We start from the raw sequence: 72,089 nt of genomic DNA, 5'->3' as shown, positions 1-72,089 counted from the left end.
AAATAAAAAGTCCACAGGGGCTTGCTTGAAAAAGTTTGCCAGCTCTTCAAAACATTAAACAGAGGGCTAGGTGGGGGGCATGTAGCTCAGTGCTTCACTCTCCTAACACCCTGATTTTGATGCCCAGCACTATGAAAACAGACTTAAGTGGAGACTTACCATATGATTCAGCAATTCTACTTCAGAGTATATACCCAAAAGAATAGCCGGGCGTGGCGGCGCAGGCTTGTAATCCCTGATCTTGGGAGGCAGAGACAGGAGGATCGCGCTGGTTCAGAGCCAGCCTTGCTGGCTTAAGAGACCCTGTTTCCAAATTTAAAAAATATATAAAATAGGTCTGGGAGTGTAGCCCGGAGGTAGAAGGGCTTCCAGGAACCCCAGTACCACCAAAAAAAAAAAAAAGAAAAAAAAATAGAAAGCAAGCATTCAGGATGCAGCAGCAGCAGCATTCAGTAACAATAGCTTAAAGGTGGAAACAACTCAAGTGTCAATCAGCAGACATGAACAAATGTGGCATGGAATATTGTTCATCCTTAAAAGTGAAATATTGACCCATGATACAACATGGATGAATCTTGAACCCATACTAAATAAAATAAGCCAGACAGGAAAGCACAAATGTATGATTCTACTTGTATCTCAAGAATGGGCAGATTCATAGAGACAGAACAGCAGGACAGAGGTGACCAAGGGGCTGGGGAAGGGGGATGTGGAGCTATTGTTCACTGGGTGCAGTTTCTATTTGGAATGATGAAAACATCTAGAGATGGATGGCAGCGATGGTTGCACAACGATCATGAATGTACTTCATACCCCTGAATTGTCCAAGGAACAATGATGGTTGTGGTGGTCATTTTTATGTTACATCTATTTTACTACATACTAAAAAAAGAGAAAGTCCATGGAGACTCAAGAACTATTCCTGCATTTTGAGATCAAGAAGCGAGGCTAGGCCTATGGAGTTATTTGCTGAGCAGCAGGAAAGACAGAAATGAAGGTGAGCATTTCTTGTTGATGGCTGAAGAAGAGAACACTGTGGTGTCCTGGGCCTAACCTTGGCACTTGTCATCCTGTTGGCCGGCTCCTGGCAATGTCACAGAGATGCCTGAATGACCCAATGGACCCAGGGCCTTCTGGAAAGGTAACCCTGCCCTTTCCTTTCTACACTTATCCCTAAACAAGAGGTTAATCCTGCCATCCTCCTCCAAAGAACTGTCCCCTGAAAAATTACCTTTTACAATATTTTTTAAGTGTATGAACAGGCCCAGGATGCTGCTTGAAAAACAAAATGAATTAAAAAACTAAAGATGCTGCAGGATGTTTATGTATACACAATGGAAAATTTACTTCTCATGTGGCTTGAGCAGAAAACCTCTCATCCCCATGGCAACTAGATTCCACTTCAACCGGCCTCACATCCCTGCCAGGTCACCCACCCTTGGTGAGCTGTTCAGCCCCTCCCAGCAGCATGTGGGTGACAGTGTGCATTGTGGTGGAAGGCTGGGGGTGGCTGGCTGGAGGTTCTGCTCTCCTCTCTAAGGGACAGTCTGGTGATCCTGCACACCTGGGGCAAGGCTCAGCCCCTCCTGAAAGTCACCAAGACTCAGGGGAGCCATTTTCTTGTAGAAATGCAAGACTTCTGCAGCCTACTTAGGTCTGCAGAGTAGTAGGATAAGTCAGCAGGATTCAAAATGGTTCTGTGCTTCTGACCCAAAAACCAGCCCCTTGGTAGATGGTGAGTTCTGTATTTAGTTACAAAGCCAATACTAATTAGATCCTTAAAGAGTCAGTCTCTTGAACAGACATCACAACTCCTATAGTTTCCACCATCTTCCCCTTTGATCTTTCAGAACAACTCCATGCTTCTAGGCTATGTTCTCAGCACCATTTTCAAATAGCATTTTGAAATTATTAGCCTGGGACAAGGCCACCAGCCCCTTCCTGCTACGTTTCCTGAGGCCTCTCCCACCCATGCATCATCATCATCATCCCTGGGGCCACGCTCGCCTGCTGGCCACAGGGAAGCTGTGCAGGGTTGTGGCTATAAAAGCAAGTCCTTTATTTTGGTGTTTCTGGGGCCCCAGCTGGTCAGCATCCTCCACCTCTTTTCTTCTGTAATCCAGTGCTTATGATCAGCAAGCCTGGTTTATCATTCCACACCTGAAGCCTTTTCCCACAACATCACAGAATGCCCTGAACACTCAGAACTAGCTTAGCACGTATGCCCTTTGTTTTTCTTTTACTGGACCAGGCTTTCAGGCACCAAGAAGACAGAGCCGCAGGTATTACTGGTGGGTCCCAGGGGTTTTTCTTTGCCCCACTCCCTTGCACTGGAGCAGCTCTGTGGTGGGGAGGGTGGAACTTTCCTGCACCTTAGGTTAGAGCTGAGCGGGCCAGTCCCCACCTGGGCCATTTCCCAGGCTTCTTGATACACCACTCTGAAGTGATGCACAGGTGCTGGGTATTTAGTCTTTATGAGAGATCCTTAACTCCCCCTCAGGGTGACCTTCTACCCACTCTTTGCTTTTTCCCATCATAAAGCTGGGACAAGAAGAAAGAACAGTGGTTCATGGGTTGTAGGCAGGGAAAAACTTGCCATAACCCTGTTCAGTAGAACTGAAACAGCATGGGTTTTGCAACATGAAAAACTGGCTTCCTCTGCAGATGGATAGCTATGCAATTTGAGAAACTAGCAGCAAGCTGGAGAGATGAGACAATGCGCAGGAGAGCCAAGAGCAGAGGGAGCGTGTTAGGTGGTGCTCCCTTTCCTCCTTTCTGCCTCCTCCATCCTCCCCTCTACCCCCGGCCAAGCGACATGAGGAAGCTTCTTCCCTTGGCAACTCGGCTCTACCTTGCAGAGCGGATTCCCCTACTGTAACTAATATGATGAAGTTTTGACAATAACATACCAAGGAACACACTTGCTTATCAGTAATTTGAACAACTTTGACTTTGTGAGGACAATAATTCTCTGCTTCACCTCTTGTTTCAGAGACAATACACTGGATTCTAAATTTCTCTCAATGTTTACTTATTTTTTTCTCCCAGACCTGGAGCAAAACCAGGTTTCTGGAGTAGAAACAACAGGGCAGTTAGCTTCCTTGATTGGGATGGTTCAGAAGGCTCTGGATGGAGATTTTTTCCAGTCTCCCAGTGTTGGCATCAGGAGTGAGGGGTTGCCCGGCAGGCATTCGCTAAGCACTGTTCCTGCTTAGAGCCGGGGGCAGGCAGCAGCAGGCTGCTCGATGGCCTTGGGAATCTAGAGCCAGAGGCCCGGCCGGCTTTCTGCTCTGGCACAGTGGACAGTCTTTGATGATGGCTATCTGTAGAAATTGTTGAATTCCAGTAAATCTCACCATTAAGAATGTGGAAAACAGCCAGGAGTGGTAGTGTATGCCCATAATCCCAGTACTTGGGAGGCTGAGACAGGAGAATGGCAGGTTCGAGTACAGCCTCAGCTAGAGAGATACTGTTTCAAAATAAAAATAAAATAGGGCTGGAGGTATAGGTCAGAGGTAGAATGCCCCTGGATTTGATCCCCAGGAACACACACACACACACCATGGAAAACAGCAGGGTGTGGTGGCACATATCTAAAATTGTAATACTTGGGAGCCTGAGATAGGAGGATTGCAGGTTCGAAGCCAGCCTCAGCAACCTAGTAAGACCTAATGAGCAACTTAGCAAGACCCTTTTTCAAAACAAAGTATATCTCAGAGGTAGAATGCCCCTGGATTTAACCCCCAGTACTATTAAAAAGAAAGATTGTGGAAAAGGAAGAGAAAGACCAGTAGAATAGTAGAAGAGGACTCAGGGGAGAGTGGTAGGTGGTGGGGATGGGAAAAATGAGGATTGAAGAGGGGAATAGTTGAGTTATGTTATGTCCATATCTGAAGGTCTCACTACCAATCTCACTTGGGTGAGTGAGGAGAAGAGAAGGAGGAGTGAGGAGCAGGGTAGAATTGAGAGAGAAATAAACCCAAAGATGCATGTATATATGGGTATATCACTTTGAGTCTCACTGTCTTGTATGAATACAATGTACCAATAAAAGTAAAAAAAAAAAAAAGAAAAAGAAAAGAACATAGAAACTCCTATTTGTGAAGCTAAGGCAGGAGGATTGCAAATTGGAGGCCAGCCTGTTCTACTCAGAAAAACCCTATTTCAGAATAAAATAAAGAAGGCTAGGGATATAGCTTAGTGGTAACATGCTTGCTTAGTATGTTTGAAGCCCAGGGAATGGCCACAGCAGCTGAGCCATGCCTTAGGATGAGGTGGGGAGCCAGGGAGGACTTTGTAGGGTTTGGGGGTCTGGGGATCAATTGGGCTATGATGTGTCTTCAAGGCTGGGAATAGAGCAGTTTAAGAGATAGCAGAGTCTCAGAGTTTTGGTAGATAAGCTGTGTTTGGTGAGCAAGTTCTACCCACGTGAGCAGCCTGATCTTAGGCAAACTGATCCGCAGGAGGTTCCTGAAGTCATCGTGAAGTTACTGGTCTACAGTCCTCTTTGCGGAACGGTCTCTTTGAACAAAAAAACCATGTTAATACAAGTGGTCTCAGTTCTCAGGCCCTGAAGCTGTGCTGGTAGATGCAGGTTGTTCACGCAGGAAAGGCTTTCCCTCTGCTCTCTGAAGGATTGTTAAAAAGAATGGACACTAAACAGATCAGCAACAGAAAGAGCCATAATGAATTTACCAGCGTGCACAAACGTGGGAGCATGCACAATGTATGGAGCTGCAGGCCAGATGGTCGAAGCTTAAATAGCTTTTTCATAGGAGAGAAGGAAACCAAGGGGGTGATGGGCAACTTTAAAGAGACAGTAAATGGTTATCAGGGAGAGTGACTATCCCAGGAAACAAATTAGCTGGTGACTGTCTTTGGAGATGGAAGTAGCCCAAGAGGCAGACTTTATCCTGGAACAAGGTCAGTCCAGGTGTGTTCATATTCCTGTCATCTTTTCTGTGGTAAGATTTTGGGGTGCAGATGGAAGGCTATGGTGTTCTTTTTGGTGGTCAGGTCTTAAGACAGAAGAGGGAATTTTGGAGGCACTGCTTGTGCCTGGGGGAGAGACATGTTAGGAGAGGGGCTGTGGTCCTGAGTGCTGGCACATCAAGAGCCAGTCTTTGAGATAGAGTTTTCTGAGCCCCAGTATCACACTTCTTAGAACAGTTCACATTTCTCATGTGTCGCAGGATGCTAGACTCATCAACTATAGTCCAGGACATACGGAATTCTTCTTGAAGTTATTTATCACTTCTAACGTGAGCCACATACTGGGGTATCAAGGTCCTTGGGTTTAGTGTCTGTTGCATAAAACTTTCAGGAGTTTCTAGGGAACTTCCTTGGTCTTCCTAATTAAGGGCTTTAATTAAGAAGTAGGTGTTCATCTGATCCATCTGTGATTTTTGTAAAATTTGTATAGTTCCATTTCCTTTTTCTGACTTAACATCTAATTTAGGTTAAGTAAGCTGTGCAATTTAGAATACAATTTGGATAAGAAAGCAAAGGATTTAGGACAGAGTCAGACTCAGATCAGAAACGAGGAGGTGACTTTGAAGGAAAGTGGGGTCAGCCAACTGCATCGACGTTTTTTTCCATATTTTTGTTTGCTCTAGCATTTGGGACCTCAGTTCTGGAGAGATCACCCCTCCCAGGGCAAGCAGGTCCCTAGAAATAACAAAGAACTCCCCTCTGAGGGCATCTCTGATACACAAGCCAACCAATCCAGATCACACAGCCCTAACTACCCCCTTATCGACTGTTCCCCCTGAGACAGTATTCCCCCTACCCTAACTCACCCCGGGGCCAGGTACCAGGAGACCAGGAGCCACTTCTGTGGCCCAGAGCCCACTGAAATCACTGGGATAGCCTTTCCTTAACATATCTTTCCTGCCTTGACCCTTCCGTCCCCGTGAGCCCCAATAAAGGCTCTGGGCCATGTTCTGCCCTGGTGCTTCTGCAGCTGACCAGCTCCGCTCCTTCTCCATGGCCCGTGTGGTGTGCCGGCTTCTGCCTCTTGATTCTAGAATCTGTGAGTAGAACTCTCTTCCTTCATGACAATCACTTCCTTCATGTCTGCCATTTGGCTATATCTGATTAAAACAAATCTCCAGTGCCTTTTGGGAAAGCAGTTAAGGAATGAAGCTGTATGTAGGCAGCACCCAGGGACTACTGACATCACCCAGGAAGCCATCTGCCTAGGCCTTGTCCATGGGCATTGGAGTTAATCGGCATAGAGTGGCGTTCAGGTGGTTCTCATGGGGAGCCAGGGCCAAGAAACCCTGGGCCAGCGGCTCCCAAAGGGTGATCTTGGAACCATGGGTCTGCATCACCTGACCTGGGAACTGGTTAGAAATGCAAATATTGGATCCCACGCCAGGCTTCCTAATTTAGAAATTCTGAAGTGGGTCTTAGAAAACTATTTATCAATAGTTATCAGTAGAACATAGGTGATAAAGATGACAAAGTTTGAAAACCTTTGCTGTCAGCCAAGCAGAGTTGAGTGGAGGCAGTAGCCACTGATGCTGGAGGCTTGCTGCCCCAACACTGAAGGCCGTGCACCCCTCTGCCTCCCGCGCAGTTCAAGAGCTTCTCTTCCTGGAACCCTGGGACAGAAATGCTCATGCTAATGTGGTTGAACAGAACCTTTGCTTGCTCACATGACCTCCTTTCTCTCATGGTTTGAACAGATTTTTGAAGGGCTGAGATGTAGCTCAGTGCTAAACTGCTTGCATTGCAAGTGCAGTACCCTGGGTTTGATCCCCAACACAAAAATATCACACACACACACACACACACACACACACACATATACATATAAATACACACACACATATATATGTAATGTATATATGTAATACACACACACACACACACACACACACACACACACACACACATATAATTTTTTTTGCGGTACTGAGAATGGAACCCGGGGCATTCTACCTCTGAGTGATACCCCCAGCCCTATTTTTTATTCTTTATTTTTGCAAAGGGCCTCACTAAGTAGCTGAGTCTGTCCTCAAACTATGATCCTCCTGATTCAGCCTCTCAAATACTGTGATTAAAAGTGTGCACCACCATGCTGGGCTGTATAAAATTTTTAAAAAGTGATCAAATTATTCTTTGCTCTTATATATTTCCTTTGACATAAGCAAAAACTGTTTTCATTCCTGGGTCTGATCCCAGCACTGAAAAACAAACAAAAATGTTTTAGGAAATGTCCATCAATTTAGAGAGGCATCTAAATATCAAGTATCAGGCTGGGACTTTTTTATTTTTAATGAACAAGCCTAAGATTGTGCCCAAGAAATTCCTATAGAAATATAAGAGGAAGCCGGTCATGGTGGCGCACACTTATAATCCCAGCTTTCGGGAGGCTGAGACAGGAGGATTGCGGTTCGCAGACAGCCTCAGCTACTTAGTGAGGCCCTCTGCAATTCAGTGAGACCCGGTTTCAAAGTAAAGAATAAAAAATAGGGCAGGGGGTATAGCTCAGAGGGCGAATGCCCCTGGGTTCCATCCCCAGACCCACAAAAAAAAAAAAAAAAAAAAAAGAAAGAAAGAAAGAAAAAAGAAATGTAAGAGGAAACCAACTGGTCTAAACAATGGCAACCATTAGAATTTTAAGAACATTCTTATCTCTAGAATCCTTGGTATTCCTTCTTCTATGCCATCCTAATCTCTAAATCATTACCTCCTCTGCCTGTTTTCTTACACAGTGGCCTAGACAGCTGCATGGTTATGATTCAGAACTAGAAAAACAACCCTAAGATCCCTAGCTCCACGTGCTGACATTTCCTGCTACAATATGATTGTATGTATCCAAAAGCAATACAAACCCCATGCTTCCAAAGGTCACCAGAGCTCCAAAAAATGGGTCAGCAACATGGCGCTTATTTTGCTTGTTGGTGTTTTGTGCCGTTCAGTTGGATAAGCAATAAAGGAAACCATTTACATTGTGAAATACATTATGACTGGAAGACTGTATTAAAATATAATCTCTTCAGCAGAGAACAATAGAACTCATGAATCAGGATTTTCTTTACAATATGTGGTGATGAATCATAATTTTTAGCTTAGCTTTCTCTTGATTTGGTTCATTTATATATATGTGTGTGTATACGTGTGTGCGCACACACATATACACACACATACGGCAACTGAGTCAAGATCTGTGTGGTATAGTAGAACTTCAGCATGAGTAACTCCATTTTTATTTTTAGCCTGGTTTGTTGAGGCCTAGAGCAGAATCTTAGTCCAAAGCAATAAATAGGCTGCTAGGAGTCTTGACTCTTTTTAACAGTGGGTTAGTTATATTCACAATACTTCTGATACCAGAAGTGTAGGTTTTTCCTGAACTAACAAGTTCTCCGACTGTCTAGATATCAACCGGGTGTTCCACAACTTAATGCAATTCTGACATCATCTACCAGGAGTTAGTGTCGGATCCCACAGTGAAAGGGCTCAGCCATACCAGACTATCACCACTTCAGACATCATTTGCAAGTCCCTGGGAACCACCTAGGCTTCTGACCTATGAGCTATAAATCAAAGGCTCCTACAACCCCTCCTCAGGTTTGATAACTTGCACAGAAATATACTGTTTATCAGTATATTTATAGTAATCAGTATATTTATAGCAATCAGTATATTTATAGTAATATAAAGGGTCTGACTTGGGAGCAGCCCGACAGGAGAGATGCCCAGGGTGAGGCTTGTGGGCCGGTGGTGGTGTCGGTGTGCTCCTCCTCCTTGGAAGTTCTTCAAATCTAGTTGTTCAAGGGTTTTTATAGAATTTACTTTCTGTATCCCCTCCCTTTCTCAGAGGTCAAAAAGGTTTTCTAAGCTTTGGATCACTTGTGTTTTCCTCACAACCAGTTCCCTGAGGCTTCTGAGGAGCCCCATCCAAGCCACATCCAGTGCCATCAACAGGGCTCCCTGGGAAGATGCTCCTCTCATTCAGGAAATTCCAGGAGCTCTATGCCAGGAACTAGGGCTAAGACCAAATATATTTCTTATTCTTGTGGTCCTCCTTTGCCTGAGACTCACTTTTTGAAGTTTTAGTTACTTGCTACCTGAAAGTACTAAACAGAAAATTCCGGAAAAAAAATTAGTAAATTTTAAATTGTGCCCAGTTCTGAGTAGCCTGATGGCATCTCATGCTGTTCTGCTACAACCCAGGTTGTGAATAATCTTTGCCCAGTATGTCTACCCAGTATATTCTACTTGAAGTTGGTCACTTAGCAGCCTCAGTTACCAGATGGACTGCTGCAGTGTCACAGCGCTTGTGTTCAAAGTAGCTTTTATCTTACTTAATGATGATCCCAAGTTCAACTTTAGCGACACTGGCAATTCGATGTGTCAAAGAGAAGCAATGAAGTGCTTCCTTTAAGTGAAAAACAAAGTTCTTGACTTCAGGAAAGAATCTTATGTGGCTAAGATGCAAGGAAAGAACAAATTTTCTATCTGTGAAATTGTGAAGAAGGAAAAAGAAACTTGTGCTAATGTTGCTGTCACACCTCAAACTGTAAAAGTTATGGGCAGAGTGTGGTAGGTGTCTAGTTAAGATGGAAAAGGTATTAGTGTATATGAATATGTCTATGTAGGCAAAAAAACCTTAATAGATGTAGGGTTTGGTACTCTCCAGGGTTTCGGGCATCCACTGCAGGGCTTAGACTATACCCCTGCAGATAACAGACTACTGTATACCAGAAGGAGATTCCAAGCTGCCCGGTAGAGACCATTCCTTGATGCAGTATTACCATGTGCTGTGCACGAAACTGGCTAAAATGAGTAAGTGTGCCAGGATGCAGTGGGACTGGTAGCCTAATCTGGTACAGGGAAATGAAGGACTAATGAGTCACTGCAAAAATGATGGATGTTGGAATCCTGTCCAGATAGCACAAACTCACTAGAGGGACAGGCAGCTGGTTGTTTATGCTTTGGTAACTTGCAAATAATTCATTGGGTCTAGTGAAGTCATTTCCACTCAAAGTTCCTTTCCCAATTAAAAAAAAGGAGTGTTTAAGGTCCACTTCAAAATACCAAATAAAATTGGTTCTAAAAAAAAAAGTACCAAATAGAGTTCACATTTTCCCCGAAGAAATGCAAATATGTTTGTCTCGAAGCTTTCTGTTAACATCCAGTGCCAAGGCCTACTGGGGCCAAGATGTACAGTGAGAAAAAGGACAAAATTAATGCTTGATTGGGGCCAAATTGACCCAGTAAGTTCCCTAAGAAGTGGAGCTATTCTGGTCCCAAGTTCTATTCTAGAATGGTACCTGTCAGGGCAGCATATGGGAAATGCACCTGCAGCAAGAAGGGCAGGTTCTCCCCAGGAAGCAGGAATTGGCCTGAAATGTATTTTGGAGACAGTGTAAGTATGAAGTAGATCTCTAAAAATTAGAGAGGCCCAGACCCCAGACTATATGTATCCTTTTTAGCCTTCTACACTTCACTGCAATGCATGTCAGTCCAGTCAGAGTGGCCCACATGATGTAAGAATGGTATCTGATGGTGCATGGAAAGGCCACTTCACTCATGGAAAATGCCTCTCACAAACCTCACGGCATGCGTGAATGCCACAGTGTTAGAGGTAATCAATAAAACATGTAGCTTTCCCTAAGAGGTTAATTTCCCAATTACTAGACTATCCAGTTGGTAGAAGCCCTCTTTTCTAAATGTACATTGAGAAGTTTTGCCTTTCAAGTGGACTTGCTAATAATATTAGCATTGGGATGGTCAGCTCTAAAGACATTTGGTAAAAATGGTGACTGGTGGGGGAGTTCCGGGAAGATGGCGACCGAGAAAAGCGGGGCTTAAGAGTCCCGCTAACAACCAATCTCCATTACCACAAAAAGAGCGCCTTTCATAGCCAGAAAACACCATCACCAGAAAAACAAAAAAAACCACCAGGCTCCAGAGAGAAAGCGGACTGAGAACAGAGCTCAGGGCCACAGAGGAGACACACGAGCCCGAGGACGCGGCAGCAGTGCCATACTGCCGGCGGCAGCAGCGGCGAACTCAACGGACGGCTACAGCAAGCCAGGTGAGCCGCTGCGGAACAGCCAGGCGGGATCTTTCGGCGCAGACAGCATTTAAAGCTCCCAGTGGCTGAGCTCAGCACATGCTGCAGGGATTCAGAGTGGAAATCAAAACCAGAGAAGAAAAAATACGCCAGCCTCATGGCTGAGGGCGTGGCAGAGGCGCCATATTGCCACCGGCAGCGGCAGCAGCAGTGAATTCACCGAGTCCAGTACAGCTACATCTGCGTACTCAAGAACAGTGAGTCAAATTGCGGGCCACAGAGGAGAAATCGCAGTATTGGGCCTCCTGGCACTTGACCCAGTGAGGGAGTGGTGGTGGCAGAGATATCACACCATAGGAGAACGTGCAACCTGGCACCACCCATAGTTTAAAGCAGCCTCTATCGACTCCCTGGGTCGGAGATTCTGTGATACAACCCAGTAAAGGAGTAGTGGGGTCTGAGATAATACAGACTCGAGATCCAGAGCATCTTAAGTGAAGCCATAGTGACCCAAGGGAAGAACCCAGAGAAGGCACAAACCTCCGAAATCATGGGAAAGAGGAATAACACTGGAGTAATGAATGTGCACAACCCCACAACATCAGAACCTGATAAAACAGAAAATCAGAGATTTCTAGAAGATCAAATCAGGAAAATAACTGTAGAAATAATAGAGGTGCTTCGAAAAGAACTCAGAGAGAGCCAAAAAGAGATAAAGGATGCAATTAATGAAGTAAAGGCCTCAATTCAAAGCACAAACAACCGATTAGACCACATGGAGAACAGAATCTCGCTCTTAGAAGATGAGCAATCCAAAAATGAATGCATAGTTTCTAATCTAGAAAAAAATATCCAACAGCAGGAATCTGACATTGAAGAAATATGGGCCCATCTTAAGAGAGCTAACCTAAGAATAATTGGAATAGAGGAGGGAAAAGAAAGTGATACCAAAGGGATCAACAATCTCTTCAAGGAAGTAATAGCAGAAAATTTTCCAAATATAGAGCAAGAGGTTGATACGCAGGTCCAGGAAACGTATAGAACTCCCTTTAGACAGGATCGGAGAAGAGGATCCCCACGCCATATAATTGTCAAAATGACCAATGTGGAAGCCAAGCAGAGAATCTTAAAGGCAACAAAAACAAAGGGCCAACTGACATTCAGAGGCAAACCAATTAGAATCACTCCAGACTTCCCAAACCAAGTCATGAGAGCCAGAAGGGCTTGGAATAACATATTCCAAACTCTGAAAGAAAACAACTTCCAGCCAAAAATTTCCTATCCAGCAAAACTTTCTATCAAATTAGATGGAGAAATAAGAAGCTTCCATGACAAACAGAAACTGAAGGAATTTATGTCTTCAAAACCAGCGCTAGAGAAAATACTCAAAGAGATTAACTACAAAGAAGAAATAGGTAACACTCACCAGAACCAGAGAAACAAGAGTTTCCATCCAACAGACAACTAAGATTGGTTATCTGTGGAGATTCATTATTTATGTTAGTCTTTTACCTATCTCTAAGTTGTATTGTTTGCCTTTATTGTTGTTAATTTTTAGGATTTCTAGTTGGAATATTAATATACCTTCAGATATAGTATTTGGAAATATTTTATCCAATTCTATTAGTAACTTTTAACTCTGTTTACATTGTCTTTGGATATATAATATTTTCTTTTATTTTTTAGGGAGTTTGTATATTCTTCTGTTGCCTGTGCCATTGAAATCATATCCAAGAAATCACTGCCAATTTCAATGTTGTGAGGTTTTATGACCCAGATTTTCTCCTAAAAGTTTATAGTCTTAAGATTTATATTTAGGTCTTTTATCTATTTTGAGTTAATACTTGTATATGGGATTAGGTAAAGATCCAATTTTATTCTTTTCCATGTAATTATTATTTTTCAACAATATTTAGTTAAAAGATTATTATTTCCACCACCAAATGTTCGTGGAAACCTTGTCAAAAATAACTTGACAATATAGGGAAGAATTTAGCTCTAGGCTTGTATTTAACTCCAATGGTCTATATATCTGCCTTTAGAACAGTACTACACTGTTTCAATTATTGTAGCTTTATATGGTTTGAAATCAGAAAATATATATCTGCTAGCTTTGTTCTTTTTCAAGATCGTTTTGGGTATCTAGAATTCATATTCCATATTAGGATAGATTTTTTCTGAAAAATAAATATATAAATATGATAGTTTCACCTAAAAAAACAGAAAAAAATATGCTCTAGTAAGAAAGAAAGCAAAAAGAAATATTGAAATGCTATCTTTAAATCATCAAACACTTGGTATCAGACAAATGAAACTGTTATGTGAGATTAGTATTTTTAATTTTGGATAAATTGCTATAATACTAGATGTCAACCACTAAGCCAAGCATGGGAAGGAGGGATGGGGAGAGAATGGGGTGGGGATCGGGTGGGGGCTGACTGGGCGATGTGTGCATGTATGTCTACAAAAGTTTGTATCCCACTATGATGTATGAATACAGTGCACCAATAAAATAAAATTAAAAAAAAAATGGTGACTGGTGGCTGGGGACGTGGCTCAGTGGTAGAGTGCTTGCTTGCCTGACATGCTAGGCCTCAGCACCACAGGGACAAACAAATTAAAGAATGGATGATTGGAAACCTCAACCTAACTTATTTAGAGGCTATCCTTTTGAGCTTTTCAACAGAAAAAAATTTATAAATACCCATTCTTCCCCTTAAATGTTTCAAAGTTTCGATTCAGTAAAGAACAACTTCCTCTGGTCAGCTGGTATCACGAACTAGCATTAAAAACAAAAACTTGTGGAGAGAAAATCTGTGGTTTACCAATTGCTTTGAAGCCATACTGAAACTGAGAAGGCATGGGCACTGGTTATTGAGGACAGCGTCTAGTGGGTGACCATGGAGGGCTTACTGCTCCCTCCGCCCACTCTCGAGGTGTGGTGGAGAGAGAACCTCTTCCGCATCATGAAAGGCCATGGTTTAAGAAACCTCCCACTGGCCAGAGAATAATGTGTTTAAGGTTCTGGGTAATTACTGAGCAAACCTCCCTGCATGACTGGGAATTTTCTTCATTTCTTTGAAGTGCCACCCAACAGTCCAAGTGTGTTTGCAGCTGAAGGAGCTGTGATTTGTGTCTGTACACCCAGAGGGGATGAGCCACACCTCTGTTTAGAAAACCAACCAAGTGCACTCTATAGAGCTGGCCACCAGTAACCTCCTCAGTCCAGAACTCTCTCTGAACATCCATTTAGTGTTTAACTATGACTGGGCAGGGAGGGTCAGTGGTATCTCCACAGCATAGTTTCTGTCTCAGATACAGACACAGCTCTAGCTCTAGAGAGCGCCTTCTCTGAACTCAGTTGCATCTGTTTTGTGCCCTTTTTGTTTTTGTGGTGCTGTTCATCTAAGCCAGGGCTTTGTGTGTGCTAGGCAAGCACTCTACCTCTGAGCTATACTCCTAGCTTTTAGGAAGGAACCAGGGCGATCGTCGGGTGTGGTGGCACAGGTCTGTGATCTCAGTACTTGGGAGACTGAGACAGGATCACAGGTTCAAAGCCAGCCCCAGAAACTTAGGCTCTCAGCAACTTAGTGAGACCCTGCTTCCAAACAATATATGGCTGAGGAGTAGTTGGGAGGAAGAATGCCCTTGAGTTCAATCCACAACATAAACCCTGGTGACAGGGTGACGCATTCTAGTTAGGCATGTTCCTTCACACTAGTTTCTGTCTCAGAAGGAAGACTGTACAGAGAAGGGACTTCAGCTGTGAGCATATGCAGTTTGGTGGGTGGACCAAACCTGGGGACAGTTCACTTGACTGGATTACTCTGGCTAGTGTGCTTCATAAGTCAAAAGCATTTCCTTGGTATCTAGTGTCTTAGTGGCCTCCACATTAAAGAAAACTTGTTACATAAAACAAACCTCTGTGCTTTATCAATTTGTATCAATGTTATTGTAATGATTTTTTTTTTCTCTTTTGAGGTACTGTGAATGGAACCCAGGGGCTTTCTACCTCTGAGCTACACTCCCAGCCCTGTTTTTCATTCTTTATTTTGAAACACAGTCTCACTGAGTTACAAAGGGCCTCACTAAGTAGCTGAGGCTGTCTTTGAACCATTATCCCCGTCTCAGCCTCCTGAATGCTGGGGTTACAAGTGTGTGCCACCACGCCCGGCTTTGTAATGACATTTACATAGGACACTGTGGTTGAGAAGATAGCCCCTCCATGATGGAATATCCCTGAGTAATTTCCTCAGTGTAAACATTAAAGAATACCACCAACTTTCTACCCAGCCCAGGGTTAAAGTAGGGATAGAGTTGGAGAAACTCTGTATTTTAGGTAGCTCGTTCTATCATCTATCTATCTACCTATCTATCTATCTAATATCTAATCTATTAATCCATCTATCTATCATCATCTATTTTTCTTTTTTGGTACTAGGGATTGAATCACAGGGGCATTCCATTTCTGGACTACACCCCAACCCTTTTCATTTTGAAAGTGGTCTCACTAAATTGCTGAGGCTAGCCCTGAACCTGTGATCCTCCCGCCAAAACCTCCCAAGTAGATTACAGGCATGTACCACCACACCTGGCAGTTCTCTTAGGGCTAGATGGTAAGTATCAGAAATGTGTCTTATTGTTTGACTTTTTTTTGAATGGGGTCTATGTTGCCCAGGCTGGCCTTGAACCTGTGATCCTCCTGCCTTAGCCTCTGAAGTAGCTGGGATTATATGCACCACTGTGCCCAACTGTTACTATTGTCTTATTTTTTAATAGTAGAATAGAACTTAGTTGGATGCTCATTTGATAGACCAGGAGACAGGCTCTGGGGGGGGGGGGTCACCTGCTCACAGCAGCTGGTGGCTAGTGATGGTACTGGACCAGATCTCAGGTTCCTGGCCTTCCCTGCAGACCAGCTCTCTAGCAGCCAGTGCCTCGATGGCAGTGGTGTGTCAGTGTAGGTTGGCTGCGAGATTTCCAATGAACCAAATGTTTAGGGAAAGTCACTCTTTTTAGGTAGGCTTCTTTCTTCTGAAAGTTTAGAAGGACCTGCTTGTCCCTCTCAAAAAAATCAAGAGACCATTCTAGATTTTTCCCAGAATAATATGGGGAGAAGGGGAGACAGATCTAATGAATGAGTGTTCTGATTCTAAGCAGTTTCAAATTATTTTAGAAGTTCACCACAAAACTTTTGCTAAAAGAGTGAGAACCAGGCATAGTAGGCCTGCAATTTATAGAGGCTGAGACAGGAGGATCACAGGTTTGAGGACAGCCTCAGCAACTTAGCGAGACTGGGGGGGGGGGGTTATGGCTTAAACAAAGGTAGAGAATGCTCTTGGGCTCAGCCTCTAGTATAAAAAAATCAAAACTATTAGTTTTTTTTATTTCTAAAGGCCAAATTTAATAAATAAATGCATGCCAGATGAAAATATAAAGTTACAATGGAAAACCAATTATAACAGAAAATGCTCTGTTGTACATTTTTATTGGTGGAATAGCTTATTAAAGTAACAAATCCAAAAACACATTTTGCTTTTGCTGGAAAGAAAGTACTATGTTAGAGAAGAGCTAAGAGAAACTGGAAACAAACCACTTGCGAAGTCAGCATATGATGAAGTCTATGGAGATGCGGCAGCCAGGGGTGTGGTTTGTTCACGTGTGTGTGTGTGTGTGTGTGTGTGTGTGTGTGTGTGTGTGTGTGTACAAGCATCAGAAACCAATGGCATGGCCCTGGAAGCAAAGTCAGGACAGGTTTACTCTGTGGAACATGCTGGGCAACAAGTGCAAACTGCCGGGCGGGAGGCGGTGCGGTGCGGGTCTGCTGTGTCCTCGGTGCGGGGTCTCCTTACCAAGTAGGGTAATCATGCAATAGCCTGAATTTGTCTTAACATGATAAACACCCAGATTACTAGAACCGGAAAGCGTGTGTGCAGTTTTACAAGGACAGCTGAGCAGTGCGACAGAAACAACAGAAAGTTCCTTCATTTTAATCTGGTTATGTGCCCAAACCTCTAACCAAGAAATAATTCAGCTAAAGGAGCCAATTAAATTACTATAAAACATTCCTTCATTGTAAAACATTTCTTTCTCCCTCAGATTAAAACTTTAAAATAAAATGTCTTCATTTTTGATAAGTAGCTCCACCACTAGTCTCTGGTAGCGTATATCATTCAATGCAGCCATCGCGTCTAGTTCTGGGGATCTCATGAGGGTTGGACCAAAAACAATTCCAAGGTTCTCTGCACTCATAAGATTCTCCTTTTCATGGAGGGTCACCCTGCAAAATACAAGTGAAGGAACAGATGATTTATTTTGCGTAAGCCATGGTGTTCTTCACTATGTCTGAACACTAAAACTAAAATGAGAGCCACAGTACAGGTTTGTGAGTGCCTATTAACCTTTCCACCCAGCTATTTCTCTGTAACTTCAAGGTACTGCCTTCCTTTTAAGTAGATTAAGTTAATAAATAATTTTAACTTCAGGTGACCACTGAGGCTCACCTGAGGGGATGTGCTGGGCTCTGTGTGTTTGGGTTTATTGTGGAATCTCTTGCCCCAGCCTGTGCCACAGGCATACCTTTGCAAAAAGTGGAGCAGACGGGTCACCTTGCTGGCCCTCCCTCCACTCCGGCTCTCGTTTCTTGTATAGCACCTCTGCAAGCTGAATGTCTGCTGCATGGAGGCAGAGCACAGTTGCTAGGAAATGGCTCAGAGTGAGCCACACCATCAGGGAGTCTGTTTCTGTTCATTCACGACTACAGCAATGGCACGCACTGTAATTTCAGAGTTACTCCTTTGTTTCAGTGTGGAACACTTAATTATACCCAAATATGAAGCAAACTTGAATTTACAAGTGGATATGTAAGCATATTAAACAAAGGTTTAACTCATGGCACATTTATTTATTTATTTATTTATTTATTTATTTTTGTGGTGAGGGTGGAACCCTGGGATTTTTCTACCTCCAGGCTACACTCCCAGACCAGTTTTATCCTTTATTTGGAAACAGGGTCTCACTTAAGTTGCTGAGAGTCTCACTAAGTAGCTGAATCTGGCTTCGAACCTGTGTGATCCTCCTGTCTCAGCCTCCCAAGCACTGGTACCACAAGCATGTGCCACCACACTCAGCTTTCATAGCACTTTTATTAATTAATTAATTATTTAAAAAAAATTTTGGGGTGGCACTGGGGTTCCTGGAAGACCTTCTACCTCCGGGCTACACTCCCAGACACCCATTTTTTATATTTTTATTTGGAAACAGGGTCTCTTAAGCCAGCGAAGCTGGCTTCGAACCTGCGCGATCCTCCTGTCTCCACCTCCCAAGCATGGGGATTACAAAGTGTGCACCACCACGCCCGGCTCTTCATGGCACTTTTATAAAGGGAAAATGCAAATATCAATGAGTGACCAAATATGATTTCTGGATAACCCTGCCTGTGGGCATACAGATTTCTTTTGTTGCTGTTTCTAGTTGGTCTGAATATTTTGAAACCCTGAAACCACTTATAGTCACATAATTGTGAAAGCTCTGCTTTAACTGGTAGAAATTGAGGATGACTGGGCAGGAAATAAAGTTTTATCATCATCAACCACTTGAAGGCATTAAACCCAAACTCATTAGATATTTTATTTTCCATTCCTCCCTTCACCTCATCACTTTGACGCCAGTTTTCACTACAGGCAACATTAATTCAATAATATAAAATCCCATCACCAACTCTGAGGTTTTTTATTGTGGAGCAAAAAGAAACATGTGCTGCCCTGAGTTGCTTGATTCTAGTTTTTACAGCTACAGCTCTTTCCCTTCCACAAAAGTATTTGTAGCATATTTGCAAACATATACTGGGACTGCCAATAAATACACTGAGGTCAGAATCAGGTCTGCACTCAGTGTTGTGGTCCAGAATATTTTTAGTATTCAACTAGTACACAAGAAGACAATATAGCCACATATTAGTCATTCAATAGCTCTCTTTTCCTTTCTTCCACCTTTTGTTTCTTTTTATTATTTTTTAAATTTTTATTTCTGTGGTACTCGTGATTGAACCCAGGGACATTCTACCTCTTGGCTATACCGGACATTCTACCTCTTGGCTATACCGGCAGCCCTTTTTATTTTTTATTTTATTTCTATTTTTATTATTATTTTTTATGGTACTGGGGATGGAATCCAGGGGCCTTCTACCTCTGGGCTGCACTCCCAGACCTATTTTATATATATATTTGGAAACAGTCTCACTAAGTTGCAGAGAGCCTCACTAAGTAGCTGCACCTGGCTTTGAACCTGTGCGATCCTCTTGTCTCAGCCTCCCAAGTACTGGCATTACAAGTACATACCACCATGCCTGGCTAATTTTAATTTTTTATTTTATTTTAGGTGCTGGGGATGGAACCCAGGAGCATTCTACCTCTGAGCTACAGCCCCAGCTCTATTTTTTTAATTCTTTTTTTTTTTTTTTTTTGGTGGTACTGAGGGTGGAACCCAGGGGCTTTTCTACCCCCGGGCTATACTCCCAGACCTATTTTATATTTTATTTGCAAACAGGGTCTCACTAAGTTGCAGAGAGCCTCACTAAGTAGCTGAGGCTGGCTTTGAACCTGTGCAATTCTCCTGTGTCAGTGTCCCAAGCGCTGGGATTACAAGTGTGCACCACCACGCCTAGCTTTATTCTCACTAAGTTGCAAAGGGCCTCACTAAGTAGCTGAGGCTGGCCGTGAACCCGGATCCTCCTGTTTCAGTCTCCCAAGTGCTTGGATTACAAGTATGCACCACCATGCTCGGCTAATTTTTATTTTGAAACAGGGTCTTGCTAAGTTTGAGCGTCTAAGTTGCTGAAGCCAGCCTGGAATCTGTAATCTTCCTGTCTCAGCCTCCCAAGTACTAGGATTATAGGTGTGTGCTACTAGGCCTGGCTTGTTTCATTTCATTCTTGCAATTTGGATGCAATACACGAATGAGACTCAGAGTGTGTGACTTGCCTCTTTAGATGGGCCATGAGGTACCGGAGGGTTTCGCAGTGAGCAGGCGGCAGGAGTTTCAGAGCCTCGTGAAGGGTTTCCAATTGCTCGTCAGGATCCATAATTTCTAAAATAGCAAGTGAAACCAAGAAGAAAAATTTTAACAGAAAACTTGTACAAATGGCTCATATGAATTCTATTAATTCTATTCTGTGATGCTCTTCTAAAACTGTTAAGAAATGCTTTCTCACAAGATTCTTGCTTTGGAAAATATTTTTTCAAGTCCCAGATTTTTAAAGGCTTTTAATGTCAATGTGGCGACACTTGTTTCCTTGGACTGTTTACCTGGATGGAGCATTCATATTTTTCACTTGAGTAGGTCATAGAGTCTGGCAACTATGGAAATTGGGCACTGAACATACCTGATATAACTATAAAAATTTAGGCACATCTGGACACAGGTAAAACCTTATAAAATGTCATCCCAGAATATTAGAGACATACATAAGGGATGGTATATTATTACAAATATTTTAGAAATCCCCTTTCAGTGATAGTTCACAAGCCATGCTATTCCAATGCATTATATATTCTTATTTAAAAGAAAGAATACTCATATTCTTTCTTTTCTGTGGTATTGGGGATTGAACCCAGAGGACATTCTATCTCCAAGCTATACCCCCAGCCCTATTTTATTTTACTTTTTATTTTGAAGCAGGTTCTCACTAAATTGCTGAGGGCCTCAGTAAAGTAGCTGAGGATGGCTCAGAACCTGTGATCCTCCTGTCTCAACCTTCCAAGTCCTGGGATTACAAGAGTATGCACCATGTCTGGCTCATATTTTTTCTTTTTATGTTTTTGTTTATTTTTTGCAGTGCTAGAATATTTTAGTTCTGTGGGGCCAAAAACCCAGCACATTCCTTTCAGGTCATAGGTTACATATACTCAGTTCATCAACCATGTCTATCATCATAAACAACTGACATCTTTGCAATTCTGCTTTTTTTTCCTTCTTTTAATAGTACTGGAGGTTGAACCCAGGAATATTCTATATTCCTTTTTATTTTTTGGTGGTATTAGGGTTCCTGGAAACCCTTCTACCTCCAGGCTATACTCCTAGATCTAATTTACACTTTTTTTTTTTTCAAACAGGGTGTCTGAAGCCAGCGCGGCTGGCTTCGAACCTGTGCGATCTCCTGTCTCTGCCTCCCAAGCATGGGGATTACAAGCGTGTGCCACTATGCTTGGCCTATTATTTTTATTTTTATTTTTTTGCTGTATTGGGGATAGAACCTGGGGCATCCTACAGCTGAGCGACACCCTCAGCTCTATTTTCTTACTCTTTATTTTGAAACAGGGTCTCACTGAGTTGCAAAGGGCCCCACTAAGTAGTAGCTGAGGCTGTCCTTGAACTGCAATCCTCCTGTCTCAGCCTCCCAAATACTGGGATTACCGACATGCGGCACCATTCCTGGCTCCTTTTTACTTTGAAACAGTCCTACTAAGTTGCTGATGCTGGCCTTGGGCATGCAATCCTCTTGTCTCAGCCTCCCAAGTACTTGGATTACAGGTGTTTGCCAAGATGCCTGGTGTGGAATTCTGTGCTCTTAGAAGAGCACCACAGCACACTCTGGCTTCTATATAATATGACAGGAAGATGAGGTCCCTTTAAATGATGGGTCCTAGGGTAGCTGTAATGGGACTCCATGTTGCTGAGTCCTAATCAGGACAATGGCCTTGAAATGCTGGGAAGGCTACATTAACCAGAATGTGATGTTTAAGACACAAGGTAAGCCAGGAGTGGTGGTGCATGCCTGTAATCTTGGTATTTGGGAGGCTGAGACAGGAGGATCACAGGTTCAAGGACAGCCTCAGCAATGTAGCAAGAATCTCAGAAAGCTAGACCCTGTTTCAAAACAAAACTAAAAATAAAGCTGGAGGTGTAGCTCAGAGGTAGCATGCCTCTGAGTTTAATGGTTCAACCCCCAGTACCACAAAACAAAACCAAAGACACAAGGTCAAAAATCCTAGTCTTTCTAACATAAAATGAACCAACTCAACAGTAATGTATTAAGAGTCAGGTAGAAACTAGTGTAAGATGAATGTAAAGTTCTTAGTTTTGGCAGGGCAGATCTGATAAATTTCAGAATATGAACAGTGACTAAAGCTTTTTAATTTAAAGATACTATTGATAAAGCTGGGTGTGATAGTAAACCTAGTACTTGGGAGCCTGAAACAGGAGGATGGCAGGTTTGAGATCAGCCTCAGCAACTTAAGGAGACTCTCAGACCATGTTTCAACACCAAAAATAAAGGGCTGTAGGTGTAGGATGGAGGTAGAATACCCTTCCAGTGACATAAAACCAAAACAAAATAAACAAAACAAAAACAAAGACACTATGATTATTTTTATAATTTCTGCCCATAGCTTCCTCATAATTCCTGGTTCATTTCCTTGCAATGAAGAATGTAGTATTTCCTTTTAATAGGATATGTAATACATGGTCTTTGAATCTTGGGACCTTTAAATAGTGTTAATTTATAACACTATTACTATCTCAGACATTGAAATTCGATACTTTAATTTCTATAATCAAGAGAAGAAAATTCCATTTACTATGGAAAACTAGTTTTGACAAGAGGCTAATTAATTTGAAATGACATGATTCTGAAAACTGAAGAGAGTTTTAACTTCTCTCATCTTTGCAAGGAGATCCTTGACATAGTGTGGAAGGAAGGACAGTGCTGGTGCAGACAAAACCTCGTGCTCATGGGAGCTTACTTTCTACTGGAGGGTGATGGAAGACAAGCAGTGACTAGGGTATCTTCTAGCTCACCATACACTGGAGTAAGGCAAGAAGCACTGGGGTGCTTGAAATGGGCAGTCAGGCAAGACCTGGGCAGGGAAGAAGGTCTTGAGTAAAGATGCTGCGGAGCGCACGGCTGAGCCACTGGAGGGTGGCTGTGTGCATGGCAGCGATGCAGAGGAGGGTATGCCTGTGATAGTGGAGGAAAGGTGGGGAGCCAGAGGCAGCTGCTGGAGAGCGAGCGTTAGGAGGTGAGGTCGGAACAGTAACAGGGTGTCCCCCCCAGCAGCTGTGATTCCAAGGAGTTAGGTGTCATGACCTGACATTCATTTTCACTGTTACCTCTCCTCTAGCTAACACGAAGAAAACAGACTATGGAAGGGCAGGAATAAAGGCAGAAAGACCACCACAGTAATTATTATAAAAATCTAGGGGAAGAATGGCAGGACCTTAGACTAGCTGGCAGCAGCAAAGATGAGAAGTTGGTGGGTTTTGGGTGACTAGGGCACCTGGGTATGTTTTGAAGGTAGAGTCCATAAGATTTCCCAGTGAGGGATGTATGAGAAAGAATCTAGAATGACCCAAGTTTTGGGCCTAAGCAACTGGGAGTATGGTTCCTACACTAGCTGGGGTGGGGCTTGGTGGTTTTCTGTCCATCAGATGGGCAGAGGGACATGCCGACTGTAGATCAGTGTAGGGCTTCGGTTCGAGGGTATTCCTATCTCTACCGTGGAGACAGGAATTTGGAAACATATGATAAAATACACTAAATATACTGGCATCACAGTGACAAGAGAGTCTTCCCTGAAATTCATTACTCTTTTTCTTCCACATACAGAATATTGCCCATTACCAGTTTTTAAAGAACATAACTCTTTACCCATACAAAGACTATAGCAAAATTTGAGTGGTAGACAAACAAAACGGAATGTGCCGGCAAAGAGCAGCCATCATCAGTTGCTGTCACAGATTGGGGTGGGGCCAGTGCCACTGCCCACAAGAGGGTGTTAGGGCAGCCAGGCCCCGCTGCCCAGGAGCAGGCTTCACCATGACCTGTGTCACCACCAGTGGACTGGCTACCCAGAGAAGCAGTGGCCTGGCAGCCACTGGGCATTTCAAAAAGAATGTGTCATAGTACAAAGTCTAGCTATGAGCCCTTAGAATATCTAAAGACACTAAGAGTCTATGGCTTTCAATATAAACTATAATTTACTAACTCAAATATTTATTGAACACCTATTATGCAACCAACATGCAAAGGATCTGGTGTGGTGGGAAGGTGAGGCATAGCTGGAACTCATGGGCACAATTTAAAAAGCTATAAAACGGTCCAAGGTATCAGAGGAGAAAGATGGCCCAGAGCTGACAGGTCCAGAGGACAGATGGCAATGAGGAAGGGTTTGGAAAAGTGGGCACTATAAAACCAGAAAATAAGCACACTCAGCCTGGATCAAGATCTGCCTAAAGGTTCTCATAAAGTATGTTCTGCCATTGGGGATGGAATGCAAGGCCTTATGCATGTTATGCAAGCACACTATACTGAGCGACACCCCCCCCCGGCCCCCCAGCTCTTTTAATTTATTTTGAAACAGGGTCTCACTAAGTTGCTGAGGCTAGCCTTGAACATGCGATCCTCTTGTCTCAATCTCCCAAGTATTTACAGGTATGTGACACTGCCTCTGATTCTTTTTTTTAAAATTAATATGAAACAGGGCCTTGCTAAGTAGATCAGGTTGGCCTCAAATCTGCAATCCTGCTTCAGCTTCCAGAGTAGCTGGGATTTTAGGCATGTGCCACCGTGCTTGGCTGTCATGTAGCTCTTCTAAGATCCTCTGGAAAAAGTGTGCTGACTCCCAGGCCAGAGGACGATTCCCTGTTCTACCAGAAGTTCCTCTGTAGAAGTGCAGTTTTACATGGTCAGGGAGCAGCTGTGAATGCTGGCTTACTGAGCAGGGCTTGTGATCCTTGCCAGCTTTCATGCTCAGGCTCTCCAAGGGAGGCTGCAACAGCAGCGCTATAGCAGAAGAAAGCTTTAACATGAACTCGAATTTTTTTGTTGGCAAAGGATGATAATAAATACAAGAGACACTTTTAGGGGCTGAGAGAAAAAAAAAATAAGTTTAAGACCAAGTGCATTAAAGGGTCATTCAGCCCTTCCCTTCGCTCAGAAGGAACACTTTCTCCCCTTTCACTGTGTAAGTCCCCCTGGTTCGTGAGGTAAGCCAGGCGTGTGCCATGTGTGGGGGCAAGGGCTCTGACAAGAGGCAGACATGGGTCTGAGCCAGGGCCACTTCCTCTAGAGATGTGACCGCTGTCAGTTTACTCACACCCTATGGTGTCTCCTCCTTTCTAAAATGACATGGATGTAAAGTGACTGATGTGTTCGGGGCACCTCCTACACATTCTACAATGGTTAACTCCTTATCTGCCCTTTAAGAGATGCTTCCAGCTATATGTCTAAAGAAAGAAACAGCCAGATGTGGTGGTGCATGCTGTAATCCCAGCTCTTGGAAAACTGAAGCAGGAGGATGGCAAGTTTGAATCATATTGGGCAACTCAGTGAGACTCTGTTTCAAAAGGCTGGGGATGTAGCTCAGTGGTAGAGTGCTTCTGGGTTCCATTCCCAGTACCACTAAAATCCCCAGTACCAACAAAAAGGAAAATCAGTGTTGCTAAGGAAGTGATGTTACCATTTAAAGATCAAGACAACATACAGTGTTAAAGAGAAGTAAAAAGACAGAAATAACATATCTTTTCTAAAAAAGAAATAGCAACAATTAAAATCTATTAAGATTTCCTTTTTATGTCTGTTGAACAAAAGAGTTTTTTTTTTTTTTGTGGTACTGGAGGTAGAACCCAGAGGCTTTCTACCTCCGGGCTATACTCCCAGACCTAATTTTTTTTATTTATTATATTTTATTTGGAAACAGGGTCTCACTAAGTTACGGAGAGCCTCACTGAGTAGCTGAGGCTGGCTTCAAACCTGCGCAATCCTCCTGTCTCAGTCTCCTAAGTGCGGGGATTACAATCGTGCGCTACCACGCCCCAGCTTAAAGAGTTGTTTTTTTCTAGTTATTCTAGGAAAATAGTGGTCCACATCTAAGGAACATTGGCATAAGCTTATTGTGGAAAATTAGGATATATTACAAAGAAGCTTCTAAAGGTAAAAGTTGCAGATAATATATGTCAGCGAAGAGTACAAAGTTCTCAGGAATATATTAACCTAGAAGAGGTAGGGAAAATATTTCATAAAATATAATTAAGGTCCTCAGCCAGAAAACCAGAAAAAGCGGTGAGCCAAGGCACAGTGGGTCAGAGTCCTGGGCGTTCTCAGTCATACTTACTGGCAGACTCTATGAACTTAGGGTAGGCATCGTATGTGATGAGTGGGATTGGCAAGTCCCTGAAGTACAGTTTCAGTGCACCAGTGATGATGTTGATATCTTCATACATGTTCACAGATATGTCTGCCTTCTCACCATCTTTTAAGGATGGCAAAAGAAACAAAAATAAGTATCTTGATTCACAACACTATTTAAGAAATAAATTATATTCCTGTACAATCAGATCTTAAAGATAATCAATGCTTCAGTTTTTAACATCAAATTCACTGTGTGACATACACATTAATGAATGACCAATTTTCAATGAGACAGCAATTTTTTTTTCAAATTTTCTCTTCTGTAGTTACTTTTCTATGTTTAGCTGTGGAGGGAAGAAGCTGGAGAGGATGGAGATTCAATAGAAATATCTTTCCATTTCACAGCTACTTGAGAATTCCCAGAGGAATAATGCAGAACTGCTCCTCGCTATCTTATATAAACACAAGATTTTGTAAAAAAGAGCAACAAAGAGGCACTCCCAACTTACAAAGGCCCTCAGTCCTGAAGGCCCCTTTTGTTTCACTCCAGGCTTCCACACAACAGCGGATCTTGCCTGAGACCTGGCATTAGGGGAGGCAGGGAGAAGTAATGAAGCAAAATAAAGCAAGCCTTTAGAATGTGGAGATGACAGAACAGAATGCACTAGGAAACAGGAGGAGTATGTTGGAGGCCCTGGGCCCTCTGTGCCCCTAGCAAGGTGGCCTTCAGAATGGCACCTCTGCACTGCCCTGAGCTTTGTACTTTACTCTGTTATAATATCTGAATATTCACCTGCTACAGACTTAATTAGTATGCTGAGCTAGATCTTATTCTAGATTCCTTTTGTTTTATTTGGCTCATGAAAAATTCCTGTGGATTACAAAGCAGCCTCCTCACTGCCATTCAAATGATTAAAATCCAAAATACTGGCAACACTGAATGCTGGTGAGGATGGGGAGCAACAGGACCTCATGTTCACAGCTGGTAGGTGCCAAACACTCAGGAGGACAGGCGGCTAATGCATGCCTAGCTCCCAAACAGAGTTAAAAACTTCCCACTGCACAAAGATGTTTATGGAAACTTTGTTTATAATTGCCAAGAAATTGGGCCTCACTAAGTAGCTGAGGCTGGCCATGAACCACAATCCTCCTGTCTCAGCCTCCCAAATGCCGGGATTAGAAGTGTGTGCCACCATGCCCGGCTTCCAGCCTCTTTTAAAAATGCAAATACCTTTCACAATGCCTTTCAGACAGTTGTGAACTAAACTACCAGTGTCTGTCTTTCACATGGGTTCAAATCAAAATCAGTGGCAAAGTGAATTGGGGACATGGTGCTTTCTGGAAATAGAAGGCAAAGTAGAGTCCCATACTGGAGGTGTTAATGGGGCTAAGCAGGTGGTGATGGGGGCCTAAGAATCAAAAAAAAAAAAAAAAAAAAAAAAAAAAAAAAAAAGGGAGCGCCCAGAGAAAGTAGAAGAATGACAAAGGCAAAGATCACCTCTATCAACCTTTTTACTCAGGAAAAAGAAGAGCTTCTTTCTCTTCTGCCTGCTCCAATATCTTTTCATCATTTTTTAATTAACCATTCAGATTTCAAAAATCTTGTTCCCAGGTTATAGGATACTTGTCTAACTTTTAGCTTGGAAAATAAAGTCACCTTTCTTATATTTCAGCTACATGAAGGGGCAAAAAGAATTTGGAGGCTGGTGTGGGAACCTTCTACCATTTCACACAATCCTCTGGGAAGTCTCAGTGCCCATTGCATCGCAGACCATTCTCCTTCCACATACGGCTCTTTCATTGATAGTACAGGTCCTGCTATTTCTTGCTGCTCAACTCAAATATTGTAAACTCCTATTAATTCCTTCAATTTTAGCATCAGTGCATAAATATTTCTTCTTTGGAGAAGTTGCTTTGAGTCTCCAGCATCTTTCATCAGACTATGTTAAATTAAACTCACTCGCTCTACCAGACTATGTTAAGTTTTCCAATTATTAATATTTTCCCTTATGATATTCATTAAGCTAGAACCAATAGCCATCATGTGATTATTATTTAATGCAAGTCCTCCATGAATTAGCTGATATATCTAAAGTAAAAAACACAGTACCTGGCATATAGTAGGTGTTTAATAGTATTTTTGAGTTTATGAATCAATGGGAAAAATATTTTATTTATTTATTTTTTGTGATACTGGGGCTATACCCCAATCTATTCATTTTATTTGTTTTTTTTATTTTTTATTTATTTTAATTTATTTTAATTTTTTATTGAACATAAATGGTATACATTTAAACTATACTTGATGCCCTCTCCCCCCTCCCGCCCCTGTTTTCCCTTCCCCCCCACCCAACGATTGTCCCGGGTAACCATGCCATATTCATAATTTTACACATATTCGAATGTGGACCCTAGGGAACCTAGAGGATACCAGTGGTACTCCAGATAATGGAGGGGAAATACCAGCAACGATAGAATGGAAAGATAGAGAAGGAGAAAGGCTGAACTTGATTTTATTTGTTTTTGAAACAGGGTCTTGCTAAGTTGCTGAGGCTGTCCTGGAACCTTTGATCCGCCTTTCTCAGCTCCCAAATACTGGGATAAGCAACCACACCCAACTTATTTAACTTATTTTTGTCTTCTGCTTTTAATGCCTGTAAGAGGTTTGTGAATAGGACATGAGTGTGACAGAACTAGAAATATATATATTTCCAGGTTGGGGGTATAGCTCAAGGGCTAGAACACTTGTCCAACTCCCAGCACTGTTCCTCCTGCCTCCAAAAGTATTTATATTTGTAAAAGAAAGAGGCATTTTTAAAGGTCACCTACTCTGATTCTTTCAGTTTCTGTGTTCAAGACTATAGCTCTTCTTTGGTACCTACCACCTTATTTGAGATTCCAGTACTCAAAGCAAAGACAATTGGAGAGTCACGTAAACAAGTCCTAATCTAAATGCTATTTGAAACAGTGAGCCACACAGAGCATCTCTGTGGCTGGGCCCTCCTCCCTCCGTGGGCAGAGGTCCTGGGCCAGAGCGTCCACTGTTGCTCTCACCGACTGGCCCCAACACGTGAGCCAAAACTTGGATCTCAGTCACACCTGGTGACAAGGACACCTGGGAAACATGAGTGACGAAGACTGAGACATTTGAGATTTGTAATGATCAGACCCTCCCAGACCTCTTCTCTATTTTTGGTACATTTAATACTTGGATATACAAATATTAATAATATGATACTTAGTGATATCATATTAGTAATATAATACTATAATACTTATCCAAGTTTATTAAGCATAAAGTTTATGCTTCTTTCCCACTTCTGTCAAATTTGACAGTTTAATACGCTTAATATGCCAGGCATGGTGGCACACACTTGTAATACCAGTCAGTACTTAGGAGGGTGAGACAGGAGGATCTCAGGTTTGCGGCCAGCCTCAGCTGGCCTCAGTGAGGCCTTCCACCACTTAGTGAGACCCTACTTCAAAATAAAGAATAAAATAGGGCTGGGGGTGTAGCTCAGAGGTAGAATGCCCCTGGGTTCAATCCCCAGTTCAGGAAAAAACAAAAACAAAAAGCACTTAATACAACAATAAACTGTAACTTGATTTTGGAGATATAATTATTAATGATTTAGAAAAATAATGCAAAAAGTAACACAGTTGTGACTTTTTGGTAAAGAGTACCACTGTCCTAAGTTAACCAGTGTTGAGAATTTACCTCTGTCAAAAGCCATCTTAACATCTTCAATAAGGTCACTAAATCCTGATACTCGGTACAGTCCTTCAGAGTTAAGACCTGTAAAACAAGGAAACAAAACATGGGAGATAATTACATTAATTGGAATTATGTCTTTTTTTTTCTTCAAATTTGAACTTCATTCCATACTGCAGGCTTCTGAGAAGATAGTATGTCAGAAAGACTAATAAGATATACATGATTAAAAACCTTCTCACTTTTCTCCTAAAATAAAACCATTTTATTCACAGTTATTTCATTCTGACCTACTGTCACCTGGCTATTTATAATTTGACTCATCATGTTGTCTAATTAGACCCGATAATTTTAAGTCTTGAGGGAAATAATTCATCACCCCAATTACACCATAAATTCTTTTACATAACAGAAGACTCAGATAAACTGTATTTCTAGGCCTGTTGCAGTTCTTCCCAGGTGGGGAAGAATAATTAGGTGCAGCTCTGGTTTTTGGCCCTGGATAGTTTTGAGAGGGCGTTTGTACCTTTGCTTCTTGGACCTAAGAAAATATAAAGACCAGAACAGAAATCTGTCTTTACATGGCATCTTGTGCACACTAGAGCCATCATCTATAAATTACCTTTAAGCACATTTTCTATAACTGGTTAAATGTCCCTTGAAATCTAGTTATTTACTTGTTACACTAATTCATTCCAGACTGAGATGAGATGGCATCTGAAACAAAACTCCCCCAAATACTGGAGACAGCAGTGCAGTGTGGTGAGGCTCCCCCAGAGGCCCTGAACTCACAGTATCGGCAAAGTAAGAGACCGTGGCCCGCACTGGGGACACCTCACCTCTAGACTCAATCTCCCTGATGCACATGTCCACCACCATTGGCCGCTTAGTGATGTGTGCTTTCACAAGTGTAGTGAGGTCACAGCTGTACACCTTCTTCACATGCTTCAAGTCTGGCTTACAATCATTTGGGACCATCTTGGAACATTGCTTATGAACATTCAAACCACAGTCTAAGAGAAGAATAAAGGAAAGTTTCATCATTATTTTTTCCATTTTGCGCATCCTTAAATGTTTATTTTAGCAAGAGATATTTGAGCTTGAAGTAGGTTTTAAAGTGGACTAAAGCCAGGTGTGGTGGTGCACGCCTGTAATCCCAGTACTTGAGAGGCTGGTAACAGGAGGATCACATGTTTGAAAATAGCCTCAGAAAACAATGAGACAATGATAAACCTAGCAAGACCCTGTTTCAAAATAAAAATAAAAACAAGGCTAGAGGTTTATCTCAGAGTTAGAAAGCCCCTGTGTTCAATCCTAAGTGCCACCACACAAACAAACAAACAAACAAACAAACAAACAAACAAACAAACAAACAGGACTAGCCTCAGCAATTCTTCCAGGGTAGAAAAACATTATGCCCTTCTTTCCTCTTAGAATATTTTGGTTTTAACCCAGGAGGCTAGGTTTCTAGCATGCCTCATTGTTGACTTGGTGTATGACCCAGGAACATATAAGAGAGAAAAAAAAAGATAAGGTTTATTCATTAAATGTTCACAAAAATATTGTGCTGAATAGCCAATGCTATGGTTCAAATGTGTTTGTTTTCTTTACTATTCATGCAACAGTGTAGCGAGGTAGGACCCCTGGGAAGTGTTAGATCACAAGAGCTCTGCTCATGAGTGGATCAAAGTTGCTATAAGGGTGTGCAAGCCGGGTGTGGTGACGCATACCTGTAATTTCAGTACGTGGCAAGCTAAGATAGAAGAAGCGCAAGTTCAAGGCCAGCCTCAGCAACTTAGTGAGGCCCTGTCTCAAAATAATAAAACAGGACTGGGGGTATAGCTCAGAGGTGGAACACCCCTGGATTAAATCTCCAGTACCACACACACGTAAAAAAGGCTGTGCAGATGGGTTCCTTCTCTCTTGCCATGTGAAGGCAAAGCATCTTCCTTTGACCTCCTTCTCTGCCATGTAAAGATGAAGCAAGAAGGGCCACACCAGGTGCTGGTGCCATCACCTGGAGCTTCCCACATCCAAAATGTAGAAGCCAAATTTCTGTTCTTTATAAATTATGTAGTCTGTGGTGTTTTGTTATAGCAGTGCGAAACAGGTTAAATTGCCTAAATAAAAATCAATTTCTTTAAAGTTACATAAAATAATATTTAATGTGTGCTATAATTAGACTTCAATACATTAGAGATAAAGCAGACTAAACCTTCCAAAGTAAAAGAGTATCCAGAGCCCTCTTTAAACAGTGTTGCTCCTTATATCTATTCACAGTCCTTTTTGGCATATAATATTATATATAATTCATCTAGCAGCTGAAAATAGCTAAAAAACTATTATTTGTCACTATTCTTATCACCAACTAACTTATTGAGTACTTACAACTAACTGCCAGGCCTGTTTCACATGCTTTATATTTACTGTTTCGTTTAAACTCACAAAGCCCTATAAAATAGGTACCTTTTCTTACCATTTTAAACCTGAGGAAACCAAGCACATTTATCCAACCTATGGGGTGGAGATGGGATTCAAGCCTATGGATAATTCTAATGCCTACTCTTAGTACCTATATAAGAATGCTTCTACTGAGTTATTTCTTTGCTTTGTGATTTTACTGGGCTATAACTTATAAGATGCCAGTTTCCAAATTTTTTTTATATTTTGAGATACTGTGTTTTTCAACAAGAAGAATACAGTCAAATTTTAGCAAGGATCTTCAAATAATTGCTGAGCGAGACTGAGAAGTGTTATGCTGTAACTGAGTAAATCAACTAGAATGTCACTTTTATGTTTTTAAGACTATAACCCTTTTTTTTTTGTGGTACTGGAGATTCAACCCAGGGCCACTCTATCACTGAGCTACAACTCCAGCTCTCTTTTATTATTATTATTTTAAGACAAGATCACCTCACTAAGTTGTCCAGGCTATACAACCCTTTTGTTTTTACATTTATAAAACTTTTATGTTGACCTCTTATAGAACTAGCCCAAGTAGGGTATATACAGTTTATAGCCAGGTCTTAATGAAACCAAATTGAAGACCATTCATGTGGCAGAAACTGTCTATGGTCAAGCTTCAGTTTTGCTTGCAGTTTAGGGCATAGAGGAAAGCATATCGACAACAGTCATGAAAATTACCGAGCCAGTGAATTTGTAATATTATACGACACCAGATGTGCCAGTGATCATCATTACCACTGTGATTTTTTTTGGTGGTACTGGGGTTCCTGGAAGCCCTTCTACCTCCGGGCTACACTCCCAGACCTATTTTTACATTTTTTATTTGGAAACAGGGTCTCCTAAGCCAGCGCGTGTGGCTGGCTTCGAACCTGCGCGATCCTCCTGTCTCCGCCTCCCAAGCGCGGGGATTACAAGCGTGCACCACCACGCTCGGCATCACTGTGATTTTTGATAAAATTTAATAGCTGCAATCTGGCAATATGTGATAGTAATACACAAAAAGAAAATCAGCAAACACACAAATGGAAGTGTTTTCATTAACTGTTAGACTTTGAGAAATTTGCATGTATAAGCACCTTCCATGTGCAGAGGGCAGCTGGATATGCATGTATTTAAGTGGACACTTGGAAGGTGATATCACCAGTGCTAACTATATCCTCACACTATCACCATTAAGGAAAAGGCTTTCAGACCAAGTAGCTCAATCTGTATTCCTTGAAGAAATGATGCAGCACTATGCTGAGTTAAATAAGGTCCAAATAATGACATAACTAAAACATAAATTCTCTAGACATTACATTGGATAATATAAAATTTCCAATTCAATCATAAAACAAATCAATGGCAAATGCATACTTAAATGACATTTTCCTCCTTAAACATTTAATTAATTAATTTTTGTGTGTGGTACTAGGGATGGAACCCAGGGGCCTTCTACCTCTGGGCTATACTCCTAGACCTATTTTATATTTTTATTTGGAAACAAGGGTCTCACTAAATTGTTGAAAGCCTCACTAAGTAGCTGAGGCTACTGTTTGATCATCCTGTCTCAGCCTTCCAAGTACTGGGATTACAAGAGTGCACCACCACACCCAGCCAAACATTTAATTTTAAAAATTTTGTTTTTACTTTTGCAGTACTGAGGCTTAAATCCTCTGAATATTTTAACATTTTGGATAACTTAGAGATTGGTCTAGAATCTATGAGCTGTGTGATTCTGTGTGGGTTACTCAAACTTCCTGAGCCTTAATTATAAAAAATGGGAATGATAATAGCGTTTGTCTATTAGAGTTCATGTGAGGCCTGAATGTTTATATGAAGTGTTTACAAGTAGTAATTTGTGTTCATGACTAATGTTGCTACTTAAGGGAATGAAAGAGCATTTTGAAGGGCCTTTTCAATGTACCCCAGCGTTTGTTATACGGCATTGTCATCATCAGCCTGAGGTCAGAAGCTAAGCTGAATTCAAGGTCAGTTCCATGTATGTCAGATGTGGCTGCAGAGTTCTGAAAAGGGCTCAGATAACTGGGGTATTGACTTCCACATCTGCATTGTTCTTTAATGCATTTAATTCACATAAGAGCATCATCAAGTAAGTAATGCATGACTTCTGCTTTTACTAATTTTGAGGAGTTTTCAACCATTTTTCTTTTTCTTTCTTTTTTTTTTTTTGCAGGTCTGGGGATGGAACCCAGGGGTATTCAATCTCCGAGCTACACCCCTTGCCCTATTTTTTATTTTGAAACAGGGTCTTACTAAGTTGCAGAGGGCCTCACTAAGTAACTGAGGCTGTCCGTGAACCGTGATCCTCCAGTCTCAGCCTCCTGAATGCTGGGATTACAAGCGTGCACCACCACGCCCAGCCATCATTTTTCTACTATCTTTCCAAATCTTACTTTTCATTCTCTTCAGAGATTCCAGCAATGTGAATGTTAGACTATTTCATCATTTTTCTGCAAGCCTGAGGTGCAGTTCACTTGTAAAATTCCATTTTCTCTCACTTGTTTGCACTGGATTATTTCTATTGCTCCATCTTCAAAGTTCAGATTCCTTCCTATGTCTTCTTTATTTTTCTAATCAGCTCATCCTCCAGTGAGTTCATTTATTAATTTTTTTAGTTCCTAAACTTCTTTGATTCTTTTTTACATTTCTCTTTCCTGACAAGTCCTGTTTTATTTGTCTCAAGAGTGTTCATAATTGCCGGTGGGAACATTTTTACACTACCTGCTTTTCTAGTCTGATGCCTCCAACACCGGTGTCATCTCCGTGTAGCTTTTTTTGAGTTGAAATGTCAAGTAATTCTGAACTGTATTTTGAGTGTATGAGCGTGGTTCTTAAGTCTTCAATTTCGGCAGGCAGTCAGCTTGTTTGGATTTACAGTGCATGTCTGGACTCACTTTTGTGGACTGCGGTCCCAGTGGTGACCTAGTTTACAAAAGCTCTGTCATGCTATTTTGCCTGCCTCACCTATATGTTACCTGAATAGTAACCTGTGGGCTTCTACCCCACATTCGGCATAGTGCATCAGATAGCTATTGCAAGTCAGGGTGGAAGTCAGTGCTGTGCCCATAGACTAGGCTGGAGAGGGTGCTGTTTTGGAACTGCAGTGTGGGTGTGGAGGACAGAGAGTTCTGCTAGTGGTTTCAAGCTGCTTCATTTCTGCAGGTCATGGAAAACAGGGCTCTGCTCAGAGACCTGGGCTGAAAGGGTAGAGATACATAATTCCTGTATAGGAGCCAGGTGTGGTGGTGCATGTTTGTAATCCCAGTACTTGGGAGGCTAAGACAGGAAGATCACAGTATCAAAGCCAGCTTCAGCAACTTAGGCTCTCAAAAACTAGTGAGACCTTGTTTTCCAAATAAGAAATAAAATCAAGCTGGGGATATAGCTTGGAGGTAGAATGCCTCTTGGTTCAATCCCCAGGCAAACAATAAACAAACAAATAAATAGATATCCTAAACCAGGCACGGTGGCTCACATTTGTAATCCCAGTACCTGGGAGGCTGAGACAGAAGGATTGTGGTTCATGGCCAGCCTCAGCTACTTAGGCCCTCCACAACCTAGTGAGACCCTGTTTCAAAATAAAGAATACAAATTTGGCTGGAGGTGTAGCACAGAGGTGGAATGCTCCTGGGTTCTATCCCTAGTACTGAAGGAAAAAAAAAAAAAAAAAAAAAAAAAGGAAAAAAAATCCTATATAGTTCTACCCAGGCTTAGCCTAGGAAGGGTGCCACTTTCTTACTGCAAGGTAGGGGTGGAGGCTGGCGCTCTGCCCAGATCCACAGGAGAGGAGTGCTCCCTTGCTCTTGCAAGGTGGGAGTGTAGAGCAGGTGCACCCACAAACTGTTGCTCTGGCATTCGCTGGAGAGGGGCAGCAATGTGACTTTTCTCATGGCGTTTACCAGGAAAACAGTAGGTGTGGCTAAAGGTTTCCATCCTGGGGTACTACCTTCTCCCCAGGGTATTAGCTAGGTGAAGCAGGCTTTGCTGCCCTTCCTGCCTGTTGGCATGTATGGATCATGAATTTTATAGTGCCCAGGCTGAGCTACACAAGAGGTACAAAAACATACAGCCTTTCAGAATTCTCTTGTGGTTGATGCTAAGATCTTGTCCCAGCATCTTTTGTTATTTTTGTATATGTGTGATGCTGGGTATTATAATTGTTGGAAGAAATAAAGTGAAATACACTTATCCATCCTGTTCAGAACTGGAAGAACTCTTAGCTAGTGTTTCAAAAATATAAAATTCAGCAAAATTTCATAATTTTTTGTGGTACTGGAGATTGAACCCAGGGGCATTCTACCTCTGAGCTATCCCCCCAGCCCAATTTTTTATTCTTTGTTTTGAAACAGGCTCTCACTGACTTGTGCAGGGCCTCACTAAGTAGCTGAGGCTGGCCATGAACCTGTGATCCTTCTGCCTCAGCCTCCCATGTCCTGGGATTACAAGTGTGTGCCACACCCAGCAAAATTTCAAAATTTAATAAGAGTGTAGAAGCACCTCATATTTTCATGTGTAAGCACAGGTTGAGTCAGAAAGGCCCTGGTTACAACCTATCATTTCAGAGATGAAGACAGTAAGGGTCAGAGTAGCTAAAGGACTGTACGAGTTATCTGGCCAGGAAGTGTGGAGCCGAGCTCTGCATCCTGGGTGGCTGATCCCAGCCCATGCTCTTCCCACTGAGTCATACATTCTTCTTTTCACTAGCAGTACACCATGCACCCTGAGTTAAATTTTTTCAGCATTGAAGATGAATTTGCTATTTTCAGCCTCTTACTTGACAATGTGTGTTGTACCCATTATTATATATACTTGAGTTTAAAAGCACTTCCATATTTTTACCAAATGACTGATCTGGTAGGATTTTTAAAAAAGCAGTGGTAAAACCTAACCATTAGACTCCTGTTTGGTCATATTTTTTCTTATGTATAACTATAAATAAAAATCCTATAGAATACCAAACAGTACGCTTTTGATAGAGCCACATGATCTCAAAACATCTGAGTGGCACTAATGGTCTGAAGTTAACATTTTCCCTTCTAAAGTTTGGAGCCACCTTCTACTTGACGCATCATCAGGCTCCTGAGCTTATTTGTGATGCAGTGACAAAAGGGTAAAGTAATGACTAGCTCACATTTAGGTATTTAAGAAAAAGGACATGTTTTCTAAACTAGTCCTTTCTTTCCTTTGGATAACATAAAACTATTGGAAAATATATTATGCTCAATTTCAGCAGTAAATTTCAAGGACAAATTTTAGGCTAGACTGGAAATGAAGTCCTTCTGATGATTACAAGACAGGGCAAAAGCATTAACATAAAGCACCTTTTTATTTTTATTTATTTTTTTACTGAAGGTGTTTATTTTTTTAAACAAATTTTTATTGAACATAAATAGTATACATTTAAACTATATTTGGTGCCCTCTCCCCCCCGCCCCCGTTTTCCCTTTCCCCCTCCCACCAATGGTTGTCCAGGTTAACCATGTCTTATTCATAATTTTACACATATTCAGATGTAGACCCTCATTAATCAAGATAAGCCTTCCTCCTCTCCTATCTTTCCATTCAAACTTTGCGGATATTTCCCCTCCATTATCTGGAGTCCCACTGGTATCCTCTGTGTTTCCTAGTTTGGACATATTAGAGGAAACATATGTACCTTCTCCTTCTGTGATAAAGCACCTTTTTATATCCTTAGGTTCTCAGTGTAGTACACCAGACCTCATCTTGCTCTGAAAATTGCTGCTTCAAGAACTAGCAGTGTATCATCAATATTTCAGTTTGCCATTAACACTTTATGTGGTTTTCATATTTATTTATTAAAGTCATATAACTTCTATATAGTTCCATTTTTTCCAGGGAAGCTCTACACTATAAATAGGGCTGGAAGGGGGTGTCTATAGAAGATTTCATTTGTTATAACTCTTGATTTGGTAGGCTATTTTTATGTCACTATTAAAGCACATTTCTCCTTCCAATTTCTCTCAAGTTAATAAGCATAGAATAAACATATGAAAGGAAGAATAACAATTAAACCATATTTTACTCTGTACCTAATAAAGCATTTCTATTATGCAGACTACTAACATTAGGCTACTCTCATATTTTTGGGGATTTGATTTCTCTAATATACATGTTTGCTAAAATATATGTATGCTGCATACTTAAGAAGTAGAGAGACTTATTTTTGAAGTGAACTGCTATATTTACATTCTACTGACAGGATTAAAGGAAAGCACAATTATGGTAATGCATATTTTGAAAGGAAAGACAATTATCAATTATTTCCTATGACCATTCATATCTAAATAACTGCAAGTAAGTCTTATTTTTATTTTTTTGCAATGCTGAAGATTGAACCCAGGGTCTCACATGTATGCTAGGCAAGCACTCCACCACAGAGCTATGCTCCAGCAAATGAGTTTTCTTAAATGTATTTCTTAAGTATTTTCTCTCCATAAAAAGTGGAACAGCTCATATTTTAACATGCATCACAAGTAATTAACTTTCACAAGCAAAATCAAGAGGAAAGTCATGTTCTTTAGAATAGTTATGAACATACAGCTTTCAACTAAAAGTAGATATATGGAACTTAAATGAGTCTTACCAAATTCTTACTGATTTACAAGGACAACCACAACTTTTTTTTTTTTTGGTGGTGGTACTGGGGTTCCTGGAAACCCTTCTACTTCTGGGCTACAATCCTAGACACCTATTTTTTATATTTTTATTTGGAAACAGGGTCTCTTAAGCCAGCGAGGCTGGCTTTAAACCTGCCGATCCTCCTGTCTCTGTCTCCCAAGCACGGGGACTATAAGCGTGTGCCACCACGCCCGGCTGGACAACCAGAACTTCTAAGTAAAGTCAATCAGAGAAGTAATTTAAATAAAAAATATCACTACTTCTTTTCTTCAGCCTAAAAGTTAGGTTCCTGTATACTTGAAATAATTTCAATTATTAGAAAGTAAGCCTTCTGCCATTTCTATTGAGGGAGCAATAAATGATATACGGAAATGTGAAGCCATTTTAATAAATAACTAATTGAAATGTCTTATTTAAAATAATTATCATCAACGCCAGGCGTGGTGGCGCACGCTTGTAATCCCCGCGCTTGGGAGCCAGAGACAGGAGGATCACGCAGGTTCGAAGCCAGCTGTGCTGGCTTAAGAGATCCTGTTTCAAAAAAAAAAAAAAAAAAAAAATAGGTCTGGGAGTGTAAAAAGAGGTAGAAAGGCTTCCAGGAACCCCAGTACCACCAAAACCAAACAAAATTTATCATCATTAATTTCCTCAAATATTCTGATAAGGCTAAAATAAAAACAATTCAGGAATTCTGGGAGGGACAGGTGACATTCTCAGTGATTAATAAAGAGATTAGTCTACAATGAAGGAAGGAAAGAAGGCAATGGTTTGGGCAAACTAATCAATGTGGATGACCATCCTCTGATTCTTAATTTTTAAAGGCCCCCTAACTGGGTCCTAAGTATTTGAGCAAGTGGAGCATCCATCCTGAGCTGCGGTTAGATGTTCTCTTGCAGTGAGAGATGCCAACCCACTTTAGCAGGAGGCCTGAGTAAGGGGGAGGCGTTGGTAGATGACACCGAATGTAATGCTGCCCGAGCCACCTGCATTCCCGGGCTTTAGATCAATCGACATAATGACCAGCATTCTCATGGCTGTCCTGTTGGCTGTGGTGTGTTTAGTGGCCTAGAGCTTCCAGTTCTGAAGGGACAGCTTGCTTGTTATAATATTAGCTGGATTCAATCTGATTCCTATAGCAATTTTGCTAGCCTGGTGGTGTGGACACCACCCAGTACTTTCACATGATGTTTAAAAAAAAAAAAGGTGTGGGTGAGATACAGAATTGCTATTTTTGGCCAACACTCCATTAAAAATTCCTGACAAGTTCTCTTTTGCCTTGGTGAAATTTTGAAAAAAGAAGCCAGACCAAAACAAACTATCTTAGGGATCCGAAGCAGATAATACATCTCTTTTTCTAGTAGGCAGAAAGCTTGCCGTTTTTCTTTGGAGATAGTATCTTTAATGTTTACTGGTGAAGTTATTAGTTTCTATTACTGCTATTAAAAAATTACTACAAGCTCAGTAGCTTAAAACAACATGTAAGCCGGGCGTGGTGGTGCAGGCTTGTAATTTCAGCACTTGGGAGGCTGAGACAGAGAGATCGCGGTTTGTGGACAGCCTCAGCTACTTAGTGAGACCCTGTTTCAAAATAAATAATAAAAAATAGGGCTGGGGACATAGCTCAGAGGTAGAATGCCCCTGGGTTCCATCCCTAGTACCACCACAAAAAGTACTGAGGATATCCTATTTTTTTATTCTTTATTTTTGAAACAGGGTCTCACTAAGTTGGCCTAGAGCTTCCAGTTCTGAAGGGACAGCTTGCTTGTTATAATATTAGCTGAATTCAATCTGATTCCTATAGCAATTTTGCTGGCCTGGTGGTGTGGACACCACCCAATACTTTCACATGATATTAAAAACAGAAAGGTGTGGGTGAGATACAGAATTGCTATTTTAGCATTCTCATGACTGTGCTGCTCAAACCTGTGATCCTCCTGTCTCAGCCTCCCTAGTGCTGGGATTTCAAAGTGTGCACACCATACCTGGCTAAAACAAAATGTATTTATTGTCCTATGGTTCTGGACTAAAACCAAAGTGTTGGCAGTCCTCTGTTCCTTCTGGAGGCTCTAAGGAAATAGTTTCTTTTCTTGCCATTTCCAGCATCTTATTTCTTCCCAGACTCTGCTTTTGTCCTTACACTGTCTGTGACTCTTACGCTCCTGCCTCCCTCTTATAAGAACCTTGGTGTACTCTGACAACCCAGGATAACCTCGCCATCGCAATATCCTTAGTTTAATCACACCTGCAAAGTCCTTAGTGCCCTGGAAAGTGATACATTCACAGGTTCCAGGACCATTATTCAGCCTAAAGAGTGTGCACTCTTTTTAAATTTTTATTCTTTACACACTGTTTTAGATAACACAGATGGCTCAAAGGCCAGATGAATCTGTGTCAATTTAAGCCTAAGAATTGCCATCCAACCCCAACCTCTGCATTTTAGAATATGGGCTTATGTGTGCTTATTTATTAATACAGTCCAAATCCCCACAGAACACGATGCTTTCAAGAACGAGATACAATAAAATGAAAAATCTCCTCAAGGCTTTTCTTTCTGTTCCTGCCCTCTGCTCACTCTAAGAGGTAGAGTCTATGAATGTGGACAGCCATGGGGGAGGGGTTGAATCATTTTCTTCCTTTCTCCCCAGTTATTGCTACAATAGATGTTCTGGAACATTTCTTTTGAATATAATTTGGGACTGTAGCGTATTGCCACAGATCATTCACATGTGCTGTGCCTGTTCTCTGCTCATGGCTGACTCAGGACTCTTATGTAAATGACCTTCACTCTCTCAAATGTAAATGACATACATCATTACCCTTGTAAAGAATAGGGAGTCATAAAATGCTTAAGAAACTGTTGCAGAATGTCAGGTGGTCAAGGCCGTCTCTAGCAGGCCATTTTCGCTTTGGAGGGAGCTTGCCACTTGTCGTTGGAAAACTACAGTGTAGACTGTGTGTGTGTGTGTGTGTGTGTGTGTTTGTGTGTGTGTATGTATGTGTAGGGGGGTACTGGTGATTGAACCAGGGGTGTTCTTCCACTGACCTCTACCCTTAGCCTTTTTTATTTTAAGATGCAGTCTCCCTAAATGGTCCAGGCTGGCTTCAAACTGGGATCCCAAGCATGCACCACCATGCCCACTGTCAACTGTCTTTTTGTGTGTGTGTGTGGTACTGGGAATGGAACCCAGGGGCATTCTACCTCTGAGCTACACCCCCAGCCCTATTTTTTATTTTGAAACAGGATCTCACTGAGTTGCAGAGCCTCACTAAGTAGCTGAGGCTGTCTGTGAACTGTGATCCTCCGGTCTCAGCCTCCTGAATGCTGGGATTACAAGCGTGCGCCACGACACCCAGCTGTCAACTGTCTTAATACCACTGCTTTATCAACACTTTCCTTCCCATATTGCTCTTCTGCAGTTCACACGCACAGCCACAGCCTTCTTAAGGATGGCTCCTCCTGACCCTGGCTAACTGAGCAATAACAATAAGATTTTCCTCCTGGACCTTCTGAGCTAGACCCTGAGCTCAGGCTCCTTCATGGACACCTCTGCACAGTTCCAAGTCCACACCTGTGGCACTGGTAACCCACTTTCTAAGGCAGGGAGGTTCCTGAAAGGTTGGTGAGTGATATATGCCTGGAATCATATGATGCCTTAGGGTGTTTTGGGAATAATAACTGAAAGAAGCGTGACTTGGAATGTTCACATGCAAGGCACAGTGTTTACTATTCAATAAAATGCAATTTAAAAAATCAGACCTTAGAAATTTCTCCATATAATGAATAAGAAAATATACCATTTAAAACTCATGCCACGTGGGGCGTGGTAGCGCACGCTTGTAATCCCCGCACTTGGGAGGTAGAGACAGGAGGATCACGCAGGTTCGAAGCCAGCCGTGCTTGCTTAAGAGACCCTGTTTCCAAAAATAAAAAAAGTATAAAATAGGTCTGGGACTGTACCCCGGAGGTAGAAGGGTTTCCAGGAACCCCAGTACCACCACAAAAAAACAAACAAACAAACAAACAAACAAAAAAACCCACAAAAAAACCTCATGCCACAAAAGAAATGGGAGTGTTTTCAGTGAAAAGTCTAACAGTTATTATAGTTACCATTTTGAAATAATTTAGTCTTAGTATGCTTTTTTAGTGTAAAGCTTTATGCTTAATGACATGGAAGAAGATAGTCTAGTTTTACAAATTAAGTAGCAAAACAAATCCTTTATGATCAAAATACTATACACTTAAAATTTAAATGATTATTTTGAGGCCACATTAGAATTCAGAGTAGTTTTAATATATGACCAGTATTAAATATAGTTGTTTTATACAAATGAATTTCCCATACTGTGAGTTCATCAATGCGTGTGTATGTTTTTATGCATATATACATATGCCAGTAGGACAAAGCAAATTAATTTTATTTGAGGTTAAATGGGATTGAAATCTGGGAAAACATATTTAAGGAGTCTTAAAAATGTTCTCCTGTGCTGGGTATTTTACATAAAGGATTTGGCACATTCACGATTTCAAAATGTCACAAAGAAAATATTAGTGACTAAGTGATTTTAGAGAATTGGTAACCATCTTAGAAGATATATTCACAGATTTTTTTTTAAAGCTTTGATTTCAAAAAAATTTAGTAAGCACAATCCAGCGTAACAAGTTATCTTTAAAATTCAGTTTCCAAGGCAACAATCATAGGTCCTGGTATACTGCTTTGAAAAAAAATCATTCTTATAAATTTAGTTACTGCAACATGAAAGGCAAGTATTAAACATAACTGCTTTAACTTTTTATCTCCTTTTATCAGGCTTTTTAAACAAGCTGACTTTTCTTTTCAGTAGAGTAACACTAGATCCCTAGTCTTCTGCCCGTCAAACTCAAGAAGGTTAAGGGCAGATAAAACACTAATTTCCAAAGTGGCTGCCTGCGAATGCAGCGCTTGCATGGGTGCTGGAGTGACGGGGCCCTAGCCTCTATCAGGAGAGGAGGGCAGCTTCTTACCTGCACATTTCACTCCCTGAGCGATAAGGCCCCACATGAAGTTGGCACAGTATTCACACCAGTGTGGCCCCCGGAATGTGTGGACCTGAAAAGACAGGGAAAGTGGGGAGAGAAGAGACGCGTGGTGAGGAGAGTGTTTCACACCAGAGCACACAGCCGCATTAGCACTGACAGGCAATGTGGTTACATTTAGAAGGACCTTAGTTTAGGAGAATTGACAAGCACTTAAATTTTTTTCAGAGCTTGATTTCCTCTTTGTGTTTATAAGGTGATAAATCTAACCAATATTCTGCATTTTACCGTTTAAACTAATTTCTAGCTGAACGTGGCAATGCACGCTTGTAATCCCTGTGCTTGGGAGGCGGAGACAGGAGGATAGCGCAGGTTCAAAGCCAGCCTCACTGGCTTAAGAGACCCTGTTGCCAAATAAAATATAAAAAATAGGTCTGGGAGTGTAGCCCTGAGGTAGAAGGGTTCCATCCCCAGTACCACCCCCCCCCAAAAAAAAAATTCTACAGTAGAATTTTCCAGTTTCCTCAGGCACTAGCATTATCTATATGTTATACAAATGCTGGCATTTCTGAGTCCTATGTCATTAGGAAAGATAAGCAGTATCAAGTATGTCTTGGATCCATTAAGATTTTGTCAGGTGATCTACCTTCTGTGACCACAATGGGTCACAGATGGTAGGGGTGAAACTGACTAGTCACAACCACATCATAAAAGAGGACAATTTCTGTTAAAAAATACTTGATACTTATTATGTTAGCAAAGAGAATTAACACATTTCAGAAAATGCAGAAGCTACAGTTAATCAGAATCCTTGTTAAGTATAATAATTATTCACAGATCATTCAGCTCCTAAAGGCTTTACTGAATTTGATTCTCTTTTCACTAAGAAATTCCCAAAGAAAAAAGGATTATAAAATGCTAAGATACCTATAACTTTTATGTACAGGAAAGGGAAAGTACCCTAGCTTAATAAACAACCAAATGACTTTTAAGACACACACACCACACACACCACACACACACACACACACACACACCAATTAAATTACATGCCACTGACTATAAATCTCAATCTTAAAATATGTTAAAATGTAAAATAAAATGTACTTACTAGAGTTGGTAAAATATGGTTTAATCAGAGTGGAAAATACTACTACTAGCCAAAATATCTGTATAAGGCTGCAGTGAATGACCCAGAGTTCATTCCAAGGAAGTGTGTGATAGGGACTATGGCTGCTGCCAAGCGAAATTGAGTACATTATTTTATGTTAATTTAAAAAATAGGCCATAATCACTTCTACGTTTTTTATGGAAAAGGGTCAGGAATGCAGACACAGCTGTTTCTGGATTGCTAATGATGCACACAGTCTGTAAACGGAAAGCACTTCCAGGAGTGCTGAAGCACAGCCCAAGATCAAGAGTCAGATACTCCTGTGCTGGATGAAGTACGGGATCTTGTTTCACTCTGGGAATGTGTGAAATAGATAGCACTGACTAAAGCCAACACCCACATGCTCACGAGAATCACCATGGAATTGGGAAGTTACTTTCAGAGAGTCTTTGGGACGCAAATTGGCCTACAGGTCACCAGATCACTTACTTGCAGGGTAAACAAAAACAAAACTATGAAGGTAGTCTCAAGAATTATTTGGTACCTGCCATTTATCTCCTGCTAAAGTGTCTGAATAATATACTGGGAGAGCAAAGATGAGATGTTGTTACTGAAGCAAAAGGGCTTTGGGGATAAGCAGACTACTGAGATGTTGTAACAAAACAAAATTTACCTTCCTCAACTTCCCGAAAACAATGGCTAATATAGCATTTTGAAGAGCATGGGAACAGTGTTCTTACAAATGCTGCAGAAAGGGTTTTAACTGTGGGCATAATGTTCTTTAATTAAAGGATGCATGCTTTATCACAGAAAGTAATTATGAGGAAATTGTTATTTATGTATTTCATTCTTGGATGACTTTTTTTTTTTTGGTGGTACTGGGGTTCCTGGAAGCCCTTCTACCTCCGGGCTACACTCCCAGACCTCTTTTTACATTTTATATTTGGAAACAGGGTCTCCTAAGCCAGCACGCACGGCTGGCTTCGAACCTGCGCGATCCTCCTGTCTCTGCCTCCCAAGCGCGGGGATTACAAGCGTGCGCCACCACGCCCGGCGACTTTTTTTTTTTTTATAAAGCCATCTTGATGAGTCATTTCGGGCAAGTTTCATAAAATTGTTTAGAAGGTAGCTTATGTTGCCCTTAGGAAACTGGTCTAGAAATAAGCCTTGCAACATCATTAGTTTGTTAAACTTCTCTTTGCATCAGTTAACTGATTTCCTTCTGAATTTATTTATTGTCTTTTGGTTCTGTGACTCTATCACACTGGACTTTATAAAATTTGCTTGCTGTATTTTTCATTCTTTCAGAGGTCATCAAAAACAAATACTGGTGACACACGCTTGTAATCCCAGCATTCAGGAGGCTGAGACAGGAGGATCGTGGTTTGTGGACAGCTTCAGCTACTAAGTGAGGCCCTTTGCAACTCAGTGAGATCCTGTTTCAAAATAAAGAATAAAAAATATATATATACATAGTGGGGGGGGTAGCTCGGAGGTAGAATGCCCCTGGGTTCCATCCCCAGTACCACACACACAAAAAAAGTGGCTTAGTTCAATAAGCATTGTTATCCATTCATAAACATTTATTAAGGGATGACATATATAAAGATTAAAAGGATATGGGTCTAGGAAGTTCATGGTAGATTTTTCCTGGTAAATACAGTGTGAAATATTCTACTGAGAGCTTTTGCAGAGTGTGCAGAAAGCTGGTAAGAGGTGCTGTTTCAGCTGAGCTGATAGGCTGAGCCCTTAGCCAGTGATCATCAGGGGCAAAAAGTGTGTGTGTGTGTGTGTGTGTGTGTGTGTGTGTGTGTGTGTGTGTTGGGGTGGGGTGCATTAGGAAGGCTATTCCAAGGAAATCCACAGCACAAAGCATCAGAGAAACTTACGTGTTGAGGGAGTCGTAAGAAGTTCAGGGCTGGGAGAAGGAATGGCTGACAGGGAGGGAGGACAGACAGGCAAACAGTGCCAGTCTCAGGCCTACAAATGCATACTCTACCCAGTGAGCAATGCAGGGTTACTGGAGGCTTTAAGGGCAGGGACAGATTAATGGGTGAAGCTGGAGGATACTTAGCAGCCATCCAGGTAATGGATGGTGTGGGTGTGATCTTGGGTAGTGGTGATAAGAGAATTGGACAGGCTGGAGTGAGTTGGAAGGCAGATCCAACATGGCATGGTAACTAACAAAACTGGGAGCAGAGGAGATGAAGAGCCTAGGCCTTTAGGGTTGGGGCCTGAGGACTGGGGAGAATGACATTAATGGATGCAGAACAGAAGAAGTGGTTTGGAATGAGGTGAGGAAGTGGCTGTTGAATGTTCCTGGGAAAAGAAGAGGCCAGCACTTAGGGTGAAATGGAGATGGGATTCAGGCAAGCAGTTTGCTCTCAGTAGGAGTTGGGAGGGGAGAGGGAAAGGGGACAGGACAGCTGTGCAAGAGGGGTGGGCACCTGGGATCAGAACAAAGGGGCTTCATCCCCACGTAGTGTGTGTAAGTTCTATTAGAGGCAAATGAGGAATTTGGGGAAAGTGGGGGCGGGGAGTCAGAGCTGGCCAAGAGTCAAAGAAGGGCTGCTGGACTTAAAGTTTCTTTCCTTATGACACTGAAGCCATACTCCAGCAGTGTAAAGCACATTAAAGAAAGAGCGACACATTCTTTTTAAGTGGGTAACTCCTCTATATTTGAGCCTTATCTAAATGTTTTGTCTTTTTATGCAGTTTTTAAAAAATTTAATTAACTAGTTAATTGTGGTACTGGGGATGGAACCCAGGGACTTTCTACCTCTAAGCTACATCCCTAGCCCTATTTTATTCTTTTATTTTGAAAAAGGTTCTCCTTAAGTTGCTGAGGCTAGTCTCAAATCTGCAATCTTCCTGTCTCAGTCTCTCAAGTACTGGGATTACAGGTGTGCACCACCAGGCCTGGCTTTCTTTCTTTATCTGGGAATGAAACCAAGGGTGATCTACCACACCCAAAACACTATTTATTTATTTTTAGACTGTCTTATTAAGTTACTGAGGCTGGCCTTGAACTTGTGATTCTTTTATCTCAGCCTCCCAAGTACTAGTGTGTGTGTCACTATGCCCATCTTTATATATGCAGTTTTATATTATCAGTGATGGTTACAAAATCACATACTTTACCACATCAAGAAAATATACCTTAAAAATTATTTTCACAAATTGTGCAACTTAGACTAGCTCTTTAGCCTGGAGGACTTTGTGAAGTGAGATAAGTCAGACACAGAAAGTTACACACTCATGTTCCCACTATAACGTGAAAGCTGGAAAAATTGATCTTACAGAAGTAGAAATGAGCCGGGCGTGGTGGCGCACGCTTGTGAGGCAGAGACAGGAGGATCGCGCAGGTTCGAAGCCAGCCGCACGCGCTGGCTTAGGGGACCCTGTTTCCAAATTTAAAAAATGTAAAAATAGGTCTGGGAGTGTAGCCCGGAGGTAGAAGGGCTTCCAAGAACCCCAGTACCACCACCAAAAAAAAAAAAAAAAAAAAAAGTAGAAATGATAGTGATTAGCAGAGGCTGAGGAGAAGGTGAAAAGAGAACTTCCAATGTCCTACAGCACAGTAGGGTAACAACGACTAACTGCAGTTACTTGCATGTCCAGTAGGGAGGATTTTGAATGGTCCCAACACAGGAAAATGAAAATTTTTCGAGACGATGGATATGCCCTTATTCTGATCTGATCATTACACACTGTATACATGTACTGAAATAGTCCAATGTACCCCATAAATATGTATAACTATATGTCACTTTAAAAATAGCTCTTAGTTCTACTGCTCCATCTAGCACAATGAAAACAGGTGTTACTTCCTGAGACAATTTTATAGGCACTAACATCTGCTGACAATTTTACTTACTTGATATAGCTACAGTCTAAATACTCACTTTAAAAATGATTCCTTCAAAATGGAATAGTCATTCACTATAAATAATTAAAAGGTCAAGAGTTGCACACTTAGAACTTCTTCAGCTTAGGAAGATGTTAAGAAAGAACAAGGTGGAACACAGGAGAAAGGAGGCCTGACATGGTCACAAGGAGCCCGGGGACTTGGGTCTGAAGTGAGAGACTGCGACAACTGTGACTTTTGCCTGGGAGGTCCCACTGTAGTAGACACCCACCACAGATCTGCAGCTGGTCAGCGTTGCGGGGATCAAAACTACTGCATCTTTTACAACACATACAACTAGTGGAAACTCCTCATGTGACACTGTGTTTTGTTTTCCCTTTTTTTTTTGGGTAGGATTTAAAATTTAGGAGGTCCCAAGATTTCTGTGCTTTCCTGTCTGTGTTTAGTTTTCTTGTCTCTTCTTATTTTCTAGGCTGTTGGATGTTTCTTCTTTCCCATTTCTTTCTCCCCTTTCCAATAACTGATTCTTAGTTGCGAACTAGAAAACAGAATAACAGAATTTTGCTAGCACTGGGTATCAACCAAGAAAATGTTCTATCTGCCTCTTTATGGCCTTTTTAACAATGAAAAACTTTTGGCATGTCTGCATTTCTTACAGCTGGTGCTAATGGACATGGTCCTGTGATAAATGAGATGCCAACGGGATCTTACTTTATTCTGCTATACCCACTAAACCCTTAGTTGATGTTTCTTATAAGAAGAAACCTGTCTCTGCTTTTGATCTTTACTGTATGACTTTAAAGACATACACTAGATTTGTTAGTTGGGAAAGTGACCAATTCCTTTATAAACAGCACTATTTTCCCTTTAGAGTTACTAAAGCAAATCACTGGCATAATAAAAAAAAGATTCTTTTGGGGTGGATATTTTGGAAAGACAATTCAGAAGAACAATCAGTGCCAGCATATAACATTAGTAGTAAAGTCGGAAATGGAATCAAGGAAGGCGACTTGATAAATGGGCCACAGATACTTTTCTAGGCCACCTCTAAAGTTTTTGGTCCATCTTGACAAATGAAAGTGGCAGTACACAGCACGAATAATGCCTTAATGAATAAAGGGCATAATCAACTAGTTTTAAAGCCTTCTTCTCTTTTGCAGTTGAAAAAACAGCCTCATTATCATGGAGTCGAGATTGCTTTTCATCTGGACGCACTTTCTTTCACATTAATCACTGTGTTAAAACGAATAAAGTAGCTGGGCATGGTGACACATGCCTGTAATCAGTACTGAGGAGGCTGAGACAGGAGGATCCCAAGTTCATGGTCAGTCAGCCTCAGTAACTTAGTGAAGCCCTCTGCAAATTCAGCAAGACCCTGCTCAAAAAAAAAAAAAAAAAAAAAAAAAAAGGCTGGGGTGTAGCTCAAAGACAGACTGCTTCTGGACTCAATTTCTAGTACAACACAAAAATGAAAACAGAAGGAATGGACTAGTAAGTGGAGCCTAACAGTCTTATCAGTGATGGCACTGGTCAGAACTGGACTGAAAAGGACAGAGTGTGAGATGGGTGGGATATTAAGAGGCCCAGGGGGCACGGATCAGTGTCACCTATCTCATGGGCAGTGACCTAGGTAAAAACTACAGTCATGCTAGGCCTGGTGGCGCACTGGTAAACCCAGCATTCAGGAGACTGAGACAGGAGGATCACGGTTTGCAGACAGCCTCAGCTATTTAACAAAGCCCTTCACAACTCAGTGAGACCCTGTTTCAAAAATAAAAATAAAAACAAACTGAAAAATAGGGCTGGTGGTATAGCTCGGAGGTACAGTGCCCCAGGGTTCCATCCCCAGTACTTCAAAAATAAACAAACAAAACAAAAACTACAGCCATGATTTTCAATCAGGTCTGCTGTTATACTGACCAAAACCCTGGGTAATGAAGGAAACCAACACACCCGCTTCTCGTCATGTTTATAGCATTCACTTCTCCAGTTTGAATGCCAATAATAGAAACATGAAGAAAAAATACCCATGCTATAGGTGACGGAGAGCATTGTCTTCATTATCCCTCCAGCCCAGACACTCCCTTGAGAAGTAAGAATGGACACTAACGGCCAGGGAGGTAGCCGGGGGACCTGCTGCAAGCATAAAACATGGCGGTGGCCACTGGAACATGGTGGGGCAAGGGAACTTTGGGGAAGTGGCAATGACATTTCAGTAGCAGCTTCTCATGTGGGTGGCTCTAATGAGTCAATCTTCTAGTACCAGGCCATGAAGAGAGAAAGCAGATGATCAAAATAAAAACAAAAGGACCCCAATATGATGTGTAAATATAATGCACCAGTAAAAAATTTAAAAAAATAAAATAAATAAAAACAAAAGGAATGTGGACAGGCAAGTAGTTGAGCAGAAAAGTCACTCCCCCACCTCATCTCCCAGTTTTTATCTTTAGAGCAATTAAAATATACTCAGAGCCAATCTCACCAAGATGGTTTAAACTTATTTTTCATTGGTATTAGGCTGAACCCAGGGGCATTCTACCTCCGAGCTACAACCCAAACCCTATTTTATTATTTTTAATTTGGATATAGGGTCTCACTAAGTTGCAGAGGACCTCAAGGTGCTGTGGTTGTGGCTGGTGAAAAACCTGTGATCTTCCTGCTTTAGCCTTCCAAGTATGGGGATTAAAAGCATGTACCACCATGCCCAGTTGGTTTTAAACTTTTTGATTCAGATAACCTGAAATTTTCTTATCCCTAAGTTTTTGATGTATATTATATAATGAAAGAGAATACATACAACACTGGCCAGGATTACTAGCAGTAAATGCATGAAATTATTCAGGGGTTCCATGCAAAAAAAAGGCGGGGAGGAGTATCTCAAACAGGAGTGTCAAAGCAATGTGTTCCAGCTTGTGGATTTATTAAATCCAGCCAAGACCACTGTCTGCAATTGCATGAGAAAAGTCTGTATCAAATAGGGCCAAGGTGGGTGCCCCTAATACCCTGCCTTGACCTTGTGCCCCTCTGATGAAATGGGAGGGTGTGATGTGGTGACCACAGTAGGAAAAGCAGAAGAAATGCACCAGGCACTTGCTAAAGCTGAGTGTTAAGCAACTGGTGAAACACCAGGTGCTTGGAAAAGCAGAGGAGCACAGCTGGGGCCAGCAACAGGAAGTGAAGGGGCTGGTGCAGGCAGCCTCTGCTAAGTTCTGCTGCCTGGGCCACTGTACAGGAGGTCTGCAGGGTCTCCTGGAGGTTTACACTTAACTGTGCTAGTTAACACAGTCAGAAGCATCACTCTGATCAAGATGAAAAATGACAGAAAATTGGTGAACTAATGTTTCAAGAGCAGGAAAACTGCTCAAAATTGAAGGAAATGTCTTAAAAGCCTATTAGACTTACAGCAGCCATGCCACAAATAAATGATATTCAATTATGAGAGGTAATTACAGAGAAAAGTTGACATAATGTGGTCAGATTATAATACTTGTTTCACTATAGCAGGGTAATTAGCAGGCAACATAGTTTAGTTCACATAGTTTAGTTCTGTTCTCATGTGAAGAATACTTTTAAAATTGTTTTTATTAAATGGAGTACAAAACACTAGTTTAAATAAACATGTATAAAAGTAATTATCAATGCCACTCATAAAAACATTCACCACAATTCCGTATAGGAGTGTACTAATAGAGAATTAATTTCCCTATGGATTCTTCCATGATCTACCCTGTCTCCCCAATCAATATCAGGGCTGTGAGAGAGAAGAATCTCTAAAATTAGAGTACAGCACACAAACAAGTAACCGGCTCAGAATCACAAACAACCACATCAATGCTAGAACACAAACATGACTTCTGATGCCAGTGTTCTGTTCTAAGTTCAAAAAGTGGCCATAAATTTGAACTAGAGTGTGTTGTTTCTCTGTGGGGTTGTATGTGTGTGATAAAAAGGCACAGAATTGTATAATAAAAAACAAAACAAGTATAACCAGACCCTCAGAAATACTTTCCATTCCAAAATATGGATATTTAAAGTATTATAAAACTTTGCAATTGTGATTTCTTTCCCCCTGATAGCTTTACTTTTAGATTGAATCATATTCAAGGCTTTAAAATGTCAAGTTTCATAATCTAAAACACTTGTATTTTAAAAGTTAGCTCCATAGCTGGGTATGGTGGCACAAGCTTGTAATCCCAGTATTTGGGAGGCTGAGACAGGAGGATCAAAGGTTCACGGCCAGCCTCTGCTACTTAGAAAGGTCTTCCGCAGTTTAGTGAGATCCTGTTTCAAAATAAAGAATGAAAAATAGGGGTTAGGGTATAGCTCAGAGGTAGAATGCCCCTGGGTTCAAACCCCAGTTCTGGAAAAATAAAAAATCAGTTATCTTCATTACTTGGATGCATGATTTTGTATTCAGAGATCAGTAGTGAAAATCAACACAGTGAACCAATACCTCAAAATGCCAGTCCTCGAAAGTTATTACAGAGATATAATAGAAAATACACCAACTTGACTATGCAATAAAAAACACCTTATAATTTATATCTGAGGGACAAAAATATTCAAATCATATATCTTGTGATCAACAATTCCTTGAAGCCAAGTCTGTACCCTTCTAATATTTCCACACAACATACATCCCAATATAAATACGTGTTTCTATAATAACATCAGGAAAAAGTGTTTTTTTATTCTTTGTTTTTATTGGTACATTATGATTATACACAATAGTGGAATTTGCTGTTGCACATTTGTACATGCACACATATAATTTGTTCAGTTTCACTCCCCAATACCTCTTTTCCTTCCCCTTCTCCCTCCCCTTCTCTAAAGGTTTCCCTTCTATTTTTGTAAGATACACCCCCTTTCCTTCTTTTCCTCTAGCTTTCATATATGAGGAAACATGACCACTGGCTCAGTCTTGCCGATTTCTTTTAACTCTCTCCAGTTCCATCCATTTTCTTATGATATCACTTTGTTCTTCTTAACAGCTAAATACAACTCCATTGTGTATACATACAACATTTTCTTGATCTATTCATCTGTTGACGTAGGCTATTTCTACAATTTGGCTATTGTGAGCTGTGGAGCTATAAACATGGGCATGCATGCATCAGTATATTATGCTAACTATAATTTATACTTTTAGATTAAATACTGAGGAGTGCTAGATCTGGGTCATATAGTGGTTCCACCATTTGTAGTCTTTTGGGGAACTTCCATAGTGGTGTTCATAGTCAGTCCCACCAACTACGTATAAATGGTCATTTCCCCCCACGTCTTCACCATCATTTATTATTATTTGTATTCTTTCTTTTTTTTTTGAAGTACTGGGATGGAACCCAGGGGCATTCTACCTGTGAACTACACCCCCAGCCCTATTTTTTATTCTTTATTTTGAAATAGGATCTCACTGAGTTGAAGAGGGCTTCACTAAGTACCTGAGGCTGTCTGTGAACCTGCCATCCTCCTGTCTCAGCCTCCCAAATGCTGGGATTACAAGTGTGCGCCACCATGCTTGGCATTATTTGCATTCTTGATGCTTACCATTCAAACTGGAGTGATATCTGCATAATTTTTGTTTGCATTTCCCTGATTGCTAATGATGTTGGAACATTTTTTTTTCATAATTTGTTGGCCATCTGTGTTTCTTTTTTTGAGAATGTCTGCTTATTTATTGTTGGGTTGTTTCCTTGGTAGGTTTTTTTTAGTTCTTTTGCTCTGGACATTAATTATCTGTTGGAAGAGTAAGTTGCGATGATTCTCTCCAGTTCTGTAGGCTCTGCTTTCACACTCTTGTTTCCTCAGTTGTACAGAAGCTTTTTAATTTGGTGAATTCTTGGTATTATTTCCTGAGCTTTAAGAATCCTATTTGAGGAAATTGTTACCTGTTTCTATATGTTGAGTATGGACCCTGTGTTTTCCTCTAGCAGTTGCAAATTTTCTGGTCTAATTCCTAGGTCTTAGATCCATTTTGAATTGACTTTAGTGCAGGGCCAGAGGTAGGGACCAAGCTTCATTCTTTCTATCTAAGGATATCCAGCTTTCCAAGCACTATCTCTTAAAAAGGTTCTCCAATGTATGTTTTTGGTGACTTTATCAAAGATCAGATGACTATATCTATGTGGGCTTGTCTCTGTGTTTTCTATTCTAAGGAAAGAGGTTAGACTCAAATGCATAGGAAATTGTTAAACTATGTGGGCTGGTGATATAGCTCAGTGGCAGAAGGCTTGTCTAGCAAAAGGGAGTGCCTAGGTTTGACCCTTAGCACTACAAACAACAATGACCCCCCCAAAAAAAACCTTTTAAAAGCAATAGTAAGATATCACAATTTTCTCTAGTTTTTCTTTTATTTCACTAATGGCTGCTCTTTAATATTTCTTTCCTTCTATTACTTGGTCTAATGGATTTTTTTTTTCCTTAGAGGTGGAAGCTTAGGCTCACTAATATAAGACCTTCTCCCCATCCAACATAAGCATTCAGTGAAATAAGTTTTCCTATAAACTCTACTTTAATCACATTCCAAAAATTTCAATTGTTTTACTTTTCAGTTGGTTCGAAATATTTGCTAATGTTTCTTATACTTTCTTCTCCAGTTCATAAGTTAATGAGCAATATGTTTAATTTCTACATACATTATACTTAGAAGTTTTTGTTATTGAATTAAAAATTGATTCTATTGTGGTAAGAGGATTTTTTTTATGATGTCAATCATTTTATATATACTGATACTTGTTTCATGGCCCAGAATATTGTCTGTCTTGGTGAACATCTTCCTTGCTTACTTGAAAAGTATGCGTATTCTGTTGTTGTTGAGTGGAATACTTTTGTAAATATCAGTTGGGTCAAATTGTTTGATACTATTGCTCAAGTCTTCTATATCCTTATTAATTTTTGGTCTAATTGACAGAAATGCTGCAAGCTCTGGTTAAAACTGTGAACTTACCTATTTCACTTGTTGCTTTATGTATTTTCAACCTGTTATTCGATATATAAATTTTAAAGTATGCCCTACTTCTTTCCCAGTGAAAATGCTTGTCTTGAAAACCACTATATTTAATGTAAACAAATGACCTAGGTCTATTCCATTAAGGACATTCATTAAGACAGAAGCTACTGGTACAGAGATGGGCATAAAATATTTGGACATAAAATATTGCTGGGAGAATGACTCTGGGCCTAGAACCTGAACAAATAATGGACTGGGCTCCAGGGGGGTTCAGAGCTGGAGCCTCTGCCAGCCATCCTGTCACCAGAGAGAGCCAACAAAATAATAAATCGGGAGACAGCATTCTGGTGGCATTTCAAGCCCCTGAGTTAAAGGCATTTTCAGTTAATGCTGAACTTTTCCTACCATGTGACAAAGTTCCTTTTACCTCAGCAAATGTGGGTCAGGCTTTCTGGTATTTGCAATGGAAAGTCTCCCAACTGTTCTATCAAATGCTATTATCCATGGTTTCCAAATAGATTAATATATACACAATGAAGCAATGTCATACACTAGAGGAGTAATGAACTGTCACAACAATGAGCAAAGCAAACTAGCATGTCTCCCAGAGATGGACTTCTGTTTATGAACAGGGACATGGGAATAGGTGGATCTACTTATAGAGGTTGGTATTCTTTCTGCCCTTTGGGTTCTCTGAAGACACTATTTTTGTGTCATATACTATTATACAGTGAATGATATTTATTGAGATATAGGGACCTTGATAACGTAGCCAATAACTGAAGTAACATGTTCGGACATGTATATACTCTTTAGACATACACTTTGACCACTTCATTAAATTCATGCTAGGCCTTCTTCTAATAAGACTCTTGGTCCTCTTGGGAATGCTGGCATAGTGGATAGATGAAGTATGACAGTATAATTTGTCAATTAGACAAAGTTTGAAGAACAGATATGAAATATTACATATGTATTTCTCCTATTAAAATAAGCAACATGGAATTATTATTATTTTTTTTTGTGTGTGTGGTACTGGGGTTCCTGGAAGCCCTTCTACCTCCCGGTTACACTCCCAGACCTATTTTTACATTTTTATTTGGAAACAGGGTCTCCTAAGCCAGCGCACACGGCTTCGAACCTGCGCGATCCTCCTGTCTCTGTCTCCCAAGCGCGGGGATTACAAGCGTGCGCCACCACGCCCGGCGCAACATGGAATTAAGATCCAATCCTCAGTTGAATCTGGAAAGGGAAAATGGATGTGATACAAGCAGCTACAAGAAGTAGCCTTTAAAATACCAATATGTTTCAAAACAGGGAAAAACTAATCCTTGTGTGTGGACCCCAAATTAAAGTATTAGACAGCAAAATTTCAGAAGTGACTTTTTTAAAAACAGTATTTTTAATTGACCAAAATTGTACATACTTATCTATCATTTTGAAATATGTATACACTGTGGAATAGCTTAATTGAGCTAATTACATATACATGACTTCACATGGTTATTATACTTTATGTGGTAAGTACACTAAAATCGACTCTGAGATTTGCAAGAACACAGTATCTTGTTATTAACTAGAGGAGAAGCCTTTTGTGTGTTCTTCCTATGGGTTTACATCAGTTAGAAGTCACATGCCAGGCTAGTTTTTTACTTTGGAATACATTTTGGAGAAATTTAATTTTTTAAAATATCAAGTCATACATGGATATAGATGCTGGAAGTAATCAATACCACATTCAATGTAGTTGTGTGCCAGAGAGTCTCAAATTAAGAATCAGAACTGATTCTTGTAAGATAAGAGTCAGGCTCCCTCTTCAGGTAGTTCAACAGTGGCAACCCCACATCTTAGATTTTCCTCCTCTGATAATATTTGTGTTGTTTGGTTTATAATTCCATAAAAAATACAGAACACTTAGTGAGTTCCATTAACAGCATTTTGAGCAGAAAAACTTATAAATCTCTACCTATATTTTAAACATCAAAAGGCAAAAATAAGTAGAACTACAGAAGTTTCTGAACAATACAGAAAACAATCTTAAGTGATGGTCACCTACAGAATAGAAAAAAATATTTACACACCATACATCTATTAAGGAGTTAATATCCAAAAAATATAAAGAGCTCCCATAACTCAACAGCAAAAACACCAATAATTCTATAACTATGTAATGGGCAAAACTGGGTGAGTGTGCACCTGTAGTCCCGATACTGAGGAGACTGAGGTTGGAGGATCACTTGAGCCTGAGAGTTTAAGGACAGATGGGGAAACATAGCCAGATCCCATCTCAAAAAACAAAGAGGGGCAAAAAACTTGAAAAAACATTTCTCCAAAGAAATGACCAACAGGTATATAAGAATGTATACCATCATTAACTATCAGGAACACGCAAAACAAAACTACAGTGAGATATCACCTTGTACCTGTTAGAATGGCTATGATAAAAAAATAAAAAACAAATGTTGGAAAAAATGTGGAGAAACTGGAATCCTTGAATAGTGCTTGGGGAAATGTAAAATGGTGTAGTTGTTATGAAAACAGCATGGAGATTCCTCAAAAACTAAAAATAGGACTAGCATATGATCCAGGAGTCCCATTCTGGGTATATATCCTCAGGACTGCCATCAGGATCTTGAAGAGATAGATGCAAGTGCTAAAGACAGCATCGTTCACAATAGCAAGATATGAAAACAGATTCTCATCGATGGATGAATATGATGTCTTCAAAGAACAGAATAGTCAGTCTTAAGAGAAGAAAGAAATCTTGTCATATGTGAAACATGGATGAACCTGTAGTACATAATGCTAAATTAAATAAGCCAGTCACACAGGACAAAAACCGCATGACAAACTCACAGAAACAAGTAGTAGTTGCCAGCGACTAGGAGGAGAGAGAGATGAGGTGCTGCTGTTCAATATGTAGAGTCTGTTATATAAGATTAAGATCTAGAGATTTGCTACACTACAGTAAGCCTTTAATTTTATTTTGTGTACTCAACATCTGAGATGGCAGACCTCACATTAAATGTTTTTACCACAAAAAAACCTTGTCCTCTCTAATATTTCAAACTCTGTTTTGTGTACTTTTATTTTTTGTTAGTGCTGGGGATTGAACCTAGGTCTTTGCTCATGCTACCGCCGAGCTACACTCCCAGCCCTATACATTTATTTCTGCTGTCAAATTCTTTCAGGTAAAGACATAATTTTAGATAAAAATTGTTTAACTTTACACCTATATGTAGAATATTAAGCCACAAAGAACAGGGCATAATTATTTATACATAAACACTAGTTAAAATACCTTTAATTAGCTGGGCCTGGTGACATATGCCTTTAGTACTTGTATTTGGCTGAGACAGGATGATATCAGGTTTAAAGCAAGCCTCAGCAATTTAGTGAGACCCTGTTTCAAAATAAAAAGCTCTGGGGTATAACTCATAGGTAAAATGCCCTGGATTCAATCTCTAGTACCAAAACCTTAATTCTAGAGTAGCTGGAATTACAGATTATGAAAAATCTTGAGAATAATAAAGGTTTTTTTTTTTGTTTGTTTGTTTTACTTGCAGTTCTGGGGATGAAACCCAGGTTCTCACACATGCTAGACAAGTACTCTACCACTGAACTACATTCCTGGACCCTTTTATTTCTTTTTCTTTTGAAGCAGTATCTCACTACGTTGAGAATCTGCAATCCTCCTGCCTCAGCCTCTAGTGTAGCTGGAATTACAGATGTCTGCCACCATGCCTTTAATTTTGTATGTCATGTACAACACCATTGGTTCTCTTTATCCTTCTCATTATATTGCTGCTTTCTTTTCAGTTTGTGTATGTCCAAGGTCAAGGATCATGTGTTGCATAGTTTTACTTTAACCCCCTTCTAGCAGAGTATCATGCTTCCATTAGTTGACTGATACACTCGAGGGATGAGTGATGAAAAGATGGAGCAAACATATGCTGGGGAAGCCACAGCAGGTCTTGTTCTGAATTAAAGAAATCAAGAGGGCAAGACATTCCAACACTGTTAATGGCATTTTTTTCACCAAAAGATTTAGTATGTCCATCAGTAACTTATTGCATATATAATAAAAGCCAATCTTTTCCATGCCCACATGGACATGGTAGGAACTTTGACAGATCAAGAGGCTAGAAAGGAGAATGTTTCTAAAACATGTCTCCCCCACTCAAAATATTTTAAAAATGAAATATTAGCAAACCTAAATAAAAAAAAACTAAGTTATTTTTAGAGAGTTTTATAAATGGCAATTTGTACTGGCAAGGCAGTATGATAGAAGTAAAATTGTGAAACTTGGGAATAAAGACAGATTATGAAACATCTTGAGAATAAATGGTCACAGTCTGTGAGAATACCATCATGGGTTTTCTTGAGTGAAGTATAGCAACTTAAATTCTCTAGCTCCATAAAATGGCTGTGAAGAAGTATAATGCAAATATGTGCAAACAAGAAGTCTGTGACTTTATTACTGGTAGTAGAAAATAATCATGTCAATAACCTTAATGTCTAGATTGGCACTCGGGGTGTCACAAGCAGTTCCCCAGCAGCACTGCAAACCATCGCAGGACAGGCAGGGCGAAGTCGACAGCCCCAGTGGAAGTGGTTCTGCTTCCTGGCAGCAGATAAAAGTAAAAATCAGAGCAAATGTCTGTCCCATGGAATTTCCATAGCATCTGATAAGTACTATGCCAGATAGCAGCAGAAATGCAATGCTCACAGGGCCCTTACAGATGATCATGTTCAACTTCCTAGTTTTTCTTCATCAGCCCTTTTCGTGCCTGAGTGCCCTAGGCAAGAGAACCCATGCTATGCACTGATCCTTGCTATTTTTGTCTTCTCTTGAAAGTGGCCCACATTCAAAACTGGGGTGAGGAGAGGGAGAGGAAGAGAGAGAGGGAGAAAGAGAAAGAGAGGAAGAAGGAGAGAGGAGGAGAGAGGGAGAGAAAGAACAAAAACATATATATGTATATATGCATATATGTATGCATGTAAAGATTCTATTTAACTTCTTACATGGAGAAAAATATTATTCAAGATTATGCCTTTAAAATGCTTATGTTCTTATCCATAAAGGATGGGCAACATTGTTGCAGAAGCTTAATGAGACATTCCAGGCTTTCTTTTCATTCTTTCATGTTGCCTGTCCCTTCTTTTACATTACTATTAGTTCAAAACAATATTCAAATTCATGGTTCTCTAGTCAAATATTAGAAAACATGATATCTTGGATTTCAATGAATTTAAATCTGATTAAAAATACAACAACACAGATCTTAAGATCATTAAAAGAATCTATTTCTATAATGAAACTTCTTGCTTCAGGAAAGTTACTTCAAAATAACCTGGCCCACCGTGTCACAATGTACGTTTAGTCATTCGACAAATGCTTCTTGAGCATCCACTAGTTACAAGTACTTCACTAGACATGGGAAAGGCAGAGAATGGAGAACAAGAGAAGGTACTGTATTGGCAGGTAGGAATAACATGAAGGAGGTGGTAGGCATGGTGCTTGAATATGAAGTATCACTGCTGTTAATATAACCAGCTAAAAACATTCTTTCATATCCAGTTTATTTTATACTTTTGAAATTATTTCCCCTTATGGACTTTAATAACATGTTAATTATGAAAATCAAATAACTATAATAGCAAATCTAATGTGCCCAAATATAATCCAGAAAATTTTACAGCTGTCATAAGGAATTTATAGGTCATGTATTTGAATTAATTTTATTTTTTGGTGGTACTGGGGTTCCTGGAAACCCTTCTACCTCCAGGCTACACTCCCAGACCTATTTTATATTTTTATTTGGAAACAGGGTCTCTTATGCCAGCACGGCTGGCTTTGAACCTGCGCGATCCTCCTGTCTCCGCCTCCCAAGCGCAGGGATTACGAGCCTGCGCCACCACGCCCAGCCACAACTAATTTTAAAATTATTTTTAGGGCTAGGGATGTAGCACTTGCCTAGTCTGTGACAAGTTTTGGATTTGATCTCCAGAACTGTGGAGAAAAAGAAAAAACATTTTATTTGTTGATTCATTTGTATTTATTCTCAAATGTGAATGAAATGAAAGATCCAGCAGGCCTGGATTTGCCTGTGTCCTTGAAAGGAAATACCACTCTCAGCAGAAGTACTGCCACGTTACCCTTCAGCTTATCAAAGAGCAGAACATCTGGCCTGTTAGCCAGGAATGCCAGTGCACTAAGATTTCTTAATCCGGCATATCCTGAATCAGTATTTTTTATTAAATACTGTAAGGCTCATGTTATAATGTTATTTTAATTACAGTTTGACTCACATTTTAGGATTCATTGCTTGTGTATATTATCTAGGCAACATTAAACCTATTAATATAATCTCATATTTTTGAGTAGTACTTAAAACTAAATTCAACCACTCACCACTTCAAGACCACCTTAAAAGAACTAAATTCATATTTTAAAGTATCTACTCACTATAATTTCTTTTTAGTGCTAGGGTCAAACCCAGGGTTTGACCCCATGCTAGGTAAGTACTCTACCACTAAGCTCTGCCCCAAGTCCTTTAATCCCTAATGTTGTTTTCCTTTAAGTATTTAGTTTCCCTACATAGCCAGGCTTCTGTTATTTTATCTAATCTTGACTTTTAAGTTATAGTTTTCAGAATTAAGTAGCAAACTAAATGAAATGTTTCATAGTTGAATTTGGAGGGCATTAAAGAAATATTTCACTGTACTTTGTGGTGCAAGAAAAATCCAACTACTCTTATGTAACACCTACTTTGCCTACGAGTTGGTATAGATGCGCTCCGCTCCCTCGGCCCTATGATCTTTGCTAGTGTAGGAAAAATAAGATTCGGATGAACTCCTAAGATGTGTGTGTGTATGTATGTATGTCTTGGTATAAATTTAGAAATAAATCAAATTAGGGGTAACTTGTAATAAAAAAAAAGTGGCTACGATGTACCAGGAATTCATTTTTTCTAATGTGGAAAGAGAAGTTTAGGACTGAGCAATTGGCTCAAGTTGATACCAGTAATAAGCTCCTTAAGGCAAAGGTTGGGTCTTGTTATCATGCTCTGCAGAGCCTTTGAATGAAATCACTGGTGGGCACTGGGCTACCTGTTTCAGTTTTACTGTCAAAGGTTGTTTTTGTTTTCTATGTTTGGTATTAAGCTTGGGTAAGTTCTTAAAAGATGATGATTCAGGGTAGGTTAAAATTATCTTCACTCTTATTTTTAATTCACACACACAAATGTACGTATTTATGGGTACCATATGATCTTTTAATACATGTATACATAGTGTAATGTTCAAATCAGGGCAAATATATCTTCTTAAACCTGTATCATTTCTTTGTGGTGAAACATTCAAAATCCTTTCCTTTAGCTTTTTTGAAATTTCACTCAAATTTATATTGATAACTTGTAAGTTAATTTTTAAAGAATGTGGCACATTTATCTTTAAAATGATTAACCACGAGATAATATTATCCTTCTAGAGATAAGAGTCTGTATCAAATCCTTACAGGTAACAACAGAAAAGAAAGACAAGAGATATAGAATGAGAATTATGTTACATAATAACAAGATGGGAAGTCTTCCTTTTTTTCCTACTAAAAAGCCCAGGAGCACTTCCAGAGTCAGGTGCAGTTGCTCTGGCTTTCACCTCTGTAAGTGCTTTCACCAAAGATATAGAATGCTCTTGTCTTCATCCCCCCCAAAAAAGATTTGACAGCTGTTCCATCCCACTGCATTATGTAACAAGGCAGTTCAAGAAGCAAAAAGTAAAACCATGTTGAAACAAGGCTTTTGTGTGGGCTCGTGGTTAGACAGAATAAGCTTTTACCAACAGAAAATAGTCACTGGCAAGGCCACGTGAAGGATTACCATCATGGAAATGTTCAGTTCTCCCCCACAGTGAACCTCTGAACTGTACATACATATTGCAAGCAGTGACCTTCTAAGGGAGCATTCGTGTGGGAGAGACTGCTCTGCCACAGAGGCAGAATTCTTTTGGGGATGTTCTCGGAAATCAAATATGATCCCCCTCCTTTATAAAATGCCATACCACAGACACATTTTTAAAATAACAGTCAAATTCTGGGACTTCTGACCTTATTACAACTCTAGAAAATATGTAATGTAACTGTCTCACATAAGCCCTTTTCTGAGCATTTTTTTTTTTACAAGCAAGTTGTAGCTGGTTTTAATTTTTTTTCATTCCAGAAAAGGTGAAGCTTTGCATTTTATGTGATTTTTATAAAAACCAGTATCTTTAAGCAGTTTGGGAACCAAAGTAAGAGTCTTGGTTGGTCCCACATTTAGTAATTTCTGGCTACATAAATTTGTTCATAAAACTATGTATAAATTAAAATTAATAAATGGAAGATGTAACCTAGAGGGAAAAAATATGCTTATTTATGCAAAGCCTTTGACAAACCTATTTTTTAAATTAATATTAATAAAAAGCATGTATAATGAACTTGACTTTGCACTAAAATGGGACTCTTAATAGATTTTTCTACTGACCAAATCAGAGGATGTATTTCTAAAGAGTGTGCATATAATTCTTGCTAAGGAACCTACATAGCCATTTTGTGTCCTTAATGTGGACTTATTTGGTGGTGTTTTCCTGGTAAACTTCTGTAAAACCAGTTTGTATATAATACAAGAAGAAACTTGGGCCTAGTAACCTCCATGAATTGTATTCTATGAACTATTTAATCTACTGATTTCTCTTAATTTTAAAGCAAGATCTTGGTTGAAAGGTAAGGTCCTTACTAATATGTTAAAAGAAGAAGAAAATACTAGTTTACCTTGAAATATTAAGTAGTCTTTGCATATCCCATTTAGTTCAGAAACATTTTTAATTAACTTAATTATTTACCCCCAAATGATATAAGGATCATAATAATCTATTTGTCATGATGGAAAATGCAGACTACATTGGGGGGCATGGTATTTAACATTTGCGTAAAATAAATGCTAGTATTAAAAATCAGGATAAATTGCAAATGTGCAATGAAATCGTCTAGTACAGAGTTTTGGTACCTTCTGTATACTCAATAAATTTTGAGCAAATAAATAAATCAAAGATCAGGATCTCTAGTTTTAACACCATTTAAAAGCAAATCAGTGCTTTTTAACATCAAAGCTAATATTTTGTCTAAACTGAAAAATACGAATGTCTTCCAAAACCACATTGTAAAGTTGTCTGCTGGGAAGTTCCTATAGAAATGCTAGTGCATCTACCTAAGTTGGATCTTCTTACGCAGAACTTCGAATTGTATATTCTCTGAATTAGAAAGAGCACAACTTCAAGGCCTTATTTCATGCTGTAATCACAGGCAAGATCTATACACAGCCGGCATCAATCCATACATTGTCTCAATGAAAGAAAAGTCAGGTACAGTTGAGAAAGCACATTAACACAGTAATTTTAAAACTACACACAAGGTGAAAGCTAAGACTCAAAAAGTGCAGAGAAGCTTCTACTGTCAGCAGCAGCAATGTCCCACGGTAGCCATCGTCCTCTCATCATGGTCAATTCATTAACAGGAGAAAAGACAGAAACTATGAGAAAAGGAGACCATCTGCTCAATCCAGATGCAACTGCACAGCCTCTTACATCTGAAGCCTTTTACCAGAACTGCACAGATACGACCTAATCTTCTCTTGAAATAGCCAACAAAGGTATTAAGACACATTTGCATCACACATGAAAATAATGCCCGAATCATTAAATGAGTCCTTTTTAATATCAGTCAAGCCCTACCCATGTCTAAACACAGACTAAACAGGATATTAAAACAGCACTGGAGAAAATGGGGATGAATTTTGATTATATTTATTCAGCTTGTCCTTAAATATAACCAGGCTTAAAAACCTTCATTCTTTGGAATAGCAAGAACATTTTAGTCAAGTCATCCTAGCTTTAAAAAGACATCAGAAGACATTCCTTGAAATATATAATACTTAAGTAATGAGCATTTCTTATGAAAAAAGACTAAAAACAAATATTCTTACCTTGAAATTGTGAACCTTTTCATATTTTGGAATTTGCTCATTTTCTTTCAGAGTTGCTCTTCTAACAAGTGATGTCAACTGCGAATAAGCAAAGAGTTTCAGAGGTTGCCAGATTGTCACAGACGACTTTTGAGAACCCAGTTTCATTCCCAATGCTGCTATCAATAAATCTTGCTGACGGCCCTCTTGTTTTGATTTGTGAACTGCAGCTCTATTAGTTTTCCTCCCGGACCAGGACTCTTTGGATGGCATTTTGGAATTCAAAGGAAAGAAAAAAACCTGTATTGATCTGTATCTGTCGATGAAGTCTATTCAGCTAACACATGAGCATTCTGCAGACAGCACGGAGCCCTAACCTACAGAGAGCTGCGGACAGAGCTCAGAGGTGGAGGAGGGTGATGAAGCACTTCTTCAAAAGAGGCCGACTAACCAGGCAAATTCTTCTTTCTTCCTTTTTCCTAAGGGCTCTATATTTAAGCTTCGGAAAACTTAAGAGTCTGAACAGAAATAAAAAGAGTCGATGCTAACATAAAAATCATTCAGCATCTCTCTTCATCCCTTTTTAAAAGCCATGCAATTTTGAAAAATGATACATTTCTAAAAGCTTTCTTTTCTATTCAATACATTAACATCCATTCTGAATGAAAGATGCCTACATACTGCTTGCAGTCAGTTTCTAGCAACAGAAACCCTGTGAGCCTCTAGCAGGGAGGGTGGGGGAAGGGAGGGATTTGCAGAGAGAGGCGGAATTACACTGGTCACAGTAAGAAAAGAGATAACCAATGGAAATCAAGCAACAGTATTTAAGTACTGTATTCCTTAACTCACTCTGTCTGTTCTCCCTCCTCTCATGTAAGATTTTCTTGCTGGCTCAAGGCAAAAAAAAAAAAGGAAGAAAAAGAAATCAGTGGGAAGATAATGAGCAATGAATGAGTCATGCATTATTACAAAATGGAAAATTTTAACCTATTAAAAGCAGAAGAAAATTAACATACAGCACCAGGTTTTAAAAAGAATGCCACTGCCAGGTCAATTATAAAAGGTTGATCTGTATCCTTTTTTGTGCATTAGCTAGGCATGTCCTCTACCACTGATCTATACTCCCAGCCCTTTCTTCTGAGGTTAACTAAAACTCAATTTTGTTAAAGGTGAACAAAACTGATATGCACTTTGATGAAAAAGACAGAGTGTACAAACATGCATACAACATTGCTAATGCCCTGGAGTGGTCTGTTTTGTTTCTATGTGTAGTTTATTTTTATTTTTTGTGAGTCTACACCTAAAGCCATGATTTTAATTCTCTAGTCTGAACATTCTTTATTCAGAGAGCCACTTGGGAATAATCCCTTATTTACCTAGGTCCCAGTTATACAGGACCCTTGGATGTTTGCTGGTGTAGAACAGGGGGTGCTGGGTAAGAAACTCAAACCCAGCTCTATTTAACCTACACTTTTCACTAAGGTGCTATGAGAGGTTTGGATTTCCCCATTTGGATTCCCTAACCACCTCCAAATGCTTCCTCATGCTATAGTAATTTATTTTAATCCACCATGTTTCTAATGTTACAGTGTACTTAAAGAATCTAAAACTCAACATTTCAATGAATTGCAGGTGGGGGGGTTAGCTTAGTAGTAGAGGGTATGCTTAGCATGAACATGATTATTCCTTAAACTATGCTAGATACTGAACACAATGAATGATTAATTTTCTAAACATCTCCAGGCTATTTTTATTTTCCTGATTCTATAGTCCCTTTTAGATTAAAAGAAAAACATTCCTAAGTAAATAAAATGCAAATGTTAATATTTACATCTACAGAAGTTTCAATTTCACAAGTTTATGCCCTTAGATGATTAACGAGACATAAAATGGTCTGATTCTGAGAGGAAATACAATGAAAAAATTTTTCTTCCTAACCTAAATTGTTCTTTAGATTAGACCTAGCTTGTTATGTGATAACTAAAAATATAAAAGCCAACCAACTCTTGAGACATGTACAGACATGTACATAAAAGTGCAGTGTACCCCCTTTGCATCAGGTGCCTGAAAGAGACTCTAAAAGCAAATTTAGCAGTATTTTTCCCCTCCACAGTACTTAATTAGTTCCTAAGTTAAGAAAACAATTGCATGTGTCACCAATATAGCAATTTTTTTTCTGAATATTTTTGATCGAGGTCCTATGTTTTAGATCACTTCTGGTCCTCTGGCTGTAGTAACTAAAATTCAACCAAGCATAAAATTATTCATAGTAGAGTTATCCAGAAAATTCATGGCCTGGCAAAAGCAAGCATTTTGTCTCTGTGAGGTAAAGCTTATTGTAAACTTGACAGAGCTGTACTGTCTTTCTTAATTTTTCTACTCAGTCAAGAACTTCTGGATTAATTACAATTTGAGCAGTTATATAAGATAGTAAGGAGATAGAAAACAACAGCTTAGGATGAAAAAGGTTTTAGCTACACTCAGGTGACTGAGGATTTGGTTATTATTATGCCTTCAACATAGTAGCAACTGCTCTAACTCTGAACCACTATCAATATTCTGATGTTCCAGAAAAATGTATCATCATTCATGCACACATGTATTCGCTATATCTTCCTACTGAGATAATACAGGCTGTTAATTATGGCTATCATTTGTTACTGAGTCCTTATTTATGTTCCAGACACTTGGCTTAACACTTTACATACAGAACCCCATTCAATCGACAGAAAAAAACCCAATAAGGCCCAAACTATTCTCATGTAATAGTTAAAATAAAAACTGAGGCTCACAGAGGTTAAATTCTCCAAACTGAATGGCTAGTGAATGATTTGGGTTCTTAAACACCATGCTACCCAGGTGAAAACAAGAGGAAGCTGAGTCTACAGGTGAGTGCTTCCCTCAGATTCTATTCAAGGTGGCTCTTTTCAATTTCAAAGAGTATCAAGGCATAACAATGGATGGTAAGAAAAATTAAGTAAGATCTTCTTGAGTTCAGTATTCAGTCCCCATAGCAGGAGATGCAGGCCTCAGGCTCAACCTAAACACTCCTGCCTTCATCAAGCCTGTGATGGCTTGCACTGACTGGGCATGATCTGATTACCTGTGAACTGCAGACACTCCTTCATTTGTTAATTGCTTCCTCTCTCTCCTCTCTCTCCTCTCTCCTCTCTCCTCTCTCCTCTCTCCTCTCTCCTCTCTCCTCTCTCCTCTCTCCTCTCTCCTCTCTCTCTCTCTCTCTCTCTCTCTCTCTCTCTCTGGTATAGGGGATTGAATCCAGGGATTTTCTACCTCTAAGCTATATCCTCAGCCCTATTTTCTTTTTTATTTGATAGCAGGATCTCACTAAGTTGCTGAGGGTCTCACTGAATTGCTGAAGCTGGCTGTGAACCTGTGATCTTCCTGTCTCAGCCTCCAAAGTATAGGGATTACAAGTGAGTGCCACCATGCCCAGCCTGTTCAGTGATTTTAAGCCACCACACTCTACTTCATTTCACTGCTATCTGTGCAGCTGCTTATATGGAATTAGGTCTTACATATTTTTATATAGACCTTCAATCTGCATATTAGCTTACACAAAAAAGGTTCAATAAGTAATTGGCTAAAAATAAAACCAAATGAAGGAAGATACTTTTATATAGAAGCAGAGGTTTGAAGTCAGAAACTGAAGCCTGAATGCTGCCTTGGGAGAACTGTTTGGTGCCCTGATTACTTCATCTACACAATATGGCTAATAATACCTTTTTGTTTGTTTGTTTCTAGTACTAGTGACTGAACTCAAAGTCTCACACATGCTAGGCAACACTCCTGGTCATTTCTATGATTTACTTTGAATGTTCTCACTAAGTTGTCCAGGCTGGCCTTGAACTCATGACCTTCTGGAATACTTGAGGTTACAGGCATTGGCAACACACCTGGCTAACAATCACTAACTTAGAAACTACTAGTAAATTTAAAAATGATGACATAGAAAGTGGAAAAACTATGGTAAGCATTTAGTAAATGACAGCATCAGAGGGGTGCTGTGCCAAATACTAGCTGCAAGGTATGCTGTCAGTATCAGACACCAGTCCCTGTCCACAAGGGCTTTGTAACAGGCTCTGGTACTCCACACAGGCATGTCTGGAAACTCTTGCCCTTTCCTTTGTATTTTGGCCTCTATCCAATTTCCAACATTCTTGTCCTAATCTTATTTTCATTTTTTAGTGGTTCATTGCAATCACACATCTTAAGGAGGTACAAGAAGGTAGAGGCATATATGCACACATCACTCATTTAGCCTTTGCCCAGTTCCCTCCCCCTTCTCGGAAACTCACAAAAATGACTTGTGCAAGGTCACACAGTCAGAAAGTCTAAGATCTGAATTCCTGTCTTTGGTCTCCAAAGTTGATACCTCTTTCAGCTACCTTTTAATAAGAACAGGAAATAAAAACAAGGTGTTATAAATATAGTGCCTCTTATATTCTTACTCTGTAAGACAGAAGACAGTGGCTTAACTAGTGGGGCACATATCCATCAAGATCATTCTTACTGAAAACGCCAGCAATATTTAGATTGTTGCTCTGAAATAGAGTCTCTGGCCTGATTCTGCCCCTTTCCATTACTAGCATCACTTATGTAAGTTCACCGGGATGAGGTAAGGGATAGGATGGAAAAAGAGATGAGGGATGGGATTCCACAACCCTTTCACTTTCTACCTTTGTCCATACCATCTGTAAGACAGAGAAAAACACAGCTGAAATGGTAAGGGGAAAGGTGGATGGTAGCAGTATGAGGAGTAAGGAACAGAGAGTGAAATAAGTGACCTTGGAAAAGAATACTTTCAGTGCTTTCCAAATAAAGAAATTTCCAGTGACTTCACTACCCTGCTGTTTGTTCAGTAATAATACTGGACCCATGCTGAGCTAGCCTCTCATTTTCACCAAGTGTAACATAACATGAAACCTGGGCTCTGAGACCACACAAAAGTGCTCACTTTAACCCTGTCGTTTACTGACTGTACTGTGGCCTTGATGAAGTTACTGATTTATTTCAGTCTTTATTTCCGTATGTGCAAAGTAGTTTTCAAATACAGTATAGAATTATTAAGAAAAGAGAAAATATTTGGGAAGAATTCTGCATTATTTCTGGTACAGAGAGTAATAAATATATAAAAATCTTCCCTCTTTTCCTTATATCCAAGGACCTACATTTCCAAGACCAGGGTTAGTACCCTGTATGACTATGATATAAAGACCTAAGGCCAGCTGAGTTAGGATCAATTTGGCAAGATTCTGTTCCAGAATAATAAAAAGATCCTGCTTCAAAATAAAACAGGACTGAGAGTAGAGCTCAGAGGTAGAATGTTCCTGGGTTTGGTCCCCAGTATCCCCCTCCCCCCACCAAAAAAAAAAGGACCTAAGGCCTATCCTTAGAAGATTTAAAAGGCTCCACCAGAAGATTCCCAGGGCTAATAAAGTAGCAGGATACAAAAATCAACATACAAAAACCAATAGTATTCCTGTACACCAATAATGAGTCCACTAAAAAAAACAATCAGGAAAATAATCCCATTCACAATGCCCTCAGACACACACAAAATTCTAGAAATAAATCTAACCAAAGAGATGAAAGACCCCTACAATGAAAATTATACAACACAGAATACTGAAGAAATTTAAGAAAGTAGAAGATGGCCATATTACCATTTTAACTGTATTACAGATTCAATGAAATCCCATTAAAATACCAATGACATTCTTCATGAAAGTAGAAAAAACTAAAACTCAAATAGAAGAATAAAAGATTCAAAACAACTGAAGCAATTCTAACTAAAAAAGGCAATGCTGGTAGTATCACTATCCAATTTTAAATTAAACTACAGAGTGACAGTATCAAAAGCAGCATGGTACTGGCATAAAAACAGACCAATGAAAGAAGACACTGAGAAAATACCACACACATATACAGTCATATGCTGTTTGGAAAAATCACCAAGAATATGTATTGAAGATAAACTTTTAACAAATACTGCTGGGCAAACTAGTTATGCATATGTAGAAAAATGAAACCAGATCCTTATCGCTCACCCAGCACAAAAGTCAACTCAAAATGGATAAAGGCCCAGGAATTAGACCAGAAACTTTGCAACTGCTAGAAGAAAATACAGAGTTCAGTGTTTGGAATATGTTGGC

At 40.2% G+C, this 72,089-nt stretch overlaps 1 protein-coding gene across 2 annotated transcripts; it reads right to left on the bottom strand.

The window, feature by feature from the left end:
* Positions 1-17,137: 17,137 nt before the first annotated feature.
* Positions 17,138-66,189, bottom strand: CHN1 (chimerin 1; the record flags this gene model as incomplete). Of its 2 annotated transcripts, XM_080720079.1 has the most annotated exons (7): positions 17,138-17,309; positions 20,011-20,116; positions 26,140-26,277; positions 29,875-29,952; positions 30,708-30,881; positions 43,979-44,063; positions 65,938-66,189. In XM_080720079.1, the coding sequence occupies 7 exons, from the start codon at positions 66,187-66,189 to the stop codon at positions 17,138-17,140; spliced, it is 1,005 nt and encodes a 334-aa protein (XP_080576205.1). The 2 variants fall into 2 exon arrangements, with proteins under 2 accessions (XP_080576205.1, XP_080576206.1); XM_080720080.1 differs by lacking the exon at positions 30,708-30,881.
* Between the last annotated feature and the right edge of the window lie 5,900 nt (positions 66,190-72,089).

Source organism: Muscardinus avellanarius (assembly GCF_963383645.1).
Source record: "Muscardinus avellanarius genome assembly, chromosome: 2".
In the NCBI taxonomy this organism is placed as follows: Eukaryota; Metazoa; Chordata; class Mammalia; order Rodentia; family Gliridae; genus Muscardinus; species Muscardinus avellanarius.
The sequence above is the reverse complement of the archived record's forward strand: the minus strand, read 5'-3'. Positions and strand labels throughout refer to the sequence as shown.